This window comes from Coffea arabica, chromosome 2c, assembly GCF_036785885.1.
Source record: "Coffea arabica cultivar ET-39 chromosome 2c, Coffea Arabica ET-39 HiFi, whole genome shotgun sequence".
Taxonomy (NCBI): Eukaryota; Viridiplantae; Streptophyta; class Magnoliopsida; order Gentianales; family Rubiaceae; genus Coffea; species Coffea arabica.
Window position 1 is genome coordinate 66,081,411 of NC_092312.1, and position 72,089 is coordinate 66,153,499.

Genomic DNA, 72,089 nt, shown 5'->3' on the forward strand with positions numbered 1-72,089 from the left:
GGTTTGGTTGAACTTTCTATGATTGTTAGTGTTTATTATTTGGTTATTTGATTGCTATGATTTGAGCAAGTTATTTAGCACTTTGACTCTTTAAATCATGATTAATCTGGTACCATTAATTGTGATTATCTAAGGTGTTGTTTCTGCAATGAAAATTGAGATTTAACACTAGTTCAAGAAATGCTAAACATGGGGAGTACACTCACGAGAGTAGAGGTGCACCTATGGGGTTTTGGTGATTAATTTCATGTAATTTCATTGAAAAAATGAACTTGTAGCTAATTTCATAACCATGAGAATAGGTATGGATTGGTTATTAGTATAATTGATTCACTACGAAAGTAGGATTCAAATGCATAAGGAAATTACACCATAACTAGCCTAGATGTAGTATTCAATTATCCAAATATAGCACTTGCATGAGTAGTTAGGGATACCACAACCTAAGGAGCTTTTATTTGTTATTTTGTATAATTTCAGTAGATTAAATTTGCTATAATTCGTTGATAGTCTAAATAATAGAGAAGCTTTAGTAATACCGGTAATTGTTCACTCTTCCTTGTGGGATCGACCCGATATATACCCTAAACTACTAGTTGATCTGTATACTTGCAGTGAACGGGTGTAATTCGGTATTTTTTAGCTTGCACGTATGTAAAATACCCGTCAAGTTTTTGGCGCCGTTGCCGGGGAAGATTTGGCAATATCGGTGTGAAGAGCAACTTTATTAGTTTAGACATAATATTAGTTATAATGTGAATGTTATTTTTTGTATTTTATGTTTATGTGTTTCATTACCTATTTTTCTTACTAATTTTGCTTTTGAGGTTGTTTAAAAGCAATTTTAGGTGATGAGAAGGGTAGGTCAATTTGGAGGACAATGCTTGAGAAATGGAAGATTGGCAATGGATGGTTACCAAGTGCAAAGCTCCTTCAACAGAGGTAACCAAGAATTTACTGAAGATATGTCTTTTGAAGATGGTTTAAGGTGCTTAAAGGCTAAATTTGATGTTATGATGTTACAAGTTCAAATGGACACAATTAAGCATGAAATTGAGCAAGGAAGGAATGCTAATGCTTTTAATTCTTATCATGTGATTTGTGACTTGTGTGGAGGTTATCATACTACTAATACATGTATGCAAGCACAAAATATGGATTATTATGATGAATTAGAGCATTACAATCATTGTTTTGATCAATATAGAGCTAATTGGAGCAATTCTCCTGCTTATGGTTGGGATAATCAATTTACTTATAGTAATTCTTCATATTTTTACGATTACCAACTTGAATGTGTCCAATATGAATCAAAACCATTTTGGGAGTTGGCAATTGAAATGGTAGCTAATGATTCTAAGCCATCTTGGGAGTTAGCTTTAGAAAAATTAGCTAATGCAACTTCTGACCGTTTTGATAGGATTGAGGAAAGAATAGATGAATTAGCTTCTCACTTTGGTAGAATACATGAGCAATTGAATGCATTGTGTGAAGTTATTTCCTCTAATAAATTGCAAAATGATCCTAGCATGAATGGTGGGAATGTTGTATGTGAAAATGGGTTGCATTTTGATAAAAATGATGAATCTCAAGTGTGTTTTAATGAGCAAATATCCATTTCACATGATAATATCTTTGGAACTAACTTTGAGCCTCAAGAGGTGAGTTTTAATGACTCATTTTTCACCCCTCTTGAGGAGTGCATTGAAAGTATAGGTTCTAAGGGTATTGCTGCCCAAGATACTCTCATGACATTTCCTTTGGTAAGTTCTCAAGTGGTGCATATTCAAGGTAATATCTATGAACCACTTGGAATAGGTAAGCTACTTTCATTTCTCACATCATTAGATCATGTGGCTTTTGCTATAAAGTCACCTTGTAATGATCCACCACGGCCTAAAATGGTGGATTATTCGTTAACTAAACCTCCTTGAAAAAAAAGGTTTAATAGTCGAGCCAACGACTATAAATAAAAGCGCTTATTGGGAGGCAACCCAATGTTTGTTTAAGTTTATGTTATTTTGGGGTGATTTTATGTTTAAAGTATGTGTTTGAGTGATTTTGTTATTTTTCATTTGTAGGTATTGGAAATGGAAGCAAAAGTGACCAAATGAGGTGAAAAAGGCGAAATTTGATCAAGGAACTCAACCCCTCGATTTGAGTAATTGTTGTTTTTGATCCGTTAAAAGGGGCTAAAATGCATGTTTTTAATGTTTTACATGTGTGCACATTGATAAATTTTACAAACAAATGACTTATGATGCATTTTGAGTGATTGGGGTATTATTTGTAAATTTTCAAAAGTTGAATTTCTGCTAAAATTCGCAGCAGAAAACGCGTTTCTCAAGAAAACGCGCCTCTGAGTCGCGTGTTCACAGAATCGCGTTTTCAATTCTGCACCTGCAGAACAGAAAACGCGCCATTAAAACGCGACTTTAAGTCGCGTTTTGAAGGAAGTCGCGTTTTGTTGCCTGGATCAAAGATGAAAATGCGCCATTGAAAACGCGACTTAAAGTCGCGTTTTCTCACAGAACCGCGTTTTTAGTACTGCAACTTTTGGGAAGAAACGCGCCTTCAAAACCTCGAGTTAAAGGCGCGTTTCTACTCACGTTTTCTGACATTTTTTTTGAAAGAAAAAATGCAGGTTCCTTGGTTCTCTTTTTCTTCTTTTCCTCATATATTTTCTTGTACCTTGAGTTGCTTATTGTGTATTTTTTTATAGGTACATCACCAAAACAAGGGCTTGAAGTTACGGATAGCCGTTTTGATGTCTTAAGCCTTTGTTATCACTTTGGTTTCTCATTTTTCATTCTTAGGTTTATATCACTAATGGTTATCCAATGGAACTCATGAAGTGATGAAGACCGGCGAACAACATACCTTGAAGCTTCATATTCAATCACAACAATAGGGGAGTATTATTATACTCATTAATAATAAAGTACATTATATAAACATATATTAGAGAAATTACAAATTGACTATATTCTTTAATTGAAAAGTAGACAATAATTTGGAATAGATGAAAAAAAAAAGGCTATCAAAGTGACAAAGAGGAGTATTTTTTTTTTTTATGAAACGAAAGGAGCACAGAGGGAGTATTTGATTTAGCCTCTTTGTCAATTTCATGTCCTACGAAGCTTACCCACCTCAAATCAGCACAAATGTCCAACATCAAATATTATATCGGCAAAAAAGGACTTTAATACTCGGTAAATATGCATGTCCAGCGAAAGAAAAGATTCAAGAACCGAACCACGAATTCGAAGAAGTCTTCCAACACTCTTTTAAGTCTGCGCTATACTGGAAGTAGTTATTAAAACCACTATCATCAAACTTTCTTTTAAACATACGGCGGACAATCTGCCTTTCATCTTCTGCAATACCTCTACATTTTGGTCAACGAATAGGTGCATTTACCATCCAGAGAGGACTGATACAAGGGCTGTAACATCTATATCTATGTTTTCAGACTCGGACAGGGCATCGACTCGGTCGAGTTCAAGAGTCAGGAGTTAATGGATTCGACTGGGTTCGATAGGGATTGAACCGGATGACGTCATAAATAAAAATTATTTAAAAATTAAAATATTATATGTAAAATACTTAAGAACCTGTTAATATTAATAAATGTATATTCATATATATTTGATATTTCAAATATATTTAACAAGAAAATACAAAGAAATTAGAATGATGAAGTCGCAATTTATATTATTCAATGAACATTAACAAGTTTAGAATTAAAATTATGAATTTAATTGAAAAATAAACACCAAACTTTAGGATAACATTTATAAAGTATGAAATATTTGAGATATATTAATAATTTTTAACAACCTAGGGACCAAAACATAATATTAAAAATATTTTGACCTTTCAAAAAAAAATTGGGTGGCAGGTCTGAGGCTGAAGTCTCCAACTTTGCTGGGCATGGCATGTCAGGTATCTGCTTCAATTAAGAAGGCCGCCATTATATCTTTCCATCGGGCCCACCAGGATTCCCACCGCTGGTGACTTGAAAGTTGGAGACTTCTTTTAGTACAAATTGGAGGAAATGTAAAGCCGAAACTTGACACCTCATCAAGTTTCTTTCCACGTTACACCGGACCTTTGATATCAAACCAGTTCATTTGATTTGCCGGTCAAACCTGGTCAAATCCAGTTTTTGACCGGGTTTGACTGAGTTTTATTACATCCGGTTTTTTAGAGTAACTCGAACCGGACACTTGACCGGTTCCCCGTTCAATCGGTCGGACCGGCCGGTCCGGTTCGAGTTTAAAAACACAGATCTATATACCATAGAAGAAGCAGTTGGACTATAATTGTGGCAAAATTGGACATGTTCTACCTAGTAGAGGCCTGAGATAGGAAGATCCTTTATCCCCCTACTTATTTATTATCTGTGCTGAAGGACTTTTTGGATTATTCAAGAAAGTTGTGAATGACAAATTCTTGACAAGAATAAAAATCTGCAAAGATAGTCCTGTTATTTCACACCTCTTTTTTACAAATGACTCTTACTGTGCTATAAAGCAACTAAACAGGAGGTAAGGACAGTGAAAGAGATCCTCAAACAATATGAGAAAGCTTCAAGGCAAGTGATGAATTATGAAACGTCAGCAATGTATTTCAGCAGGAACACACTAAACCAAGATAGAAAGGAGATTAGTGAGGTGCTGGAAAACATGAAAGAAGCCACAATGGGAAATACCTTGGATTACCAATGGCAATTGGAAAATCCAAGAACCAAGCTTTTGGGTATGTGAAGAGCAAGATAAGCAACAAGCTGCAAGGATGGAAACAAAAATTGCTAAGCTCAGGAGGGAAAGGAGTGCTGATCAAAGTTGTTATCATGGCAATTCCAAACTATACAATGTCCTGCTTCAAACTTCCTAAAAGCCTGTGTAAGGATATTAGCTCAAGAATAGCAAAGTATTGGTGGGAAAATGGTGAAAAGGAGAACAAAGTGTATTGGCCCACTTGGAAGAAACTGATAGAGGTGAAAGGCAAAGGAGGGATTGGTTTCAGAGACTTGGAAGCACTTAATATAGCTCTGCTTGCAAAACAAATTTGGAGGTTCATCATAGCTCCAAATTTGTTAGTAAGCAAAGTTATCAAGTCTAAGTACATGAGAGATCACTGGATGGATAAGAAACCCCCTAACTCAGCTTCTTGGACCTAGAAGAGTATTCATAGTGCCAGACACCAATTATCCAATGGATTATGGAAGAGGATTAGAGATGGAAGCTCAGTGGATATTTGGAAAGATAAGTGGATGACAAGAATTTCAAATGGCAAACCCTCATTAACTAACCTGAGAACTGCCAGCTTCAGAGAGTAAGAGATCTAATAATGGAAGGAAAGTGGGATCAGCTAAAAATACAATAGTTGTTCAATAAAAAAGAAGTAGAGTTAATAGCCAGCATCTCTCTGAGCCTATATAGGAGTAAAGACAGGATATTCTGGAAACACTCCAAATCAGGCTCATATACAGTAAAATCTAGCTATGCAATTGCTAAGCAGGATAAACATAGTGATGGAAGGAGGGAGGAAGTGAGAGAGGAGACAAGTTAGGAGATAAGAAAGCACACAGTCTGGAAGAACCTTTAGAAGCTGTGAAACTAAAACACTTCATGTGGAAAGTTCTACAAAACTGCTTGCCAGTAAAAAAGGGTCATATATAGGAGAACAGATAAACGAGATCAGATGTGTGAGTGTTGTGGGGAGGCAACAGAGATAATAGAGCATTTGTTTTTCCATTGTCCAATAGCAGAAATGACATGGAAAATGGCTCCAGTCAAATGGGAAGGGGTCACAGAGCTAAGAGATAATATATGGAAGTGGTGGGAAACAATAACTCAGGTAGAGGAAAAAGCTTAGGAAAGAGATCAAATTAACCTCACAGTCAATCTTTTGTGGTAGCTAATGAAATTGAAGAGGAAAAGACCAAAACATTAACAACACAGTAGAACCAATAAGAGAGATGGGAACCACTAAAGCCAGGGGTGATTAACACAGATGCAACCATCTCAAATCAATCTGTAAGAACAGGAAAGGGAATCGTAGCAAGGAACTGGACTGAAAAGCTAATAAAAGCAAAGGGTATAATGGAATGCAAGAATGGAACAACTATTGAGGAAGAGCTGTAGCAGTAAGAGCTGCGCTTATGATCGCCAAAGATGCAGGATGAACTAAGATAGAAGTCTAATCAGACTGCAAATCGGTGGTCGACCAAATCAATGAAAGCAATGTTCAAGACATTCGTATTGCAACAGTCGTAGAGGATATTGAGAAGATGAAGGAAGGTTTTGAACAGTGTAACTTCCCTTTTGTGTATAGAGCAGGAAATATGCGTAGCCATACACTAGCTCAACTTGCAATCAAGCTAATTCATGATATAGAATGGGACAATGAGTTCCCGGTATGGCTAATGGATATAGTAAGGAAAGATATGAGGGCAGTTGCCTCTTTTTGTAACTAACTCTTGTACTATCAAGTGTTGATATATAAAAGTACTGTTTCCACTTGATGAAGAAAATATATATAAGAAGCAGTTGGAGTTTATTGTTCAGGCTACTTTTTGCCTTGTATTTTCATCTGTTTTGTCGGTGAAAAAAAATGGAAATGCAGAGATTTATGTTTATACACAAAGAAGCACGTTTTGTTCCTTAGCTCAAGAAAATCCATAGAGATAGAGAGGAGGTGTTTATTTACTTTTATATCCTTTTAGATGCTTTTTGTGTGGTAGTGTGGCAACTTAAGTTGGGGTTTTAATTGTCTTTTTATTTTGATTTGATGACCCATTCAAATCATTGTTTTATAGACTACAGGAATTAGGGAGCATAATGACCTCATTGCCCTTAGACATGCTCTATTAGTGGAACCAAGGTATCATAATCTTGGGAATGATTGTACTTCTGAGATTTTTAATTCCTTTTGTACCGTCACTTTTCTTTTGTACATTGCAAGTGGAGCTTCCATTTCTCAAGGTTTTTTTGAAGCAAAATACACATTGTTTTTGGTTCCTTTGTTCTTCCTCTTGCATTTTCTTCTTTCCAGGTTTTAGACATTGTGCATTTTCTTCGTTTTCTCTTCTTCTAGCTTCGTCTCCTGCTCCTTATCCCTACAAGTTTGCTTGCTGTAAGCACCTCGGCATGTTCGAACCCTACTAGACCTCTTACACTGTTAGACAAAAGACACCTTGTCTCGACCATCCTCAACCAAGGTGATTGGAGGTCACCTGAAATAGACGCTTCACCTCGTCTATACCTCTACCCATAACACCTCGCACTTTAGCTCCCTACATGACTTAGGACTGATGGTGATGTGACCGCCAGCCACCCTACTGCTTAGACCTACGCCTGACACTGCAGCCCTAGACTATCTTATGATGGCTGCTAGTGGGTAGGCTTTATCATTTTGCCCCTAACTTTCTCTACTATAAATACTCATCTACCATTTACAAATGAGATACGTTGTTCAATCTACCTACCTAACTCCTGCACTACTTCTAACTTCAATATCGAAGTGAGACCGGAGGACAAAGTTTCAACAATTCCATTTTTGGCAGGTGAGCTCATGTGTTGCCAACTCGATTCATTCAACTAGAAATCACCTCATCCTCACCAACTTCAGGTTTGGTTCTATTCTTTCTTATAATTATCGCAACTCTTTTATTGCGTCTTAAGAGTATCCTTAGATTGTTTTTTATATATGTTCTTTTCATTGTTCTACTATTCACTGAATATGCGATTACTTTAGAGTTACTATCTATTGCACTTTTGTTTGTTAGTTGTTTGATCCCACCAAAAAACAATGCACCGACACCTACAAAAATTGAACCTAAGAAGCTTTAGTATTTTTGAAACTCCAGACAAATACTATTTTTGAAGCTTTAAGAAGCTTTAGCTGTAATATGTGTGAATGTTCTTATGAACTAAACATCCCATATATAGACAATGATCCAGATGACTAAATTAGAAAAACTGAACAGAACCTGCCCTTTTGAAGACATCTGGAAAATTGTATATATAAAAGATGCAATGCAGTAGCCTTTTGCAAAATATTGCATAAGATAAACCTATGCACATATATATATACATACATATATATATATAACTTAGTTGCTCAACACAACAATTCAAGTCAGTAGTACAAAATTACATTCCAAAACAAATTATAATTACAATTTTTTTTTAAAAAAACTAACACTAATACTCACAAATTTTCAAAAAAATAAATCCCTTGGTGCCCGTACATTGCGTGGGAAACACCTCTAGTTTTCAAATATGAGGCACCACTATCATCTCTATAAACATCATAGATTGGAAAAGAACTCCAATAGTTGAAAGACAACTAGGGCTTTATCATGATTTTCCATAAGGGTTCCTTTCGGCTATGTCCACGGGATTCCAATTGCTCTTACGAACATCCATCTCAACGGCTGCAGCTTACTCCCGTTGGAGGGTTCCAATTCCCCACAACTACTCTTCTAAGATGCATCTCTAATTGATCGTATATTTATTAGCTTGTGCTTGCTATGCTATTTGTCAATAGCCTCCATGATTACTTATCAAAAAATCAAATTGAGACAAACCCTGGAATTTAAAAAAATAGTTGCAACCTTGAATCTTGCTTTTCCCAAAGAGATACTATTTTACCAATCTTGTTACAGGTATTTAGCAGTTAAAATAAAAGGATATTTTCATTTACTCTATACTAATTTGATGCCAAAAGAAAGGTAGTATATAAATATAAAGATGAGTGAGAAGATAACAAATAATCTAGCTGAAGAATAAGTTTCACTATTACAGGCAACGCTAAGAGATGTGATATTTGATATTTAAGTCATACAAGTGGATAAACTGCATTTATAGTAACAATAATACCATTTAAGGAGTTGGAAACCATATTTTCACTATAGATTTTAAAATGACCAAAATAACCATACTGAAGTAGTAGGGATTGTGAACCAACTATTAGAACCACAACTAAACACTGCTACAAAACCAAGTCTAGCATGGGATCACCTTAAAGACAATTAATTGGAGAAGATTGAAATCGCTCATGTGTTAGATACTGCTTTTTTTCTGAAACAACAAGAGATATATGAGATATATACCACAATTCATCACCATTTAACCCAGTGCACTTATGTTGATATGCCATAATGCATGGGTGTAGAATGCATATCTGATGTCAAAATCAATGGGGTGTGTTGGCGCTCTACTAGAGGCATTGCTGCATCCATCTACACAGACATCGATGTAATAGTAAAGAAGATAACCAATCTAATGTGATGGGAAAGATGGTTCATGAGATAGGAAGAGAACAGGTGAGAGGGAAGAGGGTCCATGAAAAGAAAGCCAAAAAATCTTCTTCTTCTCAGCAAACTGGAATTGTGATGGCAATAGTTGATTGGGAGTGGACCACTGAGGTAAGATGGAGTAGAGTGAGGCAGACGATGACTTTTATGTTGCTGACTATCAAGTCCCCCATATTAAGACTTTCTGGGAAAACATCAAAAGTTTGACGAGGCAGTTTCTTATACACTAATATGTAAGACCAAGAATGATGGTGAGCTTTGTAAACCACATTTTTTTTCTTCTAGCCCTTTTTTCAAGGACGGACATGTTCAATTAACATAATTCGGCATACCTTTAAGCTTGCTTGGTGTTCATCATTATCTCTACAGAATCACTTGCTCTACCATATCCAAGCACGCAGGCGTCAGCTTCATAAAATAATCCTCATACAAGAAAAACAGGTGGCATTTAAACAAAGCAAGGTAACCCCAAAATGGAGAACTATGTTGATTATTCTATACTTCCATTAGAAACATCATAAGGTCAACAGTCACAAGTTAATTAAAAGAAGTATCCATTAACTTGAAAAGCCAACATGCAACTTAAGATATATTTTAAGTGTCATGATCGTTAGATATAGAGTATTAAATGATTTGAACTTTAGACATTTATATCAAAGCATCCAAGACATACTAACATGTACAGTAAGTGCTAATATCCTTGGCTTTATAATCAAAAGTTAAGAGTCTCTTTATCTCAATTTCTCTTATTTTGGCAAGCAAAATGGACTAATGAAAACTCGATGAAAATAAGAGACACATATACATAAATGGATGAAAACTTGATGCGGTTGTTTGAACCAATCAAAATTATCATACCAGACAATTACTAATCATCATGTTTAAGTACAACGTTTATCAATAGTCCATAAGGAAAAGGGATTACATGTGAATCACTTAAGTAGCTCTTAAACTATTTGTAAATTGGTTAAGGTGTCTTAAGTTAATTTCAAACTATTTTTGCACAAAATAATATTGGCCTGTCTATTCCAAGTATTAAAGACTAAATTAATCTAGCCAGAAGGCTAAACCATTTCTTCACTCAAACTTTGCCTACAACAAATATCTTCACCCAAAATGACAATGACCAGATTATCTAGTGAATTGGAAAAGACCTAATGATAGAGCTTTCCTTATTACAAGGCCAAGCAAGCTTTGCAATCTCTAAGTGAGTCTTGGACACAATTTCTAAATATCTAATAGGGCAATTCAGACTTGAAAGCAGGGCATTGTCTGACATTATTAATAAATTATGCTTTTTCAATGGCCTGATTTAAAAAGAGCTGAATGAAGCATTGGTTACCACTTCTCGGTTTCCCACATAAGCACACACCAAGTAGATGACTTTTGCCTAAGGTGCTGTTACTTGTACATGAAAAGATTTTAGACGTTTGTCTTAGGAATTTTATGGTGTAATCTAATCATATAACATTAACAAGTAACCTCTTCCTGATGGTTTTCGCATGTTTGAAATTATAGATTGCAGAAGAAGGAAAAAGAGAAATTAATAGCATCACACTTTTAGCCTCTCCAGAATTAGGTCAACTGTTAAATATTTGAGATGTCTGATGCAACAAATTTAGTGTAAGATTCAAATCCTGCATACAGTTGTCTGTGTGTACTCCCAACATTCATGATCTATTCAGCTCTCTAGACCACTAATACCTGAGCTCATTATTTTAGGTAGTCCATATTAAGACAACCCATCTTGACTAGTCAATAACTTGATGATCTTGATCCCGATTTTTTGATGTTTACAAAATAATTGGATAATTCAAACTAATATTTTGTCAAGGAGAAAGCTATTCAACTCTGAAAAAATTTGATTCAAAAAGCAATTGAATGAAGAAAAAGAAAGTCGAAAGCTGTCGGACGCTCACAATGGCAATACTAGACATCCGATAGATAGGGCAGACACAGAAAGATCATATCAGATAAAAACATCATCACCAAATATCCGAAAGAATTGAAATGACTTTTCAAACTCTCTGTTCGCTTTCGGACGCAAGCATTAAAAGTACCGGACGATCGAAAGAATTGAAATGATTTTTCAAACTCTCTGTCTGCTTTCAGATGCATGCATCGGAAGTATCGGGTGTCCGATACTCCCAAAGGCTAGTTGACTCTGCAGCTACCTTCTATCTGTTGGAAACTTTAATGAAACACTTTCTTGGTCTCCCATAAATAGATTATGGCCAGAAACTTCAAAATTGACTTGCACATTGAGAATACAAAAGATCAAGAGTAGTTTTAGTGAGAAAATACTCTCCAATAAACTTTTGTACTATTTGTGGTGTAAGATCCTTTGTAAGTTTTTCATTTGTGAGTGAATACTTCAATAGTGTAGGTTTGTGAGGGCTATCCTGAGGAATTGTAAAACTTCTTAATTTGACCGAGTGAAACTTGGGGTAAGGAGGAGATGAGCCTTCTTTTGTACACAAGATTGGTTGTATTTCATCAACTTGAAAAAACTTGTTTTGTGAATTGATTTTCGAGCTCAAGAGGAGCTTGGTAGTCAATTGGTTTGCATTTCTTACTTTTTTATTTATCTATTATCTTTTATCCTTAAATTGCATATCTCTTCTATCTCAAGTGATATTGCTCCTTTATTGATTGATTTATTGTGTGATCATTTAGAAAATAGGATAAATTTCGTATTGATCAAAAAGTGTCCATAATCTGATTAGTTTTTTAATCAACCTAATTCACCTCCCTCTTAAGTTGTCTTCGGGCCTAACAATTGGTATCAGAATTTGGTCTCCTAGAGATTAAGCTCCAGCAATTTAGAAGTAAAGATGACAACCAACAATGCTATTTTTTTGAAGGACAATCTGTAACTAGACCTCCAATGTTTAATGGGTCATATTATGTGAGTTGGAAAGAAAGAATGGTTAGTTTCTTGCAATCGATTGACATTGAACTATGGTTTATTGTTAATGAAAGTCCATATGATACCTCTATAGTAGATGAAAATATTCATAGATCAAAACCAAAAATAAGAAATGAATTGATTGCAAAGGGTAGAACTCATCTCACCTTAAATGCAAAAGTTATGAATGTGTTATATAGTGCTCTAGACTCAAATGAATCTATTAGGGTCAAAGGCTGTAAGTCTGCTAAAGAGATTTGGGACAAATTGAGAGAAATTCATGAAGGCAGCGGGAATGTTAGAGAACAAAAGAAATCTATCTTGGTTACAAAATATGAGTCATTTAAGATGGAACCTCATGAAAATATTAATAAAATGTATTGTAGATTTAATGATCTTATTAAGGATTTAGAGGTTCTGGAAAAGGAATACTCCTTAGGAGAGAAAAACAGAAAAATCTTGAATGCTTTGTCTAAAGATTGGGAAAGTAAAGTAACTACTATTGAAGAGGCGAAAGATTTAAATTCAATGCCTATTGAATCTCTTATAAACTCTCTAACTTCTTATGAGTTGAAGTTTAAGACCAAGGTACAAGAAAAAGAAGATGCAAAAGTAAAAAGGAACATTACTCTAAAAGCATCCCAAGATGAAAATGACTCAGTTTCATTGGATGCTGAAGATATGGATGTTGATGACAATGACCTTGCTCTCATCACACAAAGTTTCAAGAGAATCCTCAACAAAAGGAGATTCAGAAAAGGAGAACCCAACAATTCAAATTTCAATCAATTCAACAATGCAAGATGACAAGTAGATATTTTACATGTTTTAGTATGTTTTATTAATTAGTTTAGGTGTGTCTTAACTACTTTTATAGCTAATTAACTAGGATTCTAGTGAAAATATGCATTTCATGGTTTAAATGGTAAAAATTGAATTTCTATGAATTTCTATAGAAAAACTTCATGTTTTTGTAGGTTTAATGATTCAATCATCAAATGGAGTGATTAGACAAGATAATTGGATGATTGATGATGGATTAAAGTGATAAAATGAGAATATGAAGTGCAAAAGAGTAAATGCAATCAAAAACAAAAGAAGAAAAGTTTCATAGTTTTGATACCTTATAGTATTTCGCCTATATCGTGAGGTACAAGCATTGAATTGAGGTGATTCTTATTCCATTTTGAAGTTAAGAGATAGTTCTACATTTGATATGAGATATCAAAGTCTAGTTCAGTCATTTTCCTAGTCAAAAAGTCAAAATACAAATGTACAATTTCATGGTTAAATGCTGAAATAAGGTTCTGACTAGTCAAGGGTATTTTGGTCATTTATTGGTCTATAGAGCTCCAAATTGGATGATTCTTGATGCATTAGAAAGGTAACTCAGAGAGCTACAACTTTCATATTTTACATAAGAGCTAGTTCAGCCTTTAACATCAAGAAAATATTAGTTGAAATTGGATAAAAAAACAGAGTAAAGATGAATCTTGCCCAGAAAAGTGCAAACCTGCAAAGAGTAAAACAGGGGCTAAAACGCGGGCACAGACCGCGTTTTGTACTCGCGTTTTAGTGGATTTCGGTTGCAACTTATTCTGCAACTTGTGCTCTTTTCACACAATATTTTTGACCATTTTTTTTGCAAAGATTCTGGCTGAAAATGATCTGATGATGCATGGAAACTTCGAGAAGCAAACTTAGAGAGTTTCAAGAGTAAAAAATGACTACTAGAAACAACTCATTTGGCTCTTGAGTTCTCTATATATAGAAGCCTTTAGAGGAAATTTTTGGAGAACTTTGGAAGGCTAGAAAAACACACAAAAAATATAGTCTTCACTAGAATTTTCTTAGTTCATTAGTTAGAGTAGCATAGCATAGGTAGTATAGTTTATCATTCTTGTATTTGTAGTTAGATTTGGATGAAGATTGGAGGAGCAAAGATGGAGAGTTGGAACTCATGTGACAAGGGTGAGATCTCTTCTATCACTTTTTCTTTTGTATTTGATTTCATGTTTAACTATAATATATGTTTGGATCTTATTTTCATATTTTGCTAAAGTTTATGCTTAGAGTATAGATGAACTTTCTATATATCTTGTTAATAATTTTTACTTGGTTATTTGATGATATTATTTTGAGTAAGTTATTTATCACTTTTGCTTTTCTATTCATGATTAACCGACCATTAATTCTGATTATCTAAAGCTGTTAAGTTTACAATGAGAATTGGAATTTAACACTAGTTCAAGGAAGTGATAAATCTAGGGAATACACTCACGAGAGTACACTTATGTGGTTTAAGTGACTTGTTTCATGTAATTTCATAGAAGAAATGAGCTTGTAGTTAATTTCATAACCATGAGAGTAGGTATGGTTCAATTACAAGTATAGGTGATTCACCACAAGAGTTGATTTCACATACATTAGGAAATTATGCCATAACTAATCAAGATAATAGCATTCACTTAACCGGTAATTTCATTTGTAAGAGTAGTAAGGAATTTCATATCTCCAGAAGTTTTCTAGTGTTATTTTCATAATTTTATATTTATGGTAGTCTAAATAATCAAAGAGTTTGAAAAACATGGTTAATTGCAATCTTTCCTGTAAGATCGACCCTTAATACCCTGTACTCTCTCACGATTCGTATACTTTCGATAAATTACGTGTGGGAAATTTAGGAGTTTATAAATGTAAAACTTGATTGGAATGAGCTTAATATTATATGTATACCTCGAACACATTACAAGAAACAAAGGAAAGCAAGAGACCAAAAAAAAGTACGGTGACAAATGCTATGAATGTGGCCAACTTGGACACTACATGAGTGAGTGTCCAATGAAGAAGAAGAATGAAGGAAGAAAATCAAGATTCAACAACTTTCAATTCACATGGAATGAGTGCAACTCCGATGATGAAACAGAAGTGGAAGAAGAATCTGCTCAAATGGTTTTTATTGCTGTTGAAAAAATGAGGTAACAACTTGTAACCCTCAATTTGAAAATGATGATGAAACTGATGATGATCTTGAATCTTTCATTGAAAAATTACATGATAGTTTGAAAGAATCTTATGCTAGAAACAAGAAATTAAAACACAAAATTAATTTTTTTCTTCAGGATAATGCACATCTTTTTCAAGAAAATAAAAAATTGAAAACTGAAAATAATTACTTAAAAAAAGTGTGATTGATCTACAAAATGAGTTTGATAGAAAAATAAGGCTTTGTGAAATATTCAAAGAGGAACAAGGTGATTTGAAAAGAAGAATAAACAATCTAAATGAGTTTCTCCAACAAAAAAATAAAATTGTTTTCAAGGAAATGGATCAAAGTCTCATTTTGGCACTCATGAAAAGAAGTTAAATTTTGGTGCAAATGAATTTACTATTCATAAGATAAGAGAAGTAAGATCTGTTAAACCTTTTCATGTAAATAACTTCTTGGTTATATGTAGTTTTTGTTGTAAAAAAGATCACATGAAAAGTGATTGTTATGTGAGGAAGAATATGAAAAGAGGCATGAAATGCATGTGGATAGTTAGACATGATACTAACTCTCAAGGACCAAAACAATTAAAGGGTACCAAATATTATTTCTTGGACTCTTGTTATAAAAGAAACCATCCATGTCACGTTTGATAAAACTAATGATGATATTTTCAAGAGTTGTTGTGAAAATGATGATATATGTGTTCAAGAAGAATTTAAGAAACTCACGACTCAAGATGAAGAAAATAATCCATTAGAAAAGAAATCAAAGGAAGATGATTTTCAAGAAAATCAAGTTAGAACGCCTACGTGTACATCCACCAAATTTGACAAAAATGAAGAAGGTACAAAAATTGATGAAAAGAAATATAGAGGTATGATTGGTAACTTACTTTATTTAACTGCAAATAGATCCGATATTATATTTATAGTTTGCTTGTGTACTCGTTTCCAATCTTACCCTAAAGAATCTCATTTAAAGACTGTTAAAAAAAATTTTAGATATTTAAAGCGAATCTTGAATTACGGTCTTTGGTATCCTAAATGTCATAAATTTGTCTTATGTGATTTTTCGGATACTGTTTTTGGTGGGTGTAAGATAGATAGAAAAGTACTAGTGGTACATGTCATTTTCGTGATAATTACTTGGTATCATGGTTTAGCAAAAAATAAAATGCTATCTCTTTATCTACGGCGGAAGTGGAATATGTAGCCGCCGATGCATGTTGTGCTTAATTGTTATGAATGAAACTACCTTGAATGACTTTGGACTAGTGTATGACTGTGTACCAATGTATTGTGATAACACGAGTGCCATAAATTTTACAAAGAATCCCTTTCAACACTTTAGGACAAATCACATAAACATAAAGTATCATTTCATTCGTGATCTTGTCCAAAAGGGTGAAATTTATGTAAAATATGTTTGTTCAAAAGATCAAATTGCTGATATTCTTACAAAAGTTTTACTTTTGGATCAGTTTATATTTTTAAAGACAAAATTGGGCATTTTGAAAAATATTATCTAAAATTTTTTTTTCAGTCAAGCTTTATCGGACCTCCGATAGTTGATGAACGTGCTTCCGACAGTACTCCAGGGTCATTTGCACTTCATATTAAGATGCATTTTCAGTTTTTCTTTTGTAATATTTTTTTATTTTTTTATGTTCAGTACTGTGTTTCCTTTGACCTTTTTGAATGTTACCATTAATGGATTTTGGTTGATATGAATGTTGGTATCATTGATATTCATTGATGTCCTTTGATATTATTTTTCTGTTGATATTGGTTGGTGATGGTTGCCATTGATTGATTTTGATGTTAGCTAATGATGTTACTTTTGATGCCAATTACTTTCTGATTTTATGATGACAAAAGGGGGAGAAATTACTGATTTTGAATTAGTTATGGATGCTATGTGGAAGGGGGAGTTTTTGATGATATTATGTTAACTATGATGAAAATTACTTTGCCCATGACTTTGCTCATGAAAATTACTTTGCTCATGTTGGTATTGAATGATTTTGAATTGGTTATAGATACTATGTGTAAGGGGGAGTTTTTGCTCAAAATTTTCAAAATATCATCCATTGTTTTGTCATCATAAAAAAAAAGGGGGAATGATGATCATGATCTCGATTTTTTGATGTTTATAAAATAATTGGATAATTCAAACTAATATTTTGTCAATGAGAAAGCTTTTCAACTCTGAAAAAATTTGATTTAAAAAGCAATTGAATAAAGAAAAAGGAAGTTGAAAGCTGTCGGACGCTACAATGGCAATACCGGACGTCCGATAGACAGGACAGACACAGAAAGATCATATTGGACGAAGAACATTATCACCGGACATCCGAACGAATTGAAATGACTTTTCAAATTCTCTGTCCGCTTTCAGAAGCAAGCATCAGAAGTACCAGACGATCGAAAGAATTGAAATGATTTTTCAAACTCTCTATATGCTTTCAGATGCAAGCATCGGAAGTATTGGGCGTCCGATACTCCCAATGGCTAGTTGACTTTTCACCTACCTTCTATTTGTTGGAAACTTTAATGAAACACTTTCTTGGTCTCCCATAAATAGAGTATGGTCAGAAACTTCAAAATTGACTTGTACACTGAGAATACAAAAGATCAAGAGTAATTTTAGTGAGAATATACTCTCCAAGGAACATTTGTATTTTTTGTGGTGTAAGATCCTTTGTAAGCTTTTCATTTGTGAGTGAATACTTCAATTGTGTAGTTTTGTGAGTGTTATTCTGAGGAATTGTAAAACTTCCTAATTTGACAAAGTGAAACTTAGGGTATGGAGAAAGTGAGCCTTCCTTTGTACACAAGATTGGTTGTATTTCATCAACTTGAACAAACTTGTTTTGTGAATTGATCTTCGAGCTCAAAAGAAGCTTAGTAGTCAATTAGTTTGCATTTCTTACCTTTTTATTTATCTGTTATCTTGTAATCCTTAAATTGCATATCTTTTCTACTTCTCTCAAGTGATATTGCTCATTTATTGATTGATTCATTGTGTGATCATTTAGAAAAGAGATTAAATTTCGTATTGAGCAAAAAGTGCCCATAATCTGATTAGTTTTTTAATCAACCTAATTCACCCCCCTCTTAGGTTGTCTTCGGGTCTAATATAACTAAACTATACTAGCAGACTATGAGGCAAAGAATGCATCTGGGACACCATTCTAGGCCCATTATACTTTAGTATCTCCTACTCATTGTAAAGATTGTTATGACAATTAGTTTGTCAGATGTTCAGATTTTGTGTACCAAGAAAAAAATCATTTAGGTCATGTTTAATATTAAAAGACCGTTCAGATGGCCAGTTGTGGTGAAACAAAATGAAGCATACATCTATAGTAACCCTGCCCAACACAGTCAAAAAACACCTAAAAACTAGAGAAAAACACCCAAAACAACCACACATCAATGCCCCACTAACCACCACACCCACCCTCCCTGCATCTCCTCCTCCTTCCCCCGCTTTCCCTTGCCACCTCCCCTTTCACTCTCCCACCCACCGGTCTCCTTCCCGCTACTACCCTCCCTTTCCTTCCCGTGCAATGGTAGAAGGAGAAGGGGGTATGGAGGAGGAAAAAGGTGGCAGGAGATAAGGGAGCAAAGGGGGAGGAGGCAATAGAGAGGTGATGGGAGAAGGAAGGGAACTGATTATACCATTGCATCCCTTCCCAGGTAGGCCAGTGAATATATTTGTACTCTTATCCAAGCATACATACATAGATAACAACATAATTGTACAGCAAAGAAGAACTATGTCATCTTAAGGAAAAAATGGCACATTCAACTTTGTTGCAGATGCTTACTCGGAAAAATTTCAAGAAGAAAAAATAGGCATGAAAGTAGTAATCCTTGCTGTTACTTGATAAGGATTTATTTTACGTATTTTTAAGTGCATTTTATTAGTTAATTTGGTTTGATTATTTAGTTTTATAATTAAAATAACTAAGGTTTTGGTAAAAATATACATTTTTGGTAAAAGTGGCTAATATTGCATTTCTATTGATTTTAATAGTAAAAACTTCATTTTTATGCAGGAATGATGATTCAACCACCAAAGGATGTCAAGTGAAGTGAAAAATAGAGATTTGGTGATGAATTCAAAGTGGTAAAAAGAAAAATGAAGTGAAAAACGTTTAAGAAAGGAAATGCAAGTCAAGACAGTTTTGACACTTTTCAGTATTTCGACTATATATGGAGCTACACTGATTGGATTCAGGTGATCTTTATACCAATTTAAAGCTAAGAAAGAGATCTACATTTGGTATGAAGACATCAAAGTCCAATTCAGCCGTTTTCATAGTCCAAAAGTTGAAATACCGAAATTCAACTCAGCTGTCCAAAGTGGAAAACAGAGTTCCGACCAGTGTTTAGTATTTTGATCATATCTCAGTCTACAAAGCTCCGATTTGGATGATTCTTGAAGCATTGGAAAGCTAACTCAAAGGGCTACAACTTTGGTGTTTTACACAAAAACCAGTTCAGCCTTTATGATAGAGAAAATCGCAGTTGAAGTAAGGAAAAAGTGAATACGCGAGTACACAAAACGTGACTTGTAACCGCGTTTTGTATAGGCGCGTTTTCTGGCCGCGATTCTGCAATTTGCTCGGTCAATTCTCTTATGTTCAAACTACTTTCCAACTACAATCTGCAAGAGAATTCGGTGCACATGCTTCAGAAGACAAAAGGGCAATAAAGGTGGCTTATTTTCAAGTAAAAAACAATGGTTTTTGACTATCTTAACAAAAGGAGATTTGAAGAATCATAGCAGCAAAATTTGACTGGAGAAGAGCTCTTCATCAGTTTATATGCAGAGACATTTGGGTGGTCTGACATTCATTCATTCAGGGACATACGGGAGAGAGCTGAAGAGTGCAGAAATGTAGTTCTTCCATTTCTTTAGTGTAGGATAGTTTAGCTAGTGTAGTTCATCCACTCTTGTATATTGCTAGACTAGGATTAAGATGGAGATGAAGAAGGCAAGGTGATGAGCTCAAGTGACATGAGTTACATTCCTTTCCAACTCTTTATCTTTTGTACTTGATTCCAAATTTAGTTAATATGCAAGTTTTGGATTTTATATTTGATATGTGTCTTTAAAGTTTATACCTTGGGTTTGGTTGAACTTTCTATGATTGTTAGTGTTTATTATTTGGTTATTTGATTGCTATGATTTGAGCAAGTTATTTAGCACTTTGACTCTTTAAATCATGATTAATCTGGTACCATTAATTGTGATTATCTAAGGTGTTGTTTCTGCAATGAAAATTGAGATTTAACACTAGTTCAAGAAATGCTAAACATGGGGAGTACACTCACGAGAGTAGAGGTGCACCTATGGGGTTTTGGTGATTAATTTCATGTAATTTCATTGAAAAAATGAACTTGTAGCTAATTTCATAACCATGAGAATAGGTATGGATTGGTTATTAGTATAATTGATTCACTACGAAAGTAGGATTCAAATGCATAAGGAAATTACACCATAACTAGCCTAGATGTAGTATTCAATTATCCAAATATAGCACTTGCATGAGTAGTTAGGGATACCACAACCTAAGGAGCTTTTATTTGTTATTTTGTATAATTTCAGTAGATTAAATTTGCTATAATTCGTTGATAGTCTAAATAATAGAGAAGCTTTAGTAATACCGGTAATTGTTCACTCTTCCTTGTGGGATCGACCCGATATATACCCTAAACTACTAGTTGATCTGTATACTTGCAGTGAACGGGTGTAATTCGGTATTTTTTAGCTTGCACGTATGTAAAATACCCGTCAAGTTTTTGGCGCCGTTGCCGGGGAAGATTTGGCAATATCGGTGTGAAGAGCAACTTTATTAGTTTAGACATAATATTAGTTATAATGTGAATGTTATTTTTTGTATTTTATGTTTATGTGTTTCATTACCTATTTTTCTTACTAATTTTGCTTTTGAGGTTGTTTAAAAGCAATTTTAGGTGATGAGAAGGGTAGGTCAATTTGGAGGACAATGCTTGAGAAATGGAAGATTGGCAATGGATGGTTACCAAGTGCAAAGCTCCTTCAACAGAGGTAACCAAGAATTTACTGAAGATATGTCTTTTGAAGATGGTTTAAGGTGCTTAAAGGCTAAATTTGATGTTATGATGTTACAAGTTCAAATGGACACAATTAAGCATGAAATTGAGCAAGGAAGGAATGCTAATGCTTTTAATTCTTATCATGTGATTTGTGACTTGTGTGGAGGTTATCATACTACTAATACATGTATGCAAGCACAAAATATGGATTATTATGATGAATTAGAGCATTACAATCATTGTTTTGATCAATATAGAGCTAATTGGAGCAATTCTCCTGCTTATGGTTGGGATAATCAATTTACTTATAGTAATTCTTCATATTTTTACGATTACCAACTTGAATGTGTCCAATATGAATCAAAACCATTTTGGGAGTTGGCAATTGAAATGGTAGCTAATGATTCTAAGCCATCTTGGGAGTTAGCTTTAGAAAAATTAGCTAATGCAACTTCTGACCGTTTTGATAGGATTGAGGAAAGAATAGATGAATTAGCTTCTCACTTTGGTAGAATACATGAGCAATTGAATGCATTGTGTGAAGTTATTTCCTCTAATAAATTGCAAAATGATCCTAGCATGAATGGTGGGAATGTTGTATGTGAAAATGGGTTGCATTTTGATAAAAATGATGAATCTCAAGTGTGTTTTAATGAGCAAATATCCATTTCACATGATAATATCTTTGGAACTAACTTTGAGCCTCAAGAGGTGAGTTTTAATGACTCATTTTTCACCCCTCTTGAGGAGTGCATTGAAAGTATAGGTTCTAAGGGTATTGCTGCCCAAGATACTCTCATGACATTTCCTTTGGTAAGTTCTCAAGTGGTGCATATTCAAGGTAATATCTATGAACCACTTGGAATAGGTAAGCTACTTTCATTTCTCACATCATTAGATCATGTGGCTTTTGCTATAAAGTCACCTTGTAATGATCCACCACGGCCTAAAATGGTGGATTATTCGTTAACTAAACCTCCTTGAAAAAAAAGGTTTAATAGTCGAGCCAACGACTATAAATAAAAGCGCTTATTGGGAGGCAACCCAATGTTTGTTTAAGTTTATGTTATTTTGGGGTGATTTTATGTTTAAAGTATGTGTTTGAGTGATTTTGTTATTTTTCATTTGTAGGTATTGGAAATGGAAGCAAAAGTGACCAAATGAGGTGAAAAAGGCGAAATTTGATCAAGGAACTCAACCCCTCGATTTGAGTAATTGTTGTTTTTGATCCGTTAAAAGGGGCTAAAATGCATGTTTTTAATGTTTTACATGTGTGCACATTGATAAATTTTACAAACAAATGACTTATGATGCATTTTGAGTGATTGGGGTATTATTTGTAAATTTTCAAAAGTTGAATTTCTGCTAAAATTCGCAGCAGAAAACGCGTTTCTCAAGAAAACGCGCCTCTGAGTCGCGTGTTCACAGAATCGCGTTTTCAATTCTGCACCTGCAGAACAGAAAACGCGCCATTAAAACGCGACTTTAAGTCGCGTTTTGAAGGAAGTCGCGTTTTGTTGCCTGGATCAAAGATGAAAATGCGCCATTGAAAACGCGACTTAAAGTCGCGTTTTCTCACAGAACCGCGTTTTTAGTACTGCAACTTTTGGGAAGAAACGCGCCTTCAAAACCTCGAGTTAAAGGCGCGTTTCTACTCACGTTTTCTGACATTTTTTTTGAAAGAAAAAATGCAGGTTCCTTGGTTCTCTTTTTCTTCTTTTCCTCATATATTTTCTTGTACCTTGAGTTGCTTATTGTGTATTTTTTTATAGGTACATCACCAAAACAAGGGCTTGAAGTTACGGATAGCCGTTTTGATGTCTTAAGCCTTTGTTATCACTTTGGTTTCTCATTTTTCATTCTTAGGTTTATATCACTAATGGTTATCCAATGGAACTCATGAAGTGATGAAGACCGGCGAACAACATACCTTGAAGCTTCATATTCAATCACAACAATAGGGGAGTATTATTTTTCTTTATCTTCATTTTCCTTTTTACACATTGAGGACAATGTGCATGTTAAGTGTGGGGGGAGAATTGAGATTATATACATTGTATGTGATTAACTTATTAGTTGCAAATATTGGACTTGTGTTAAAATTCAAATTTTTCTACAAACTTGTCCAAAATTGCAAACTTGCCCCAAAAAGTTTCAATTTTTTCGATTTTATCCAAAGGGGTAACAAGTTTCATACCATTAGTAGTTCAAATTTCTTCTACATTTGAGATAAATATATGTGATTTGGAAACTACTTTTCTCATTTAACTTGGAAATGACTATTATGTGATTATAATTTTTGCATTTGTAGGAAAGTATATCTTTTAAAGTGGAGAAAATTATGCCTATATTTTTTTGCATATTTGATGAAATTTCTTCTCTTTATTGGATTTTATAAGTTAAGTGATAAATATGGTCAACAAGTGCAATACTCTTCTCATGATTATTCTTTTGAGGAATTTATTATTATCTTTGCTGTAAAAAGAAAAAAAAGTGGAAAGAAAAAAAAAGAAAAAAATAAGATTTATTCTACTCCAATGATTCTCGTACTTAGTAACCGGGAGTCTTCATCTAAAAATGTCGACTTTCACGTAAAACGGTACTTGAATTAAGAGTATGCAAAGCAACTTGAATATGTGAAGTGTTGAGTAACCGGTGATCTTCATCTAAAAATGTCGATCCTCGTGTAAAAAGATACTTTCACAACTTAAGTAATATTTAGCTATATTATATAAATAAATCCCTCTTTAAGTTAAATAAAAAAAGATCATGAGTTTAGGAAGCATATTATTGACCATATGAGTTACTTACTTGTAAGATTGGGTAAGGATGAAAAATTGATTTGAATTTGTTATAATGACGGTATAATTGGCTCTCCTTTACTTGATATTATGAGTACTTGAATTTAATTGAATAATTGCATAATAGTTATTTACTTTGTTTTAAGGAAATGAAGTTGAAATGCTACATATGTTTATTTTCAAATTTTGAATCATTGTTGGTTTTGTATTTCTTATTGCTTGAGGACAAGCAATGGTTCAAGTGTGGGGGTATTTGATAAGGATTTATTTTACGTATTTTTAAGTGCATTTTATTAGTTAATTTGGTTTGATTATTTAGTTTTATAATTAAAATAACTAAGGTTTTGGTAAAAATATACATTTTTGGTAAAAGTGGCTAATATTGCATTTCTATTGATTTTAATAGTAAAAACTTCATTTTTATGCAGGAATGATAATTCAACCACCAAAGGATGTCAAGTAAAGTGAAAAATAGAGATTTGGTGATGAATTCAAAGTGGTAAAAAGAAAAATGAAGTGAAAAACGTTTAAGAAAGGAAATGCAAGTCAAGACAGTTTTGACACTTTTCAGTATTTCGACTATATATGGAGCTACACTGATCGGATTGAGGTGATCTTTAAACCAATTTAAAGCTAAGAAAGCGATCTACATTTGGTATGAAGACATCAAAGTCCAATTCAGCCGTTTTCATAGTCCAAAAGTTGAAATACCGAAATTCAACTCAGCTGTCCAAAGTGGAAAACAGAGTTCCGACCAGTGTTTAGTATTTTGATCATATCTCAGTCTACAAAGCTCCGATTTGGATGATTCTTGAAGCATTAGAAAGCTAACTCAAAGGGCTACAACTTTGGTGTTTTACACAAAAACCAGTTCAGCCTTTATGATAGAGAAAATCGCAGTTGAAGTAAGGAAAAAGTGAATACGCGAGTACACAAAACGTGACTTGTAACCGCGTTTTGTATAGGCGCGTTTTCTGGCCGCGATTCTGCAATTTGCTCGGTCAATTCTCTTATGTTCAAACTATTTTCCAACTACAATCTGCAAGAGAATTCGGTGCACATGCTTCAGAAGACAAAAGGGCAATAAAGGTGGCTTATTTTCAAGTCAAAAATAATGGTTTTTGACTATCTTAACAAAAGGAGATTTGAAGAATCATAGCAGCAAAATTTGACTGGAGAAGAGCTCTTCATCAGTTTATATGCAGAGACATTTGGGTGGTCTGACATTCATTCATTCAGGGACATACGGGAGAGAGCTGAAGAGTGCAGAAATGTAGTTCTTCCATTTCTTTAGTATAGGATAGTTTAGCTAGTGTAGTTCATCCACTCTTGTATATTGCTAGACTAGGATTAAGATGGAGATGAAGAAGGCAAGGTGATGAGCTCAAGTGACATGGGTTACATTCCTTTCCAACTCTTTATCTTTTGTACTTGATTCCAAATTTAGTTAATATGCAAGTTTTGGATTTTATATTTGATATGTGTCTTTAAAGTTTATACCTTGGGTTTGGTTGAACTTTCTATGATTGTTAGTGTTTATTATTTGGTTATTTGATTGCTATGATTTGAGCAAGTTATTTAGCACTTTGACTCTTTAAATCATGATTAATCTGGTACCATTAATTGTGATTATCTAAGGTGTTGTTTCTGCAATGAAAATTGAGATTTAACACTAGTTCAAGAAATGCTAAACATGGGGAGTACACTCACGAGAGTAGAGGTGCACCTATGGGGTTTTGGTGATTAATTTCATGTAATTTCATTGAAGAAATGATCTTGTAGCTAATTTCATAACCATGAGAATAGGTATGGATTGGTTATTAGTATAATTGATTCACTACGAAAGTAGGATTCAAATGCATAAGGAAATTACACCATAACTAGCCTAGATGTAGTATTCAATTATCCAAATATAGCACTTGCATGAGTAGTTAGGGATACCACAACCTAAGGAGCTTTTATTTGTTATTTTGTATAATTTCAGTAGGTTAAATTTGCTATAATTCGTTGATAGTCTAAATAATAGAGAAGCTTTAGTAATACCGGTAATTGTTCACTCTTCCTTGTGGGATCGACCCGATATATACCCTAAACTACTAGTTGATCTGTATACTTGCAGTGAACGGGTGTAATTCGGTATTTTTTAGCTTGCACGTATGTAAAATACCCGTCATTACTAAGCATATTCTCAAAGATCTTTACAACAAGCAATTATAAATTTAATTTCTAAACCTACTAAAAATTACAAAAAAAACGGCATGTGGTAGCCAATAAAATTTCGTCAAATCAATAAACAGAAAGTTCATTCCAAGCAAAACACAAGTCAAGATGGTTATTGAGAAATCCAATTTCTCTCGCATCCAATGAATCAAGCCACACTTCATGGGTCTGAAACTTTACTCAATTTATACATATCCAAGACAAATGAACAAGATATTTGCAGTAGACAGAAATGCAATGCATAACAACTAAAGAACATTTTGTTGAAGTACAGTAAAAGCGCATTGTCTGCTAAGTTTTCCATTTTATCTTTCAAAGTCCAAAGACATGATCAAACTTGCCATAAAGTGAACAAAAGAAAGACAATAAGATACTAGCTACGCCACTAGTATCCATAATAAAACATTTTGAAGGGGCAACGGTCCTATTTTGGTCAACTTTTGACTAGAATAAAAATGTTCAGCTATTCAATGAGCACAAAATTCAGTTTAGGCTAGCAGTTGGCAGACCAATCAACCAACCATATAATGAGCTACAAAAATATATAAAAAAAATTCCTGCAGGCCTATCCTATGATTGCTTAGTTTTCTCCTTCAAATAAGAGAAATTTCTTTGAAAATCCAAAAACTGCCCAAACCAAATGCCAAAGACTAATCTTGGGCCAAAATACAGAAGGTGCATATAAAAGGCAATTAACGCTTTGCCAAATAGAAAGTTACTCAACCAAGTCTCACTAGAAGTATGTATAATAATATCAGGATATGGTGCAACTACAGCATACATATGTTTCTCTACATCATTGACCACAATGAAACGCTTGCTTTCATCCTTTTTATTTCCTCTCACAGAAATTAAACCATTTCTAGCTCCTTTTGTCCAGAGCTCTTTCTTCATCCCATTTTTCTTTGCAACACAATTGAACAACATACAAAATCTCATCTGAGGAAGTGTAGGCAAGACAAATTGACAGCACAGCTTTTGAATTCCCAGCAGTAGTTACCATGGCCCTCTCTACTGCTAAGCTCACCGGCTTGCTCAAAAATTTAAGATTGCCTAGAAAGTAAAGCCTAACACCATAGTGATTGACCATGCTCTCTTCCTTAATCAAATCTTCAATTTTCTCTTGTATCAACTGCATAGTGGACTGAACTTCTTTAGGACGCCTTTTAAAATTATCAATGCTGAAGCCGTAAATTGTAACATACTTCACACCTAACTCATAATAGTATTTAAGCATGTTCATAAGAGCTAAATAGCCAACCTTATGGCCAGCGCCTTCTAACAAATTCCACTTCTTAGCATATTTTTATTCCCATCCATAATACATGCAATGTGATTAGGAACACGTCCAACAGAGAGAACAGAAAAAATACCTTTTCTCAAGAAATTCCCAAACTATTCAAACATTTTGCTAGCTTGATCACCCATTCCTTTTGCCATATGGAATACTAGACTACTATATAAATCATTGCAGAAAATTAACCTCTTCATGATGAGATAGAAGATATTGTTATACTCATATTTTGATGCCCAAAAATAGCTAACAAAAAAATTGCTAACAATTGCTTCTTCTATCTGATTTGTTTTCTCGTATTTTAGCAAATCGTCCGAGCTAACTCAGACAAGTCACAATGTTAGATTAGTGACACTCAAGACTCACTTGAACCTCACCCGAGTCTCCTTGGTCAACTCGGGAATCAAAATCTCCAAAAAAAAATTCCACAAAAGACTAGCAAATAGTGAGAAACCAAGAATCCAACACTCAATCCAATATTAACCAACAAAATAAATCAACTAATTTTCTGAAAAGTTATGTATGAAAAGACCCACATGCAAATTTTCGAGCAAAACTAGACAAACTTATGCTCTTCAAGTCTATGATTACAGATTGAATAATAGTCATCATTCATGGGTGAAGAGGTGTAGAATGAAGCCATTAAATACAGAGGAGATGAAAGTTGAAACTTTTTTCCACAAAAATCATATGATTTCACTCACTTATTTGGTTTTTTTGACAAAAGTCTAAATGAAGGCTGTAATTTTTTGAAAGAAAAGAAAAAGCTTTAATCAGTAACATCAATTGATTGATAAGGGTGTTTCGAGGATCAATTAAAGAAAGAAGGAAGGAAGGAATGTCAGGAAAGAAGAAAGATGAAAGATGAAAACGCCTGGGGGTGATTTTGCTTATAAGGGTGGAAAAGTTCAACCCAAAGAACAGCCCATATATTTTGAAAAAAAAGAAAGAAAAAGAAGAAGAAGATGATGATGATGATGAAAAAGAAGAGCCCCATATGCCTAGAAAGCATCCAATTATGGCCCAAGGGAATTGAAAACTCCATTTTCTCATAAAAACCTTAAGCTCATTGATTGGGCTAAAAGGTCTGGTTCTTTTATCAAACTGTTAACTTTGAATGCTTTTTGTCAATGAACTTTAATTTTAGCCAAAATTGTCATCTCTTAAAAACATCTTGAAGGAGAAATGTTCAATTAAAGAAAGAAGGAAGGAAGGAATGTCAGGAAAGAAGAAAGAAGAAAGAAGAAAGATGAAAATGCCTAGGGGTGATTTTGTTTATAAGGGTGGAAAAGTTCAACCCAAAGAACAGCCCATATATTTTGAAAAAAAAAAGGAAGAAGAAGAAGAAGATGATGATGATGATGATGAAAAATAAGAGCCTCATATGCCTAGAAAGCATCAAATTATGGCCCAAAGGAATTGAAGGCTCCATTTTCTCATAAAAACCTTAGGCTCATTGATTGGGCTAAAAGGTATGGTTCTTTTATCAAACTGTTAACTTTGAATGCTTTCTATCAATGAACATTAATTTTAGCCAAAATTGTCATCTCTTAAAAACATCTTGAAGGAGAAATGACCCTATATTGATCAACTTTTGACCATAATAAAGTAGCTCAGCAGTTTGGGAGCACAAATTCACTTTAGGCTAATCTCGTAGAGCAAACATGACAACCAAAACCTTACCATTTGATAATGAAGCCAAAGAGAAAATGTTGCATGATAGGAACCTTCTGCAAAACTTCCACTTCATATATCTTTAAGAGCCCACTATTGACCTGGTCCCAATTTGGAATACCACTAATATCATCCAACAATTGTGAATGCTCTGCAAACAATCTGTTGATCTTAGTCCCTAACTTTTGATGTTTACAAAACAAATGGATGATACTAATATCTCTTCAAGATATACCTTCAGTTATGAAGCAAATCAGATTCAAAGATCAAGTGCTATTGAAAGAAACAAAGGTTACTGAGAGCTGTCGGACGCTTGTGAAGACAAGATCGGACGTCCGATAATCATTGCGCAACTTCGGACGCATGAAAAACTCCATCACCGGACGTTTGAAGGCAATAAGACATTCCCCCTAACTTACTGACGTCGATCGAATGCATGCATCGGACATCTGATAGAATCTTTCAAATTTTGTCTGCTATCGGACGGAAGTACCGGACGTCCGATAGGATCCTTCAAACTCGATGAAAGCTGTCGGACGCTCACAAAGATAATACCGGAAGTCCAATAGAATTGAAGAAAATTTTTCAAACTCACTGTCTGCTATCGGATGCAAAAAAACATGAATACCGGATGTCCGACACTCCCAACAGCTAGTTGACTCTTCAGCTACTTTCTATCCATTGGAACCATTAATGAAATACTTTCTTGGTCTCCTATAAATAGAACATGGTTAGAAACTCCAAATAACTTTTGCACACTGAAGATACAAAAGATCTAAAGTGATTTTAGTGAGAAAATACTTTTCAAGGAAGATTTGTAGTTTTGGTGGTGGAACTTCGTTGTAAGCTTTTCATTTGTGAGTGAATAATTCAATAGTGTAGCTCTGTGAGAGTTGTCCTGAGGGATAATAAAACTTCCTAATTTGACCGAGTGGAGCTTGGGGCAAGGAGGAAGTGACCTTTCTTTATACACAAGATTGGTTGTATTTCATCAATTTGAAGAAACTTGTTCTATAAATTGATCTACAAGTTTAAGAGAAGTTTGGTAGTCAATTAGTTTGCAATTCTTCTCTTTTATTTACTTGTTTTTATCTTGTGATCTTTAAATTGTTTATCTCTTCTACTCCTAAGCAATCTTACTTTTTTACTAATTGTTTCATTGTATGGTCACCTAGAAAAGAGGGTAAATTTCATATTGAACAAAAATGTGTCCATAACTTGATTAGTTTTTATAATCAACCTAATTCAACTCCCTCTTAGGTTGTTTTCGATCCTTAAAATTGGTATCAGAATTTGGTCTCCTAAAGATTAAGCTCAATCGATTTTTGAGTAAAAATGACAACCAACAATGCCATATTTTTTTAGGGACAATTCGTCATTAGACACCCAATGTTTAATGGATCCAATTATATAAGTTGGAAAAAATGATCATTTTCTTGCAATCTAGTGATATTGAGTTGTGGTTCATTGTCAATGAAGGTTCATATGATACTTCTATAATAGATGAAGTCACTCATAGACCAAAATCAAAAATTAGAAATGAGTTGACCGATGAAGATAGAACTCACCTTACATTGAATGCTAAAACTATGAATGTATTGTATAGTGCCTCAGATTCAAATGAATCCATTAGGATCAATGGGTGTAAGTCCGCTAAAGAAATCTGGAACAAATTTAGAGAAATTCATGAAGGAAGTAAGAATGTGAGAGAACAAAAGAAATCTATTTTGGTTATCAAATATGAATCGTTCAAGATGGAACCTCATGAAAACATTAATAAGATGCATTGTAGATTCAATGACCTCATTAAGGACTTAGACGTGGTGGAAAAGGAATATTCTCTAGGTGAGAAAAATAGAAAAATTCTGAATGCTTTATCCAAGGATTGGGAGAGTAAAGTGACTGCCATTGAAGAAGTTACAGATCTAAATTCCTTGCCTATTGAATTTCTCATAAATTCTTTAATCTCTTATGAGCTGAAACTTAAGTCCAAAGTACAAGAGGAAGAGAATGCAAAAGTAAGAAGGAGCATTGCTCTAAATGTATCACAAGATGAAGATGATTCTGCCTCCCTGGATGGAGAAGATGTGAATATTGATGACAGTGATCTAGCTCTCATCACAAAAAACTTCAAGAGAATCCTCAACAGACGAAGGTTCAGAAAAGGAGAAAACAGCAACACATTCCCATATCAGTTCAGCAATGCAAGAAACAAAGGGAAGCAAGAGTTTAATAAAAAATAAACTGATAAATGCTTTGAATGCGGCCAACCTAAACACTACGTGAGTGAGTGTCCAATGAAGAAAAAGAAGGAAGGAAAGGTTGAACGAAAACCAAAATTCAACAACTTTCAAATTACATGGAATGATTGCAACTCAGAAGATGAAGTCCAAGAAGAAGAGGAATCTGCCCAAATGACTTTCATGGCCATTGGTAATGATGAGATAACTACTTGCAACTCTCAACCTGTTAGTGATGATGAATCTGAAAATAATGTTGAGTCTTTCATTGAGAGATTGCATAATAACTTGAAAGAATTGTATGCTAGAAACAAGAAACTAAAATAGAAAATTAATTTTTTGATTCAAGATAATGCAAATCTTTTTCGACAAAACAAAATGCTGAAAGCTAAAAATGACTGCTTGAAAAAAGATGAAAATGTTCTACTTTTTTAGCTTGATAGAAAAATAAAGCTATGTGAGTTGTTCAAAGAGAAACAAGGTGATTTGAAAAGAAGAATGGATGGCTTAGATGAATTGCTTAAACACAAGAAATAAGACTGCTTTCAAAAGAGTGAATCAAAACCTCACTTTGACATTCACATGAAAAGATTGAACTCTAATGTAAACGAATTTAACATCTATAAAAGAAGGCTAGTTAGATTTGTCAAACCTGTCTTTGTAGGAAATTCACTGACTATGTGTAGCTTTTGTTGCCGAATTGGTCACATGAAAAATAATTGCTATGTAAGAAAAAATATGAGAAATGGTATGAAATACATATGGATAGTTAGACATAATGCTAACTCTCAAGAACCCAAAAATTTTTGAGTACCATATATTAGTTCTTGATCTCTTGAGTAGGTGAACTTGGTGAACATTATTAAGCAATCAAAGTAGTTTATAGACTATGAATGTTCAAGACATATGATCGGTGATCCATCATAATTCATCAAAACTCAAACCAAAGTCTTGTGGCAAGTGACATTTGCAGATGACATGAAAACTAAAACAATTGGAATAGGAGATATTGGCAAGATTGGTGAAATTCTTATTCATAATGTTCTTTTGTAATTTTCTTTTGATATTTCTGATGCTTTGAACTGAGTTTTTCTTGATATTTTTGGATATTACTGAATTTTTACGATGACAAAAAAGGGGGAGAAAAGAATAATGCTGATCTAATGATGGTTTGCTTTGATAATTATTTGATTGTTATTTCTCTGTTTGGTATCAATTTTTTTGCGATGATTGCTGAATTCGGGTATCATTTTTCTATTTTTATTTATAATATTGGATTCTCTATTATTGTTGTTGGATTATGGTTGCTGATTTTTACCTTCATCTTATAATAATAAAAAGTGGGAGAAATGGATGTTATGTGTAAGGGGGAGTTTTTTTTGAGATTATAAATTTGGCCCTTAAAAATTTTGGATGCAATAAGTGAGGGGGTGCTTATGCTCACTCTTTTTTCTTTTTTCCATCCATTGTTTTGTCATCATCAAAAAGGGGGAGAATATTGATTTTAGTCCCTAGCTTTTGATGTTTATAAAACAAATGGATGATATTAATATCTTTTCAAGATATACCTTCAGTTATGAAGCAAATCAAATTCAAAAATCAAGTGCTATTGAAAGAAACAAATGTTACTGAAAGCTGTCAGATGCTTGTGAAGACAGGATCGGACGTTCGATAATCATTGCGAACTTCGGCCGCATGAAGAACTCCATCACCGGACGTCTAAAGGAAATAAGACATTCCCCCTAACTCACTGATGTCGATCGAACGCAAGTATCGGACATCCGATAGAATTTTTCAAACTCTTTGTCTGCTATTGGACGGAAGTACTGGACGTCCGATAGGATCCTTCAAACTCGACGAAAGCTATCGGATGCTCACAAAGACAATACTGGACATCTGATAGAATTGAAGAAAATTTCTCAAACTCACTGCCTGTTGTTGGATGCAAAAAAAAGGAGTACCGGACGTCCGACACTCCCAACGGCTAGTTGACTCTTTAGCTATTTTCTATCTGTTGGAAGCATTAATGAAACACTTTCTTGGTCTCCTATAAATAAAACATTGTCAGAAATTCCAAATAACTTTTGTACACTGAAGATACAAAAGATCTAGAGTAATTTTAGTGAAAAAATACTTTTAAAAAAAAATTTGTAGTTTTGGTGGTGTGAAGTTCGTTGCAAGTTTTTCATTTGTGAGTGAATAATTCAATAGTACAGTTCTGTGAGAGTTGTTCTCAGGAATAGTAAAACTTCCTAACTTGACCGAGTGGAACTTGGGGTAAGGAGGAAGCAAACCTTTTTTTGTACACAAGATTGGTTGTATTTCATCAAGTTGATAAACTTGTTATATGAATTGATCTATAAGCTCAAGAGGAGTTTGGTAGTCAATTGGTTTGCAATTCTTTCTTTCTTATTTACTTATTATTATCTTGTTATCTTTAAATTACTTATCTCTTCTACTCCCAAACAATCTTATTTTTTTACTAATTGATTCATTATGTGGTCACCTAGAAAAGAGAGTAAATTTCGTATTGAACAAAAATGTGTTCATAACTTGATTAGTTTTTATAATCAACCTAATTCACCCCCTCGTAAGCTGTTTTCGATTCTTACAATTGGTATCAGAGTTTGGTTTTCTAAAGATTAAATTCAATCAGTTTTGGAGTAAAAATGACAACCAATAATGTCATATTTTTTGAGGGACAATCCGTCACTAGACCCCCAATGTTTAATTGATCCAATTATGTGAGTTAGAAGGAAAGAATGATCATTTTCTTGCAATCTATTGATATCGAACTTTGGTTCATTGTCAATGAAAATTCATATGATGCCTCTATACTAGATGAAGCCACTCATAGACCGAGACAAAAAACTAGAAATGAGTTGACTGGTGAAAACAGAATTCACCTTACCTTGAATGCTAAAGCTATGAATGTGTTGTATAGTGCCTTAGATTCAAATGAATCCATTAGGGTCAAAGGGTGTAAGTCCGCTAAAGAAATTTGGGACAAATTTAGAGAAATCCATGAAGGGAGTGAGAATGTGGAAGGACGAAAACAGTCTATTCTGGTTACCAAGTATAAATCGTTCAAGATGAAATTTCAGGAAAACATTGATAAGATGTATTGTAAGCTTAAATCCAAAGTGCAAGAAGAAGAGGATGCAAAAGTAAGAAAGAGCATTGCTCTAAAGGCATCACAAGATGAAAATGATTCTGTTTCCCTGGATGAAAAAGATGCGGATGTTGATGACAGTGATCTAACTCTCATCACAAAAAGTTTCAAAAGAATTTTCAACAAACGAAGGTTCAGAAAAGGAGGAAACAACAACTCATTCCCAAATTAGTTCGGCAATGCAAGAAACAAAGGGAAGCAAGATTCAATAAAAGCAAACTGATAAATGCTTTGAATACGGCCAACCTGGACACTACGTGAGTGAGTGTCTAATGAAGAAAAAGAAGGAAGAAAAGGTTGAACGAAAATCAAAATTCAATAACTTTCAAATTACATGAAATGATTGCAACTCAGAAGATGAAGTCGAAGAAGAAGAGAAATCTGTCCAAATGGCTTTCATGGCCATTGGTGATGATAAGGTAATTACTTGCAACTCTCAACCTATTAGTGATGATGAATCTGAAGATGATGTTGAGTCTTTCATTGAGAGATTGCATAATAGCTTGAAAGAATTGTATGCTAGAAACTAGGAAGTAAAACAGAAAATTAATTTTTTGATTCAAGACAATGCAAATTTTTTCGACAAAACAAAATGCTAAAAGCTAAAAATGACTGCTTGAAAAAAGATGGCTATGTTCTACTTTTTGAGCTTAATAGAAAAACAAAACTGTGTGAGTTGTTCAAAAAGGAACAAGGTGACTTGTAAAGAAAAATGGATGACCTAGATGAGTTGTTTAAACACAAGAAATAAGATTGCTTTTAAAAGAGTGAATCAAAACCTCACTTTGACATTCACAAGAAAATGTTGAACTCTAATGCAAATGAATTTAACATCTATAGAAGAAGGCAAGTTAGATATGTCAAACCTGTCTTTGTAGGAAATTCACTGACTATGTGTAGCTTTTGTTGCCAAATTGGTCACATGAAAAATAATTGTTATGTAAGAAAAAATATGAGAAATGACATAAAATGCATGTGAATAGTTAGACATAATGCTAACTCTCAAGAACCCAAAAAGTTTTGGGTACCATATATTAGTTCTTGATCTCTTGAATAGGTGAACTTGGTAAACATTATTAAGCAATCAAAGTGGTTCATAGACCGTGAATATTCAAAATATATGACCGGTGATCCATCACAATTCATCAAAACTCAAGCCAAAGTCTTGTGGCAAGTGACATTTGGAGATGACATGAAAACTAAAATAATTGGAATATGAGATATTGGTAAGATTGACGAAATTCTTGTTTATAATATTTTTTTATAATTTCCTTTTGATGTTTCTAATGCTTTGAACTGAGTTTTCCTTAATATTTTTGGATATTATTGAATCTTTACGATGATAAAAAAAGGGGGAGAAAAGAATAATGCTGATGTAATGATGGTTTGTTTTGATAATTATTGTATTGTTATTTCTCTGTTTGGTATCAATTTTTTGGCGATGATTGCTGAATTCTGGTATCATTTTTCTGTTTTTGTTTGAAATATAGGATTCTCTATTATTGTTGCTGGATTATGGTTGCTGATTTTTACCTTCATCTTATAATGACAAAAAGGGGGAGAAATAAGTGCTATGTGTAAGGGGAAATTTTTCTGAGATTATAAATTTGGCCCTTAAAAATTTTGGAGGCAATAAGTGAGGGGGAGCTTATGCTCAATCTTTTTTATTTCTTCCATCCATTGTTTTATCATCATAAAAAAGGGGGAGAATGTTAATTTTAGTCCATAACTTTTGATATTTACAAAACAAATGGATGATACTAATATCTCTTCAAGATATATCTTCAATTATGAAGCAAATCAGATTCAAAGATCAAGTGCTATTGAAAGAAACAAAGGTTACTGAAAGCTGTCGGACGCTTGTGAAGACAGGATCGGACGTCCGATAATCATTGCGCAATTTTGGACACATGAAGAACTCCATCACCGGACGTCCGAAGGAAATAAGACATTCCCCCTAACTCACTGACCTTGATCGGACGTCTGATAGAATTTTTCAAACTCTTTGTCTGTTATCGGACGGAAGTACTGGACGTCCGATAGGATCCTTCAAACTCGACAAAAGCTGTCAGACGCTCACAAAGACAATACCGGATGTCCGATAGAATTGAAAAAAATTTCTCAAACTCACTGCCTGCTGTCGGACGCAAAAAAACAAGAGTATCGGACGTCCGACACTCCCAACGGTTAGTTGACTCTTCAGCTATTTTCTATCCGTTGGAAGCATTAATGAAGCGCTTTCTTGGTTTCCTATAAATAGAACATGGTTAGAAACTCCAAATAACTTTTGCACACTAAAAATACAAAAGATTTAGATTGATTTTAGTGAGAAAATATTTTTCAAGAAAGATTTGTAGTTTTGGTGGTGTGAAGTTCGTTGTAAGGTTTTCATCTGTGAATGAATATTTCAATAGTGTAACTCTGTGAGAGTTGTCCTGAGAGATAGTAAAACTTCCTAGTTTGGCCGAGTGGAGCTTGGGGTAAGGAGGAAGTGAACATTTCTTTGTACATAAGATTTGTTGTATTTCATCAATTTGAAGAAGCTTGTTCTATAAATTGATCTACAACCTCGAGAGGAGTTTGATAGTCAATTGCTTTGCAATTTTTCCCTTCTTATTTACTTATTGTTATCTTGTGATCTTTAAATTGTTTATCTCTTCTACTACCAAGCAATCTTACTTTTTTACTAATTACTTCATTGTGTGGTCTTCTAGAAAAGAGGATAAATTTTATATTGAACAAAAAGGTATCCATAACTTGATTAGTTTTTATAATTAACCTAATTCATCCCCCTTTTAGGTTGTTTTCGATCCTTACACAATCCCTTTCTAACATTCTTTATACATACAATACATGACAAGTACAAATATTCACCTGCAAAATTCTCCAATATATCCTCATTCTGAATTGATTTTGGCTTAATATACTTGTGGTCAATCAAATGTGAAGACCCAAATATGAAAGGTAAAATGCGATAGTCATTGAGCCCCAATACTCCATGGGATCTTGCAGATTTAAGAGAATACGTCAATTGCAACTTCTGAATCAATTCCAAGTGCTTCACAAAAACCTGGGAAACCAGTGCTTGATTATCTTCTTCTTTAACAATTTGCAATCTTGCTAAGCAGTACAACCATGCTACAAACTTGGTTTCACGGCCCATTCATCTCAAGACACAAAAAGGAAAATACAAAAGCTAATGAAAACAAAGCCATTTCAACCAAAAGTAGTTATGAGATTCCCAAACAGAAGGATACAAACATAGAGAATGGTGAATAAAGGAGAAAACAGAACCAACTATGTTCATCAACTGCAATGCAATTGCTTGCAAAATCAACAAAACCCCAGTTTTATGGTGTTTCCACTGTTTGGATTAAGGTTAAAAGTTAGGCAGGCATATTCCCTGGTATTTTCATATGTTAGGAATGATGCCCAATTGTGTTGAAGAGCTAAACCGAGATCAGGACTAAAGCATTCAAAAAGCCTTAGCAAGCAAGTATAATGATACAAAACAAGAAAAACAAGTTTCACAGCCAAATATAGCACACTAGACTGCCTGGGCACTGTCTAAAAGATGCATATAGTTTCTAAACGCCAAACCTATCAACATGCTTAAAGACAAACTCAATAACCAAAAAAAGGAATAGCCTCTCTATTCTGTTGGAATATGTCCTTGTTCTACCCGTGGCCAAACTTAAATAATTTGTCGCTCTATCTAAGAGCCTAGTTATAGGTAAATGCTGAAACAATGCACAATCTTTCATCAATTTCTTTTAATTTATCACCCTGGGCATAATTTAACCTTCACAGGTATGCGGTTAGTCGAGGATATTGAGCATAGTACTACCTTCTGTGATGCTATCTCCTAGTGTTTGCTACATAACCCTTCAACTATAGAGTTCTATTATGTATTGTAATTTCTGGTAGCCAAATATTTTGCTCCTTCAAGAATAACTCTTTGATAGTATTTACCTTCTACCTAACAAGCCTATAAGGGCTATAAGATAATGACTTACAGACTACTGGACTTGACCATCGTATTTTCCACTTAACTTTTACCATCATCCAATTTTCCTCTGTCTTTACAAGTTTCAATTTAAGTCAATAAAATTGGAAAAGAATTTATTGATAACATCAAAAAATCTATGAGCGTAATGGAACCTCAACTTTCCTAAGATTAAATAAGAGAAAAACTCCAACCATCCAATACAATTAATAGCTTAGCAATCATACAAGTAAACCTACAACTCATCCACTACTATCCATTCAACTACTTAAGTCATAATTTGGAAGCTACAACTTCATGCATGCCTTTATATGCTTCTAGAACATATTATCAAGTATATTGTTACGAAATAAAACATTTTCCCCTATGCTAACAAATGAGGACATTCCCCAGTTTACCATCTATCGTAAACCCATGCTGAGACTGTAGGTCTAATCATCTCAGTTGAAGGATTGGGGCCCCCAATCCTTCAACTGCATGAATCAGTACTGAACTCTTAAACTTAAAGGCTCCACTATATTGCAAAACTTCCAACATCCTTTACACAACCTATGGGTACTAAAACACTCTAATATACATGCGAGCACTAAAAACTTGCAAAAGTAATGCCATGAATTGACAACTAAAGGTCATCCTTCCTCTAGTGAATTACATCAGTCCATAAAAAGGGAAGTTTCCTTTTCCTAATTTTCCAATAAAGAGTCTCACTTTCAGCAATTCAAGCCGCTCTTTCCCCTTCTTGATAATTATTTTTGGTGCCATATAAATCCCAAGTCAGTCCAATGATGTACCTCTCACTTATCCATTGATAACAACAAACCTCCAAATAATTTTTAATGATTTCCTATCTTTGTGTATCAAGCTGCCCCAAAAAAAAGACAACCAAAGCAAATTAAAAAAAGCAAAAATAATAATCACAAAAATAGATAAAGAAAAATAAAAACTATTCCCAAAATTTTAAAAAAGATAAATTTAAAAAATTATCATAATTAATGGGGTTTGAATTGGCAAAGTTGTCAGTAAAATAGGGCACTAATTCAACAGCTGCGTCACGAAGATGGAGAGGAAGCAATAGCAGCATAAATGACTCAGCATCAGAGCTCAAGCGATGATGCCACGTCTAGTACGCCACGTTGCCAGATCGAGCAGCTTGGGACTCCGGAGAAATTTCACTGACGAACCCAATCAACTTCTCGATCACATGAATGACAGTGGAGACAACGGGAGACAGGTGGCAAGGATCAGAGAGCTTGTGAGATTTGATGGATTCAGAGAGGGAAACAACAAAGTAAAGGAAGCTAGCCAAAGTAGAAGATAAGTGGAGTCGAACGATGTCCTTTTGGTTGGAGATTATCTGGGGTTTGGAAGCTGTAGGGAGGTTGCAGCAGGACCACCTTTTGGGACTGTGGAACCGGAGTTGTTCGCATGATGGCTTCTTTGGTGTTGGTTCATAGGGAGATTGGCTGGCGAGAAGAGAATGGGGTTGTAGGTTGGGTCGCCGCAATTTATGCAAGTGGTAGTGGAAGGAAATGGTGGTGGGGGAAATGGCTAGGGGCTGTGGTTGAGGTAGCGGTTGCTTTTCGACCATGGTGGAGCAAAATAATTTTTTTTTCCAGACGATAACAGTTTTCATTAATCCTTAAAAAAGATTACAAAGGTTGAGCAACTGCTCTTACATCTTTCTTGGCTAATCTCACTAACTAAGATGGAAAAGACCCTTTCCAATCTACTTCAATAATCAATCAATTGAATGGCAAATTTTGCCAAGTGATGACTCACAAAGTTCCCTTCTCTTTTGACAAAAGAGAAGTAACGTTCACCAAATCTATTCCTCAGCATAAGTATGTCTTCTGAGATTATTCCAATCTTTAGATCATCCCTGCTTCCTGCCTTGATTTTTCCACCACTCCCTTGAAATCTGATTGAACTTCAATCCTCCTCCACCCCATCATTTCAGCTTTAATAAGTGCTATTCGAATTGCATTAGCTTTTTCTACCATGGCTTTACCATTTCTTTCTACACTTCCAGCCCAAGCACTCAGGATCCCTCCATCTTCCTGCCTTGTAGTCACTCCCCATCCTGCTCTATATTTTGCTGTGTTTAAGGCTACATTCACATTCAATTTAACAATCCCCTTTGTTGGAGGCAACCACTCTGATGGTTCCTCCTACTGCTCCCTTTCTTCTATCTTAACCTCTTTATCTGTTTGTTGAGCTGAATCATATTCATTCCACTCATTAACTACCTTTAGCACTGTTCTCCCTTGGCATGCTTCCTCTCTATTAAACTGAGTTCGATTCCTAGACTTCCATATTTGCCATAGTATACTCACTACAAGGGAATTATGTTCCCTTCCTGCACCTCTCTCCTTTGCCTCCATTAGATTGCTCCACCATAGCCAAAACTTTTCCTGAACTCCAGTAGTCCATCCCACTATATTGGAGAAGCTTTCCAAATCAGCTCTGCATGTTTACAAAAGAAAAACATATGCTCTAGAGTTTCAAGTTGCTCCCCACAGCAAGCACATAATTCAGATCCTCTTCCAATTCTTCTTTTAATCACTTCATTTCCTAGTAATATATTTTGCAGACTTTTCCATATAAAGTGCTTGAGCTTTTGTTTCATGTTTAGACTCCATAAAAATTTCCACACACCAGTTCCTACTCATTTCTGCTACTCCTCTCTTGTTGTACCATTGCTCCTTTTGTGACGACTGGAAAATTCGTTCATATTTTCTTAAAAATTTCCTCTTATTTTGATTAAATTACTTTATAATATCTTTACTACTCATTTTCTCCCTCAATAGTTGTAATAAATAATAGAATTAAGAGTTTTGCCCTTACTTTTATAGTTAGGGTAAATTAGGATTTTTGCGTATTTTGGTAGTGTGATTAATTGTGGAGGTGTGTGTACTAAATTTGGTAGTTAAGAGTGAATTTTAGATGAAAGGAAGTGTGATTAGAAGTGCTAATAATAATCTAGTGAACCATAAGTAAAAACACAAGTACGCGCGAGTTAAGGAAAATCGGCTTGAACCGCCATGCACCGTTTACTACCGATTAAATTCACCACTTGAACACTACTTTATTATCGTAATCTCCTTGCTTTTATTTCAGCTAATCATCCCTACAATATCCTATAAAAGAGCCACCATTTTTTACCAAAAGAAAGGAAAGAAAAGAAAAAAAAAGAAGGGAAATCTTGGCTTGACAAGTGTCAAGGATTCAAGCAACCTTTGACCTAAAACATTTCCTTTCTTCTTATCTTTCATTTGAGCTAAATTTCCTTCATTCTTTCTTGCTTGGTGGCTGAAACTAAGAGAGGAAAAAAGAGAGAAAAACAACTTCAACTCCAACCTTGATTCTTCCTTGTTAAGTTGAAATCACACAAACCAAACCGATTAAACTTACCTCTTGGTGCTTAGGAAGCTAGGAAAGGTGAAAGTCTTGGGAGAAAGAGCTTGGTTCTTCACTTAGTAACAAGTATTGGAAGGTATAAGATGATCCACTTACTTTTCTCTTGGTTAATCTTGCTAAGTTTGGTATAGAAGCTTTTAATCTTGGCTTGCTTTGGTTGATTGTTTAGTTCTTGATGGTGTAGTGGAATGTTTAGCTAGGATTTGCATTTTTAAGCTTTGATTATTGTTGTATACCTAGTAAATAATGTTATTAAGCTAGGATATGGAATTGATGAAGTGATTAATAGATTGATGTTACTTTTTAGAGTTAAAAGTTGAATTTCCAGCATTTGGTAAGGAATTTCAGTTCTGCCCCGTTTTTGGACTCAACTTAGCTGCTAATTTCTCCATGTTTTAGACTGAATCAGCTTTTGGACAAAACATAAAAGTTATAGAGATTTGAATTAACTTTCTACCTAAAAAATTTCAGATCAATTGGATCATTTTAGCTTATGTTTTGGCCAAAGCACTCTTGACTGTGCAAAAGCTCTAATTTTCCTGACCTGTTTTTCATGTGTTTCTGACCATCCATTTTTTACCCTGAAAATGCGAGAACTAGGTGTTGATATTTTCATGGGAAATGTAGGTCTATGTCTTAGCTTCGAAACGCCATAAAATTTACCTCGATCTGATATACCTAGCTATAGTTATGACAAAAAGATCGAAGGATAACAAATCTGCCATTTATAAGTTCTTCTTTAAACTGGTTTCCAGTTTTGGTCCATGGTGATAAGTTATTATTTGGTTTGTTTAGTTGGTTTTGAGGCCTTGAATGGATGTATGTGGTTGGTTATCACTTGTGGTTGGATTGGAGGTTTGTTGGCTTGTGAATCCAAGTTGTACTTGGATGGGAAAATGGATAAATACAAAGGGCATGCTGCCCAAATTTTCGATCAAGAGTTAGGCGAGTGAACTTGAGACTTGTGCGACGACTCGAGGATGAAGCAAACTTCACTTGTTTATGGTATTTGAGTTTTCTTTAATAAAAGGTACATAAGCTGAACATTTTGCCGAAACTTCTACCCTTTCAAAAGTGAAAGTAGCGACCCTTAAAAATACGATTTTCTCGATTTTTCATACCAAGTGTGACTTCCAAAGTATGAATCACTTCTTTATCGAAACTAAAAGAGAAAGCATGAATTTTCGAGAGTTTGAGAAGCCATATGACTACTACTTAAACAAGTTTTATTTACTTGATTTTCTTGAAGCGAAACTCCTATGTTTCGAAGCCTAGTGGATTTTAAACTCTTAAATGATATTTTATCACAGATTTGGACTCCAACCAAGGAGTTGTACTTGAGCGTGATTTTGACAAGTACTAAATCTTTCGTGAGTGCTTCCAAATACATGGTAAACTTGATACTTGATTTAAATTCTTTATCAACGTGATCGGATAAGATTTGCTTGGTTTGGTTGGGCAAGGGTGTACTTTATCACACTTGCCCTAATGTGATATATACTTGTTTATTTATTACAATTGACTTGATATACTTGTGTATGATGTGCGTACTCTCTGGAATTCCAGAAATCCTATGGCTTGTTACTCGAGTCGAGGCGGTAAGGGCTTGGTCGATAGGTAACGAATCCTAAGTCTCTTGTTTTGTCGAGTGGAGTGTTATCTCGTCGACTAATCGGTATGCTCGAGTATTACCACCCGTGTTTGTTAAGGATTTTGGGCTCGATAGGGGTGTTTGAATGGTGGACGGAGATTGTAGTTAAGTGGTGCTCTACTGGACTGGTTACTTTTGACGGGTATTTTTACATACATGCAAGTTAAAAAACTGAATTACACCCGTTCACTGCAAGTATACAGATCAACTAGTAGTTTAGGGTATATATCGGGTCGATCCCACAGGGAAGAGTGAACAATTACCGGTATTACTAAAGCTTCTCTATTATTTAGACTATCAATGAATTATAAGAAATTTAACCTACTGAAATTATACAAAATAACAAATAAAAGCTCCTTAGGTTGTGGTATCCCTAACTACTCATGCAAGTGCTACATTTGGATCATTGAATACTACATTTAGGCTAGTTATGGTGTAATTTCCTTAAACACGTGAAACCTACTTTCGTAGTGAATCAACTATACTCATAACTAATCCATACCTATTTTCATGGTTATGAAATTAGCTACAAGTTCATTTCTTCAATGAAATTACATGAAATGAATCACTAAAAATCACATAAGTGCACCTCTACTTTCGTGAGTGTACTCCCTATGTTTAGCACTTCTTGAACTAGTGTTAAATCTCAATTTTCATTGCAGAAACAACACCTTAGATAATCACAATTAATGGTACCAGATTAATCATGATTTAAGAAGCCAAAGTGCTAAATAACTTGCTCAAATCATAGCAATCAAATAACCAAATAATAAACACTAACAATCATAGAAAGTTCAACCAAACCCAAGGCTTAAACTTTAGAAACACATAATGAACACAAAATCCAGAACTTGTATATTAACTAAACTTGGAATCAAATACAAAAGATAAAGAGTTTGGAAGGAATACAACCCTTGTCACATGAGCTTTCTTCCTTGCCTTCTTCATCCTCCATCTTCATCCTAATCTAGATAATAAACAAGAATGGATGAACTATACTACTCTATACTAAGCTAAACTAACACTAGGAAGATGAAAGAGCTACATTTCTGCAGCTTCAAGCTTTCTCCCGTAGCTCACTCTCTATTTTTTCTGCTATGAACTCCCTTCTCTGCTATCTACTCCCATCTCTATATTATTGGATCCCCTTCAATCTTGCAATCTTGGCTATTTTATGATGAAATATGGTCAAGAAATGAGGATTACATCTCCCTTTTACAGCTGGGAATGTTTCTCACATGTATAGCATCCCATGTGAGTTGGTGGAGGTGAAATTGAGTTTTACGCGTACATAGCAACCTTTTCTGACCACAATCCGGCCAGGAATCTGGCCACAAATCCGGCCAAATTCCGGCCGGATTGCTACAGTGACCATTTGGTCACTTCTGGTTCAATTTCCAGCTCTGCTCCGATTTTGACTCAACTTCAACTGAACGTTTCTTGATGATAAAAGCTGATTTAGCTCTTGACCAAAACATAAAACTTGTAGCCCTTTGAGTTAGCTTTCCAATGCATCAAGAATCACCTCATTTGGATCTGTGTAGGCTGAGAAATGACCGAAATACCCTTACCTGCTCATTGCCCTGTTCCAGTTTCGACCAGTAGAAATTTGCTATTGTAATTCGGCATTTTGACCTGGAAAACCTTCAAACTGGATTTAGATGTCTTCACCAAAGTTGTAGATCTATCTCTTATCTTCAAATTGGTTCAAGAATCATCTTAATCCGATCACTGTAGCTCAAGTTATAGCCGAAATACGAAAATGTGTCAAAACTGTCAAAATACACAAAATCCAAGTAAAAAGTGATAAAAACCTCATTTAACCACTTAAAAACATTTTTCACCAATTATAGCCAAAATGAATCATTTTCTTCCAATAATATACCCAAAGTGACTAAAAATAATATAAAATGTCATACAATTATTACGTAAATTAGTCACTTATCAAACTCCCCCACACTTAAATCATTGCTTGTCCTCAAGCAATTCACACATAATCAAATGCAATGATTCAAGAGGTGAAATAATATATGCACTTTGTCCAATTTAATTCCTCAAGACTTGGAAAATAATCATTATACAATTATTCAATTTACACTAAATACTCATAATATCAAGTAAAGGAAAGATAATTATACCCTAAATTCAACAAGTTAAACTTAATCTCTTACCCTAACTTAAATTTTACAAATAAGCAAATCACATAGTCGATTTATAGCCTTCCTCCTCCTTTAATCATCTTTTTCTCAACATTCTATAACTAAGAGGGATTTATTCATACTAATTTTTACTTAAATAGTGAAAATGCCTTTTTACGCGAAAATCGACGCTTTTAGGTGAAGATCCCCGGTTACTCAACATTTCACTTATTCAAGTTGCTATGCATACTCTTAATTCAAGTACTTTTTTACGCGAATGTCGACATTTGTTGATGCCAACCCCCGGTTACTCGGTACATGAATCATTGGAGTAGAACAATTTTTATTTACTTTCTTTTTTTTTCTTTTTTTTTTTTCAGAAATAAAGGACAATAAATAGATATTCCCTCTTAGAAAATATATAAGACTAATCAAAGGAGCAGTATAACCTTTTATCAACTATATCAATCACTTACTTATAAAATTAAGTAAAGAGAAGAAATTTCATTAAACATGTAAAATTATAGGCATAATTTTCCTCACTTTATCCAATATATTTTCTAAAATGTAAAAATCCTAATTGCATAATAACCATTTCCAAGTTAAATGAGGACTAAACTTTCCAAAATACACATAAAGTTTCAACAATTGGAAGAATTAAACACTTAAGGTTGGAACAAATTGGCCCTTTTTGAATGAAAATGCAAAAATTTGAAGAAATTTTGGGCTATAGTGAAATATTGGAAAAGATTGTAGAAAAATTTTTACAGAGTTTCTCCTTATAAATGGAAGAAAACTCCCTGCCAACAAACCCAATTTCAAGCAAATTATCCACATGGCAAACATTTCAAACACAATTCCAACATTTCTAAGCATTTAAATCCATAAAATATCATCACCTAGCAAGTAAATGCAAGTTCAATACTTTCCTCCCCCACACTTAAACTTCACATTGTCCTCAATGTGAGAAAAGGAAAATAAATAAGGAGTAAAAGAAAATACTGCTCAATTGAACTTGTGCAATCCGAATTCATGTCCAAGTGATGAATTTCCAACCGTATTTGAGAAAGAATGGAGAGTTCACTTATTGCACCCTGAAAAAGACAAAATCCAAACAAATAAATTTCTTAAAAATAAAAGGTTGCAATCAACAAAATCATGCAATTCAAGGAAAAAGGAAAAATGATCAAGCATGTGGAACCTTACAATGTTCAAGGGATAAAAACATGAAATGAGCTAATCTTTGCTAATCAAATTTATGCATTAGTATCCAAAGCAAAGGGAAGCTAATTCCACACCAAAAAATCCACAATCATGAACAAAATAAGTTCCATTTAAACATTTTGTCATCAATGATCAAATCCCCTCAAGTACAAAAGTAATCTCAAAATGGAGGCAAACACACCAAGCCAAAATATAAATGACCTTCTTGAGAATTCATGAAATACTTAAAAACCATTGAACCACAAGGATTATAAGTGCATTTATGAATTTCATCAATTAAGGCCATTTTCTCTTCTTTTAGAATTACCTAAGAATTCAAGAAATTATTCAACCAAGCACCTTTTCATTCATTAGGTAATCTAAATTACTCACATGAATATCATAAACTCCCACAAAGCTAATTAAAATGCTACATTTGGCTACTTAATATGCAACTTGGTTATCAAGCCAAATTAAGCATAAAATTAGCAAGAATTCACCAAATAAGTACAATAACTGCAAATCACAAAATATAGTTATCACTAACAATCACCAATAGCATCAATAAGCTCAAATAAATGCACCTAACTTCACATATTAAAAATTGCCTAAAAATAGAAAATATTCATTCATGGCAAAATTCAAATAACAAAGTTAGGTGAAGAATTGTTACCTCAAGGTGGTTTGGTGATGTTTAGAGATGAATATGATGTGAAAACCCCCAAAAAACTTACTCCAATTTGACCTCAATTGAGTGATTTTAAGAAGGTAGAACCCTAACTAATGGTAAGCTTGAAACCACTTTAGAGTTGTTTTTGAAAAAATATGAACTATGAAATTCACTCTAGAGGATAGGAGAAAGTGATTTGGTGAAGGTTATTTGAAAATTAAATGGTGAAAAGTGGTGTTTTTAGTGAGTGGTGTGTGTTTGAGGTGTTAGTGTGTGAGTTGGGTTGAAGAAGAAGGGAGAAAAATTGTGAGGAATCCGTGAAACAGATTCATCTTACGCTGGTTACTGTTCACAATCCGGCCAGAAATTGGAGGGATTCGTGGAGGGATTCTGGGCAAAAAAATATTTTTTTTTTTTTTATACTGTTGCATATCCGGCCAGTTTTTTTTTTTTTTTATACTGTTGCATATCCGGCAACGGCGCCAAAAACTTGACGGGTATTTTTACATACATGCAAGTTAAAAAACCGAATTACACCCGTTCACTGCAAGTATACAGATCAACTAGTAGTTTAGGGTATATATCGGGTCGATCCCACAGGGAAGAGTGAACAATTACCGGTATTACTAAAGCTTCTCTATTATTTAGACTATCAATGAATTATAAGAAATTTAACCTACTGAAATTATACAAAATAACAAATAAAAGCTCCTTAGGTTGTGGTATCCCTAACTACTCATGCAAGTGCTACATTTGGATCATTGAATACTACATTTAGGCTAGTTATGGTGTAATTTCCTTAAACATGTGAAACCTACTTTCGTAGTGAATCTGTGAGGACTCGCAAAAACTATTATTTTATGCCTAATTTATGGCTTAATAAATTATTTAATTGGATTTTATTTCCAAGGAATATTTTCTAGTCTTATTAGACCTAAATACATGGTAATATAACTTCGTTATATTTTTAAAATGATTCGTTTCGAAAATTAATTTCCTAGAGCGCGTTTAGTAAAAATAGTGAATAGTACTTGGAGATTTTATCCGCGTATTAGCACAATAAGCTTGGAATATTGGAGACTTGTACCATGGTCCTAAAATAGGTAATTTTAAGCATAAATATTCAAGTGATAGTTAGTAGTGCAATCGTTATAAGAATTTTTCGAAAGTTTCGCGTTATAGCGGTAAAATGGGCGGTACGCGTTTTCACACGCGCGACTTTATTTGAGGAACTTTAGACCCTTGTTTCGAGACAATTAAGAGTGAATAATATCTATATTAACATGAGTGCATTAGAGGTTTAGTGCACTAGTGAACCAAACGCGCGAGAAATCAAGTCCAAACGCACCCTAAATTACACTATTTCGAGTTGACTTTGAGGTGCATTTTGCACCACACAAAGAATCTTCCTTTGGAAGCCAATTGCATCAGCACTCTCTCTCTCTCTTCACCTCACTTGGCCGAACAACAAGAAGGAGAAGAGCTCTCCATTGTCTTCATTTTTCATCTTCAATCCATGCACCAAAATCCACCCAAATCACACCAAACTTGGAGATCTCTTAGCAAACCACTTGGAGACTACATTTAGCTAACAAAAGGCTGCATCTTCACGGTTTCTTGGAGCTTCAAGAGGGCCGAAATTTTCTGGTCTTGCACACCTAAGGAAGAGGTAATGATCAACCCATGAATTCTTGTCTTTTGGAGGTTATATAGCAAGATTAAGCTCATGCATGCACTTAGTTACTTGTTTATGGTGTAAAAATGTGATTGTGGGCTCTTGGAATTCCCACACTTGGGTTGTTGTTGCTGATGTGATGATTAATGGTGATTATATTGTTGGTTTAGTGATTATAATGATGCATTAGTGATGGGTAATTAGTGGAAACTTCATTGGGTGTAAGAAGCTAAACTTTCCGATTTTGCCCCTGCTATGTTCGGCCATTTCCAGGCCAAATTTTAATGGTTTAATGGCTTGGATTGGATGTTTATAGGATGTACTTGATGTGTGAAAAATTTCATTGGAAAATATTGGGGTTTGATGGAGCAAATGAATTTTTGTTCGAAACCAGCAAATCTGGAAAACTGATTCGCGTATGCTCTGACCAGCAGTAGTATTTTGGCCATAACTCTGTCCTCGGATGTCGAAATCATGTGCCGTCGGTGGCGTTTGAAACTAGACATTCCTAGCTTTAATTTGGTATATAATGCACGTTCTGATTCCTTGTGAGCAAGCCGAGCCAAATGTTTTAAGTTCGCTGTCCTGTTGCTCTGTTCATCTGGAATGAAGTGTTCAGGCAGCAACTTGATGCCCAAATTTGAACCAGATGGGTGCCGAATTTGGAAATGATTTCTTCTGTGATATTTTAACTCTATGAATGTATTTTCCAACGGCGTAAGCCATGCTCGATTTCGATCTATAATGACTGAGTTGTGACTGAATCAAGTGAACTGCTCTGTTTTGGAAAACCCTAATGTTGGGACTGGTTTGGAACCAAATCTTGGAATGAACTTGTTAGTTGATGTTTTAGTATTAAACACTTACCAAAGATATTATGGGTGTATCTTAGACCCTTATTTCACAAATGAACCATGGTTGGATAACTTTCTTGGTTAGACGATTGCAAATTGGGAAATGCAAGTCAAAGGCAGTTTGCCTTAGGATTTTCTTGAACTTCGGTTGGCTCATTAACTACCTTACCGAAGGTATTTTTCTCCGAAATTCGATAGAGAGATACCTTCCATATAGTATTGAAACACTGCCAATTTTGGTGCCAATTCAAGTTCGTTTCGATACCTAATTAAAATTCCAAAGTTGGGGGTTCAAATCTGGAAATTCTTCTCCAGTCTTGAATTTGCTCAACTTTGGGCTACCGTATCTCGGTGCTCGAAACTCCGATTCTTGATCCGCTTGTTTTTTCATACACTTCACTTGCAACACTAATTGAGCTGAAAATTTCAGAGGCCGGTTTGCAACGTACGAATCGTGCCGAATTTTCAAAGTTGGCCAAAAACCAACTTCGTTCTGCCATGAAAACCGACCCTGCATCTTCAAGCTCATTTTCGACCACTTTTCACTTTGATTCATGGAAAAGTGTCTTCTAGAAACTTATAGTACTCTCTAAGAGGGTTCCAACGGTATAAAGTTTTCCAATTTTCGACTTATACCGAGCGAGTTATGATTTTTCAAAGACTCATCATAAAACTGGAAAATTTTCCAATTTCAAAGAAATAGAGTTTTTCAAAAACTCTTTATTCTTTTGATGTTCTTAAACGTTTTGTTTACGATTTTCATGATCAAAACTCAAATAATATTGTACATGATAAAAGGCAAGTTGAACCTCGATTTACGTGTAATTGAGGTTCCATTTTGCGAAATAATCCTTAAATTGTACTAATGTACAATCTTCTTGATAAGTGGGTTAATTGTATGATTATTCGCTATTAAATTGCCAGGCGCGCAAGGAGACCTTCAAGAGGATCTCACCGCGGACACTTGAACTCCCAGAAAATAATTCTTATTGAATAGCTCGGTGAGTGTCAAGTGTATGAATTTGATACTTGCTTATTTGTGATACTTGTTGGGAGTTTTAAAAATAAGGGCGGGTGCGTACTTTATCGCACTCGTTCTAATTTCAAATGAATGAATGAATGAATGAATGAATGAAATGTATTGAATGAATGAATGAAATGCAATGTCATGTCATGAATGCTTGTGTCGTTGGAGTGAATCTCCTCGACTTTCAAATGAATGGGGGACGCCCAAACTCATAGGCCGTCCTTAGACTCGAGCCAGCAATGGGCTTGGTCGGGAACTTGGGCGAGCCATGAGATTATAAGCTCGACCTAATAAGAGGTCTTGCTTGGCATACTCGTCGAGTATCGCCCTAAAAATAGACTTGTGGGCCCTTGAGGTGTACGGTGGACGGAGGGAAGTAAGTGGTGATCTACGGAAATGGAAATACCGACCCGGTTGACAGGAGGGTCAATGCGGGAAGGTATACGAATGACAACGGCAGATCGAGTGGAACTTAGCTCCTGAGAGCTACTATATCCTTGAATTGTTTCTGATTACTTTTCCTGTTTGAATAATTGATTATTGAAAAGACATGGTTTTATTTATTAAATTTGGGTTTGTTATTTGACTAAGTGCTTGCATGTGTGTTCTTGGCCTCACGAGCGTTAGCTCACCCTATAGTTTTGTTTTCCTTAACAGGACCGACTCTTGGAGAAATATGGAGAAACCATCCGTTGTAATTTTGTTAAGACTCCTGTTATATATTTTGACTAGGCCCTGGTTTGGGTTGTACTTTTGGAAATTGTAAACTTGAAAGATTTGGGCCCTGATGTGTACTTTGAATTTAAGTCGTTTCATGATTTACCGATGTACTGGTTATACATTAAGTGATTTATTAAGTTGAACGCTTCCGCATTATTGTATTCATGTTGCTCTCATCGAAGTGTTTAGTTCGGTTTGAATTTGGATGGAATTGCTTGAGTCCTGGCGTGAGCTGGGCAGGCGTCCGCGGATACCCTTTGGTCCGCCTTAGGGAGATGTGGGGCGTCACAGGTGGTATCAGAGCCATATGCCGACAGTTGGGACTTTACGTCCTTCGTCTGGAAAAGCCCCGAGCCTCTCGTTCGTGAAGAGTCACGAAGCGAAACTCTCCGTAGGGGATGCCCGCGTGCGGGTGGCAAGCTGATAGGTACCCCGTGATGTGACCCTGAGAACTGTCACAGTTGGTATCAGAGCTTAGGCTTCAGATCTCTGTAGCGTATCCTAGGCTTAAAGTTTAGGATGCTTGACTGTGGGATTAATTTGGATATTATGTGACAAGGATCTATTGTATCTTAGGGGTTAAAAAAATATATTATTTGGGAGTTCTTATTTGGGACTTGCAGAAGAAACTGAGGAATTAGGTGATGTTATATTGAAGGAAGATATGGGATGAGAGATTTGTAGTGAAAGATTGGATGAATTTGAATTATCATTATATTTGTAAGTGTGGAAAGAATTGAGATAATTATTAGTACTGGCTATGGAGGGTAAGAGACCGAGATTTGATAGTCGAACTCCATGTGTGATGATTTTGAACCAAGATAAAAGTACAAAGGAATAAAATGTATTTTCCGCCCACATATCTTCTAAAGATATTCTGCTTTGAAAATTTAAAGAAAAACTAGGATGTACTAGTTTTATTTGTAAGCAATGAGTGGAAGTAAGATATATATATGCTTTAAATATGTGTAATTTTCCGATTTTGGTAAAAGGGTGAGTTTTACTTGAATTTCACATTTGAAAATTTGTGAATAACTAATGAGTGGTTGAACTTTGTGTATGATGGGTTAATACAAGATTAACATTTTCTAAACTAAGTTTTCCCCCTTGATTGTATATTGGTGTAATCTCACACTTGAATTTGTCCATGCTTTACACGAAGAAAAATATATATATATATATCCTGAGTTTTCGAAAGAATGGCAAGCTTATGTTTAATAATGTGAATCCTGAACTTGATAAGATTTTTGATTACTTGAAATACTCTTCTTATGTTTTAAAATTCTTGACTTTCAAGAAGAGTGAGCCAATTTTAAATGTACGGACTGAGGCAACTTTGAGATATAGAGAGCAACTGCATTCAAGAGTACAAGTTAGTGTGAATTGATTTGGTTTCCATTTGACACGTAAGGTTGTAAGTTGTACTTATTCTTGGGTTTGAACTTGGAGCTTGAAACTTTAATTACAAAACCTTAAGACTGGTTATTTTTGGAGATAATGGTGTTCCGACTGGTGGCTGGTTATTAAAGATTTTGAACTTCGAATGGATAATCTTGGTTTTAGCTTGTGTTATGGCTTTATTGGATCTAATTTCGTAAAGGCGTGTGATCTGATTGAAATTAGTGATGTCTGGACCCTTTGGTTTAACTATGGACCTAGAAAGGGGTAGTGCACGCTGTGAGGCCTTTTGTATCCTGCTTGTATGTACTTCTATACTTTTGTGGCACTTAATTGCCTATGTGCAATATTGGACATATTGGTCTTGTTTTGTAACTTCTAACCGTGCCATAACTTTTGATACATGTAATGAATCATGACCTGATTTTAAATGTGTTTGCAACTTGTATACGCAATGTGCTCTTTATGCTTAGTTATGCCTTTTCCTGTGCTTATAGACTTTTCTTAAGTAGGGTAGCAGGAACGAGAAAAGGGGACCGTGACCGAGGGCTTAGACAACCCTGTACTTGTGAGACAAATTGATAGACAGTTTCATATAATTTAATAGGTCCCTAGTACCGAATATGAATCGAACATAAACCCGAAGATCCGATCTACTAGTGTATAATGGATTAACCTAGCTAGAAACTTGGTGAGCTTTTCTTGTGCGCAACATCTGTTATGATTGGTTCTGTGCCAGTATTTCAATCTTAGGAAGTTTGAACTCCGAAAGTATTGCCGTGGGTTGGTAAGAGAACTCGAACTGCCTGAAACCGATTAGACTGAGCTTACTTGAGACTTGAACCTGTTTAGGCTAGTGTGCTCTTGCGTATCCTCAATGGACCTAATTTGACTGAATATATGGAATGTGGACTTGAATTTTGTGATTGTTTAAGAATGTGAATTGCTGGACAGAGGTTAGGCCAGTGTGTTCTTACTCGTACTCATGACCCTTGAATTTGAACTTGAACTTGCACTTGAACTTGAACTTATACTTTTGTTCGTACTCATGCACCATGAACCTGAAGTATTTGGCTCCGCTTTGACCCTACTCTTGAACTTATTCGTACTGGTGTGGTTGTAGACCGGCTACTACTCTTCTGTAGCGGTTGAACTGAACCTCTCTGGTGGGGCATTGCTTGTTGTGTTGTCCAGCACCCCCAGGGATGAACTTTTGATTTGAAACTTCGCTATATCCTGAATTTCTTCCAAATGTCTGGGACTCTACGTCCGACTTCAAGCCTTTTGCCTATTTTATCTGATTACGCGATTAATTCCATATTGGACCATGACTATTTGATAGGTTGGATTGGTGTGATATGTAATACTTGAACCTGATAAGTGATTATTATAGAAGCCATGCTCTACTGGATGTAAGGGGTAAGTTAGCCTCGTCTGCACTTATTTCGGGAATTCGGACTAGAAAGTTGTTAAGTAAAGGAGCTCAAGGGTATTTGGCTTTTCTTATTAATACTCCTAGCGATAAGGTGAATCTGGAGGACACACCGGTAGTAAAAGAATTTTCTGATGTTTTTCCTGAAGAATTGGAGTCTCTACCTCCGGAACGGGAAATAGCTTTTAAAATTGATTTAACTCCGGGAACAGCACCTATATCAAGGACACCATACAGGATGGCTCCAGCTGAGTTGAAGGAGTTGAAGTTACAATTACAGGATTTGTTGGAACGAGGTTTTATACGAGAGAGTGATTCTCCGTGGGGAGCCCCAGTTTTGTTTGTAAAGAAGAAAGATGGGAGTTTGAGGTTATGTATAGATTATCGAGGTTTAAATGATGTTACGATTAAGAATAAATACCCACTACCCCACATCGATGAACTGTTTGATCAATTGCAAGGGGCGGTAGTGTTTTCAAAGTTGGATCTAAGGTAAGGTTACTATCAATTGAGGATTTTGGAAAAGGACATACCTAAGACTGCTTTTAACTCGAGGTATGGGCACTTCGAGTTTGCAGTAATGCCTTTTGGGTTAACCAATGCACCTGCCGCTCTCATGGATTTAATGCATAGGGTTTTTAAGCCTTACTTGGATCAATTTGTGGTGATTTTCATTGATGACATTTTAGTGTATTCTAAGAATGTGAAAGATCACGAGAAACATTTGAGAATTGTTTTACAAATCTTGAGGGAACATCAGTTATATGCTAAGTTTAGCAAGTGTGAATTCTGGCTGAAGGAAGTGACTTTCCTAGGGCATATAATTTCTAAGGATGGGATTAAAGTGGATCCAGCTAAAGTGGAAGCTGTTTCGAAATGGAAACGACCGGAAAACCCAACGGAAGTTCGGAGTTTTATAGGATTGGCAGGATATTACCGGAGATTCATTCAGGATTTTTCGAAAATTGCTGGACCTATGACTGAGTTGACCAAGAAAAATGGAAAGTTTATTTGGAGTTCTAAGTGTGAAGAAAGTTTTCAGGAGTTGAAAAGACGGCTGACTAGAGCGCCTGTTCTAACTCTACCAAATGGACATGATAGTTTTGTGGTTTACACAGATGCATCTAAGGAAGGTTTGGGATGTGTTTTGATGCAAAATGATAAAGTGATAGCTTATGCCTCTAGAAAATTGAAGCCGCATGAAGGGAACTATCCGACCCATGATTTGGAGTTAGCGGCTGTGGTCTTTGCTTTGAAGAAATGGAGACACTATTTATACGGAGTGACATTTGAGGTTTTTACAGATCACAAAAGCCTTAAGTACTTATTTTCTCAGAAGGAGCTGAATTTAAGGCAACGTAGATGGATGGAATTTTTGGAAGATTATGACTGCACGATTAAGTACCATCCTGGGAAGGCCAATGTAGTGGCCGATGCTTTGAGCCGTCAGGTACAAATGGCTGGATTGATGGTTAAGGAATTTCGATTGTTGGAAGAAGTTAGCTATTGGAATCCCCGATTAGAACCAAGGAAAGTGATTTTGGGGAACATTGTGATAACCTCCACTTTATTGGGACGTATTAAGGAATCTCAGGAAAAGGACCCTGAAATGCAAAAGTTGGTGGAGAAAGTCAAGATGGGAGACCAGACCGATTTCACTTTGGGATCAGATGGAATATTGAGATTGATGAAACCCTGACCTATGAGGAGAGACCGGTAAAACTTCTGGATCGAAAGGTAAAGGAATTGAGGAACAAGCAGATACCACTAGTGAAAGTTTTATGGAAGAACCATGGAGTAGAAGGAGCAACATGGGAAGTTGAAGAGACAATCAAGGAGAAGTATCCAGACTTGTTCATCGACCAAGGTAAATTTCGAGGACGAAATTTTCTTAAGGGGGAGAGGATGTGAGGACTCGCAAAAACTATTATTTTATGCCTAATTTATGGCTTAATAAATTATTTAATTGGATTTTATTTCCAAGGAATATTTTCTAGTCTTATTAGACCTAAATACATGGTAATATAACTTCGTTATATTTTTAAAATGATTCGTTTCGAAAATTAATTTCCTAGAGCGCGTTTAGTAAAAATAGTGAATAGTACTTGGAGATTTTATCCGCGTATTAGCACAATAAGCTTGGAATATTGGAGACTTGTACCATGGTCCTAAAATAGGTAATTTTAAGCATAAATATTCAAGTGATAGTTAGTAGTGCAATCGTTATAAGAATTTTTCGAAAGTTTCGCGTTATAGCGGTAAAATGGGCGGTACGCGTTTTCACACGCGCGACTTTATTTGAGGAACTTTAGACCCTTGTTTCGAGACAATTAAGAGTGAATAATATCTATATTAACATGAGTGCATTAGAGGTTTAGTGCACTAGTGAACCAAACGCGCGAGAAATCAAGTCCAAACGCACCCTAAATTACACTATTTCGAGTTGACTTTGAGGTGCATTTTGCACCACACAAAGAATCTTCCTTTGGAAGCCAATTGCATCAGCACTCTCTCTCTCTCTTCACCTCACTTGGCCGAACAACAAGAAGGAGAAGAGCTCTCCATTGTCTTCATTTTTCATCTTCAATCCATGCACCAAAATCCACCCAAATCACACCAAACTTGGAGATCTCTTAGCAAACCACTTGGAGACTACATTTAGCTAACAAAAGGCTGCATCTTCACGGTTTCTTGGAGCTTCAAGAGGGCCGAAATTTTCTGGTCTTGCACACCTAAGGAAGAGGTAATGATCAACCCATGAATTCTTGTCTTTTGGAGGTTATATAGCAAGATTAAGCTCATGCATGCACTTAGTTACTTGTTTATGGTGTAAAAATGTGATTGTGGGCTCTTGGAATTCCCACACTTGGGTTGTTGTTGCTGATGTGATGATTAATGGTGATTATATTGTTGGTTTAGTGATTATAATGATGCATTAGTGATGGGTAATTAGTGGAAACTTCATTGGGTGTAAGAAGCTAAACTTTCCGATTTTGCCCCTGCTATGTTCGGCCATTTCCAGGCCAAATTTTAATGGTTTAATGGCTTGGATTGGATGTTTATAGGATGTACTTGATGTGTGAAAAATTTCATTGGAAAATATTGGGGTTTGATGGAGCAAATGAATTTTTGTTCGAAACCAGCAAATCTGGAAAACTGATTCGCGTATGCTCTGACCAGCAGTAGTATTTTGGCCATAACTCTGTCCTCGGATGTCGAAATCATGTGCCGTCGGTGGCGTTTGAAACTAGACATTCCTAGCTTTAATTTGGTATATAATGCACGTTCTGATTCCTTGTGAGCAAGCCGAGCCAAATGTTTTAAGTTCGCTGTCCTGTTGCTCTGTTCATCTGGAATGAAGTGTTCAGGCAGCAACTTGATGCCCAAATTTGAACCAGATGGGTGCCGAATTTGGAAATGATTTCTTCTGTGATATTTTAACTCTATGAATTTATTTTCCAACGGCGTAAGCCATGCTCGATTTCGAGCTATAATGACTGAGTTGTGACTGAATCAAGTGAACTGCTCTGTTTTGGAAAACCCTAATGTTGGGACTGGTTTGGAACCAAATCTTGGAATGAACTTGTTAGTTGATGTTTTAGTATTAAACACTTACCAAAGATATTATGGGTGTATCTTAGACCCTTATTTCACAAATGAACCATGGTTGGATAACTTTCTTGGTTAGACGATTGCAAATTGGGAAATGCAAGTCAAAGGCAGTTTGCCTTAGGATTTTCTTGAACTTCGGTTGGCTCATTAACTACCTTACCGAAGGTATTTTTCCCCGAAATTCGATAGAGAGATACCTTCCATATAGTATTGAAACACTGCCAAATTTGGTGCCAATTCAAGTTCGTTTCGATACCTAATTAAAATTCCAAAGTTGGGGGTTCAAATCTGGAAATTCTTCTCCAGTCTTGAATTTGCTCAACTTCGGGCTACCGTATCTCGGTGCTCGAAACTCCGATTCTTGATCCGCTTGTTTTTTCATACACTTCACTTGCAACACTAATTGAGCTGAAAATTTCAGAGGCCGGTTTGCAACGTACGAATCGTGCCGAATTTTCAAAGTTGGCCAAAAACCAACTTCGTTCTGCCATGAAAACCGACCCTGCATCTTCAAGCTCATTTTCGACCACTTTTCACTTTGATTCATGGAAAAGTGTCTTCTAGAAACTTATAGTACTCTCTAAGAGGGTTCCAACGGTATAAAGTTTTCCAATTTTTGACTTATACCGAGCGAGTTATGATTTTTCAAAGACTCATCATAAAACTGGAAAATTTTCCAATTTCAAAGAAATAGAGTTTTTCAAAAACTCTTTATTCTTTTGATGTTCTTAAACGTTTTGTTTACGATTTTCATGATCAAAACTCAAATAATATTGTACATGATAAAAGGCAAGTTGAACCTCGATTTACGTGTAATTGAGGTTCCTTTTTGCGAAATAATCCTTAAATTGTACTAATGTACAATCTTCTTGATAAGTGGGTTAATTGTATGATTATTCGCTATTAAATTGCCAGGCGCGCAAGGAGACCTTCAAGAGGATCTCACCGCGGACACTTGAACTCCCAGAAAATAATTCTTATTGAATAGCTCGGTGAGTGTCAAGTGTATGAATTTGATACTTGCTTATTTGTGATACTTGTTGGGAGTTTTAAAAATAAGGGCGGGTGCGTACTTTATCGCACTCGTTCTAATTTCAAATGAATGAATGAATGAATGAAATGTATTGAATGAATGAATGAAATGCAATGTCATGTCATGAATGCTTGTGTCGTTGGAGTGAATCTCCTCGACTTTCAAATGAATGGGGGACGCCCAAACTCATAGGCCGTCCTTAGACTCGAGCCAGCAATGGGCTTGGTCGGGAACTTGGGCGAGCCATGAGATTATAAGCTCGACCTAATAAGAGGTCTTGCTTGGCATACTCGTCGAGTATCGCCCTAAAAATAGACTTGTGGGCCCTTGAGGTGTACGGTGGACGGAGGGAAGTAAGTGGTGATCTACGGAAATGGAAATACCGACCCGGTTGACAGGAGGGTCAATGCGGGAAGGTATACGAATGACAACGGCAGATCGAGTGGAACTTAGCTCCTGAGAGCTACTATATCCTTGAATTGTTTCTGATTACTTTTCCTGTTTGAATAATTGATTATTGAAAAGACATGGTTTTATTTATTAAATTTGGGTTTGTTATTTGACTAAGTGCTTGCATGTGTGTTCTTGGCCTCACGAGCGTTAGCTCACCCTATAGTTTTGTTTTCCTTAACAGGACCGACTCTTGGAGAAATATGGAGAAACCATCCGTTGTAATTTTGTTAAGACTCCTGTTATATATTTTGACTAGGCCCTGGTTTGGGTTGTACTTTTGGAAATTGTAAACTTGAAAGATTTGGGCCCTGATGTGTACTTTGAATTTAAGTCGTTTCATGATTTACCGATGTACTGGTTATACATTAAGTGATTTATTAAGTTGAACGCTTCCGCATTATTGTATTCATGTTGCTCTCATCGAAGTGTTTAGTTCGGTTTGAATTTGGATGGAATTGCTTGAGTCCTGGCGTGAGCTGGGCAGGCGTCCGCGGATACCCTTTGGTCCGCCTTAGGGAGATGTGGGGCGTCACAGAATCAACTATACTCATAACTAATCCATACCTATTTTCATAGTTATGAAATTAGCTACAAGTTCATTTCTTCAATGAAATTACATGAAATGAATCACTAAAAACCACATAAGTGCACCTCTACTTTCGTGAGTGTACTCCCTATGTTTAGCACTTCTTGAACTAGTGTTAAATCTCAATTTTCATTGCAGAAACAACACCTTAGATAATCACAATTAATGGTACCAGATTAATCATGATTTAAGAAGCCAAAGTGCTAAATAACTTGCTCAAATCATAGCAATCAAATAACCAAATAATAAACACTAACAATCATAGAAAGTTCAACCAAACCCAAGGCTTAAACTTTAGAAACACATAATGAACACAAAATCCAGAACTTGTATATTAACTAAACTTGGAATCAAATACAAAAGATAAAGAGTTTGGAAGGAATACAACCCTTGTCACATGAGCTTTCTTCCTTGCCTTCTTCATCCTCCATCTTCATCCTAATCTAGATAATAAACAAGAATGGATGAACTATACTACTCTATACTAAGCTAAACTAACACTAGGAAGATGAAAGAGCTACATTTCTGCAGCTTCAAGCTTTCTCCCGTAGCTCACTCTCTATTTTTTCTGCTATGAACTCCCTTCTCTGCTATCTACTCCCATCTCTATATTATTGGATCCCCTTCAATCTTGCAATCTTGGCTATTTTATGATGAAATATGGTCAAGAAATGAGGATTACATCTCCCTTTTACAGCTGGGAATGTTTCTCACATGTATAGCATCCCATGTGAGTTGGTGGAGGTGAAATTGAGTTTTACGCGTACATAGCAACCTTTTCTGACCACAATCCGGCCAGGAATCTGGCCACAAATCCGGCCAAATTCCGGCCGGATTGCTACAGTGACCATTTGGTCACTTCTGGTTCAATTTCCAGCTCTGCTCCGATTTTGACTCAACTTCAACTGAACGTTTCTTGATGATAAAAGCTGATTTAGCTCTTGACCAAAACATAAAACTTGTAGCCCTTTGAGTTAGCTTTCCAATGCATCAAGAATCACCTCATTTGGATCTGTGTAGGCTGAGAAATGACCGAAATACCCTTACCTGCTCATTGCCCTGTTCCAGTTTCGACCAGTAGAAATTTGCTATTGTAATTCGGCATTTTGACCTGGAAAACCTTCAAACTGGATTTAGATGTCTTCACCAAAGTTGTAGATCTATCTCTTATCTTCAAATTGGTTCAAGAATCATCTTAATCCGATCACTGTAGCTCAAGTTATAGCCGAAATACGAAAATGTGTCAAAACTGTCAAAATACACAAAATCCAAGTAAAAAGTGATAAAAACCTCATTTAACCACTTAAAAACATTTTTCACCAATTATAGCCAAAATGAATCATTTTCTTCCAATAATATACCCAAAGTGACTAAAAATAATATAAAATGTCATACAATTATTACGTAAATTAGTCACTTATCAACTTTACTTGAAAGTTGACGGAGTGTCAACTACTACTTGATCAAGCTCTGGTGAAGCAACGAGAATTTGGCTATTGAGAGCCATTCGTATCCTTATACTTTGAAATGATTATTACTTGTCGTGTTATTGTTTCTTTTTATGAACTTTTACATATGGCCAACTTGCTACTTGGTCTGCATGAAGTTTTGGAATCTCACTGAGTTTTAGCTCACTCTATTTCGCTAAATTTGTTTTTCTTACAGGGGGTACGAGTAAGGGCGTGAGACTGGTACAGGCTAGCATAGTCTAGTTTTTGAATTTTTGCGATTGTACTCGTGCTAGTGCTCGATTAGGATTGAATGTATCTGGAATTCATATCTTTTGTTATATTTGGGATTGTGTGAGGACTCGCAAATTCCTTATATTTTTCTCAAAATTGCCCTTTTATTTGGAAATTATTCCTTTATTATAGCCCTACTACCCAATCGTTCCACAATAAGTGCAAATGAACCTAGAAAGTAGGGTTTCACTTTTCGTTTTCAAGTTAGAGCAAGTTAGGGTTTTCACGTGTATCCGTAGTGTAATTATCCGGTACGGAGTAAGAATCAAATTTGGTGCTTAAGAATTACTTTTAGGTGAGAAATAATATGTGATTAGAAGCAATGATAAAAAGTTAGTGAATAGGAAGTAAAAACCCTAGTACGTGTGATTTAAGGAAAAACGGTGCGAACCGACGTGTACCATGTACTACCGATTGAACACACCACTTGATCACCACTTTCTTACCATCCAAGTTCATTACTATTTGAGCAAAATATCCCCTCAATCTCAGCTGCTTTGGCCGAAAATGTTGACCAAAAATTGCAAGGAAAAGAAACAAAAAAATGAGTGGAATTGGTGGTGACACTTGTTGGCTATTGAGGGCCTTGACCAAGACCAACTAGTCTTGCCTTCTTATCACCATGGAGCTGCCTTTCTTCATCATTTTTCTGCTGCTTTGGCCGAGAGAGAGGGAGAGAAAAACCAATGGAAAGCTGCACCATTTCATCTTGAGTTTGAGTATCTTAAGTGAGGAAACAAGAAACTAAACCGATTAAAACCTTCCTTGAGTGTTTAGCTAGTGGTGTGTTGGTGAATTTTTGGAAGGAAAAGCTAGGGTTGCTCTTGGTAGTCACTTTAGCAAGGTAATAATGCTGATTTCCCCATTTCTTACTCTTAATCTTGTTTAACTTGGCATAGCACCTTAAATTTGTGGTGGATGATAGCTATTATAGTGATTTAGGTGGATATAGTGTATGTTTTCTTGAGTTACATGAGTTAGGGTTTGAAGGATTTGCTGCCTATACTTGTTGTATGGATGTATATGTTGTATCTAAGCTTATATAAGAGGTTGTGGTAGTGATTGAAGCAAGAAATGAAGAAAGTTTCCATTGAAACTGTAAAATTCCAGATTTCTGGAAAATTGTAGTTCAGTTCTGTCCGGTTCCAGTTCATGATGTTAGAGGCCGAATTAGGCTTAGTATAAAACATGAAACTTGTAGAGAATGATGTTTTATAGGTACCTACAAAATTTATATTCAATCGGAGCAATGTATCCTGTGAAAAGACCAAAATACCCTCACTACCCTAGGATGACGGTTCCAGTGATCCATTTTAGACAGTTCATCCAATTGACCGTGTCTATTCACTATGATCCGTGCTGATTTAGTCATTTGCCAAAACATGAAAGTTTTATTACTCTATCTTATCTTTTCAACGCCTCTAAGAATGCCTTAAACAGACTTTGGTAGCCTGAGATATGACCATTTAAAGGTAGTACAGTTAACTAGCCGGTTAGTTGGAATTTGGTTCTGTGAATTGGGAATTTGACTAGGTTACACTAGAATTTGGACTAAGTGGTCTCATCAAAATTGTAGCCCTATGTCTTAGCTTCGAAACAGCACAAGTTTCACCTCAATCTGATAAGCGTAGCCTCGGATATGTCCATTCCGCAAAAACTCGTCAAATCTGTCTTTTGTTAAACTTCATTTCCGCACCTGTTGTTAGCTTGATTTTTGTCCTTGTATTGTCTTGAGCCTATTGAACGGCTATTGAAATGAATTTGTGTTGTGTGTACCTTTGGGTTTGATTGAGCAAAAGAATAAAGCCATAAATGGCTGGAAATAGGAAAATACAAAGGGCATGCTGCCCAAATTTATGCTCAAGGACTAGAGAAATACACTTGCGACTTGGGTAAAGTTGATAAATGAATATCACTTGAACCATCTAGAACCATTGCTACCTTGTTTATCGAGGGTTATACATTAGAACCTAGCCGAACTTGTACCCTTAGGAAAAGCGGTAATAATCACTATAAATCTGTTTTCCTTGCACTTTCGACTCAAAAGTTATTTCCAAGCAAACATGTTATCAAATTTTTCAGTTTGAAAAGCGAGCAACTGTTTCACGACTATTCTCCAAGTGAATTTCAATTTTTTGATTTTTATTGAACGAAACGTCTAAGTTTCGAACCTTAGTCGATTTTCAAAGTTCTTAAATCAAGTTTTATCGCTGATTTGGACTCCAAACCCGGAGTACCACCCAGACGCGAACACTAGAGGCACTACTTTTGGTGAGTGCTTCCAAATATCTGATTGAACTTGATATTTGTAATTTATCTTTGACCAACGTGATTACGTGATATATAAGTGATTTAATAGGGCAAGGATGTACTTTATCGCACTTGCCCTAACCATATTTGTTCTTGTTTATCGATTTCACTTGACTTGTTCTACATGCATATGAATTGTATCTTGTCTGGAATTCCAGAAACCCTGTGGCTAGTTAATCGAGTCGAGCCGGCAAGGGCTTGGTCGATTAGATAACGAACCTTGGGTAACTAGTAATGTCGAGTGGAGTGCTATCTCCTCGGCTAATCAATATACTCGAGTATTACCACCCGTGTTTCGTGTGGCGTGCGGGCCCGGAAAAGGGGGTTGATCAGTGGACGGAGACTGGCGTGAAGTGGGGTTTTATTTCTGGACTAGTTTATTACTTGAAAGTTGACGGAATGTCAACTAATAATCGATCAAGCTGGGATGGAACCAAGACATGAGCCACTGTATCCTTACATGTGAACATGATCCATATATTTCTTGACTACCTGAAGTATTATTTCTTTGATTAGACTTGTTTGCTCGCTATTTCACTATCACACTGTTATTACTTTGTTTGATGGCCAATTTGATATTTGGAACTTCACTGAGCTTTGGCTCACTCCGTTAGTTTTGTTTTCCTTACAGGGGTACGAGCGAGGCGTGTAAAGACGTGTAAAGACTAGCGTAGTCTAGTTGTTTTGACTTTTGACTTGTACTCGCGCTATTCCTCAAATAGAATGTTATGTATTTGGATTGTATACACTTTGAACCAGTTTGGGTATATTGAGGCTTTGTATCTTGATTGTGCATCAATGTAAATTATAAGCTTGAATTGCAATGTTATTTATGGTCCACGGATGTATGCACATGATTCGAGTGAGTGAGTCCTGGCGAGAGCTGGGCAGGCAGTCCACCGAACCCTTTGGTACGCCTTAGGGGGAGGTGGGGTCGTCACAGATTGTATGAATGTTTGAAATAGAAATGAATGTACATATACGTTCCAAATTTGGGAACTGTTATTCCATTTACGCTTGAGGTTGGGAAATATTTATTTGAAATGAGTGAGTGAGTCCTGGCGAGAGTTGGGTAGGCGGTCTACTAAATTCTGGGGTACGCCCTAGGGGAAGGTGGGGTTGTCACACCTTTTCTCTCTTTTTGCATCTCTTTTGCTCTTCACTGAATACTCTCTAGTTGTGGTGTAAGGCCATATAAGTCTATCATTTCCTCCATATAAACTAATGGGAATGGCCATAATCCTTTTGAAATCCTTTGCATTAAAAGTTCCCCGCATTACTGTTTTATTGCATTCACCATTCTGTATTATTTCCTGCACCATTTTTATTTGACAATCTAGTGGCCTTGCAGATATTATCTTACCGTGACCTTTGTCTAAAAGCCATCTATCCTTCCATATGTTAACCGCACGTCCGTCCCCTATTCTTTGCCTAGCACATTTTTCCAACACCTCCCTTGCACTGAGCATACTCTTCCACATCCATGAATCAGCATTTCTAGTTTTCATTGTCCATATAGATTCTCCTTTGAAATATTTTCCTCTCAAAATGTTATTGATCATCAAATTTGGCTTGGTTATCACTCTCCACAACTGTTTTGCTAACATGGCTTTATTAAACTCTTGCAAATCTCTAAACCCCAATCAGCCCTTACCCTTCACCTCAGTCAATTTCTGCTACCCCATCCAATGTGTTCTTCTTTCATCATCCTTACTTCCCCACCAAAATTTAGCCATATCTCTTCTTATGTCTTTACACAGTCCAATTGGTAATCTGCAACAATTCATAGCATAGTTTGGTATGCTTTCAACAACACCTCTTTACCAGCTTGGCTTAGCAGTTTTTCCTTCCATCCATTGATTCTACTATTCACTTTTTCTCTTATATATTTGAAAACATGTTTCTTAGATCTCCCAATTATCATAGGAAGCACCAAGTATTTACTCTGCCTCACTTGTTTCATTCCTCCCAACACATTCAGAATCTCCTCAATGCTGCTCTCTTCCGTTTTCTTGCTAAATAGCACAAATGATTTCTCTGTGTTTATACGTTGTCCTGATGCCTCTCCATATATCTCTAGCAGCTGTTTGACCTTACCTGCTTCTTCTTTAGATGCTCTACAGAAGATTAATGTGTCATATGCAAAAAAGAGATATGACAGAGTAGGACTTTCAGGAGCAATTTTTAATCCTGATATCCTGTGTTCCCTCATGGCATTATTTAGTAGACTAGATAAACCTTCAAAAACCAGGAGAAATTCCTAATTTTGTGATGAAATTTAAAATTTTTCTACAAATGGGGCTTTTTGTATGTAGCATTCCATCAAGTGGTGATCGCATTTGCAAAATGCGAGCTCACTAAGTTCACATTTTTGCAGATGCGATTTATCATTGAATTTTTTAGTTGCAAAAACCCAAAAAAAAAAAAATTGCTTCAATCACATTTGTCAAATGTGAGGTCCAGTATCTCGCATTTAACATATGCAAGGTTTGAAACCTTTTAGTTTTTTAATATTAATAAATTCATGCTCAAACATTTTTGTTTATTTTTTTTATAAATTCAAGCAAACCATTTTTGTTTTTCTTTTGAGTGTGGATTTTGCTTTTTATATTGTAAAATTACAAAGATTGAATTTTTAGGTTATTATCCATTGATCTTGAATTTCACATTAGCTAAACACTAATATTACCTGATCCCATAATTGGATTCGTACCTGTTGTAAATCTTTTTTAAATTCAACCACTTCCCGTGCTATCTAAGTATGCCTATTGTTGAGCAATTTATTGAATTAGTTAATTATCACATTAGCATTTTGTATAAAAATAACATTTTTCTTTGACAAAATGTACAATATTATCTAGTCAATTAATAAGATAGAAGTAATGTGTATACTATATTGTACTACTTTGATAATAGAGTTAAAATTTTACTAAGATCTGAGTACTAGATATATATTAACAATAGTTGATGTGTAGTTGATGTAGAATTAGTTGTCCTAAGGCTTACTTCAAATATCTTAAAAATCTAATAGTAACTATGAAATATTAATTGGGTTGGTATTTTGTATTGGTTAGATTAGTGATATTAGGGATCGTACTAGTTAATAGATTATATATAACAATTAAGCACTATTAATGCTAAAAAGATTAGATAGAATATGTTGAGGTTTTTAAAAAAGAGCTATCCAATATTATTTAGCATCATCATTAAAGTGTACAACTGTAACATGTGCCGAGGATCATGAAAGGTATTCCACCAGTTTTACCAATTAACTAAAGCAACCAGTGCATCTTGAGCTTTTAAAGGCGTTGTCTAGGCTCAAATCTAAACAAGAGATGATTAATTCTTCACCACAGATGTTTCATTGTGAATGTCAATGAAACAACTTTGCAATATTTATGTACACCTAACAACAAAGCCTTGATCAATTTCCTGATTGTGCAGTGAAAGATTTCAAGTTTGCCCATAAATACTTAGTTATTAAAGTTTGATTTGTGATGCACTACATTGATTTATAATATTCAAGTTTGGTTTGCGATGCACTACATTGATCCATAAAGTTACATAAACCATATTATAATTTTGGCATTGACACAAGGGAAACTAGTTTGTAGTACATAAACTGGTTTGTGATGCACGACATTGATCCGTTGCTAGTAGGGTTCAAACTTTAGAAGATTGCTGCTATAATTCTACGTCACAACCTCACTCCATACAAGCCTCCAACTAATTTCATAAAAATCAAGAAATTGAAAGGGCAATAAATTAGAAGGAAATGGAACAATTACAGGAAATAACCAAAAGCAAACTGAAGCTTATCAATCGATCTCCAACATAAAAGACTAACATTACACAAATCTCCATCCATCATGTAAATAATCTCATTGTTATGTGCAAGAGAAGGGATTCAAATTGATAGATAAAATTGTTACAACTGCTTAATTACTCCAAAACTTGCTTTAAAAAGTAACCACCTGCTATTAACTACAAGAGGTGAGCTTCTTACTTCAAGTACCACATGGGTTATCATAATTCTAAATCATCATCAACATCCTCCTTTCACCAAGTTGCAAGTTATCCTTGTACCATGATGAATTCTTCCATGAGCTTTACTATTTGTTCATGTTGTCCATCTGCTTTTTGTCGCGGCCCATTTTTATAGAAGAATAAATCAATAATAAATTTAGAAAAAATGGATTTTTGGTTAATTTTTGAGTGAAAAATAAGTTTTTTACTTTCAGAAAAATGAATAAAGAAATGAATTTTGATTTAATTTTGATTAAAAAATAATTTTTTGATTTTTAGGAAATAAAGAAAGAAATATAGGCCTAAATGGGACTAAAAAGTGCGATGGTTTTGACCCAAAATAATAGTTTAAAAAGGATTTTTAATGAAAAATAGGAGTCGTCACTTGGTATTGAGTTAAGGCGTACCAAGTCACTTAAAAATGAATTTTTGAAGAAAAAGTAGGAAAAAAAACCCTTTTTAAACGACTCCAAATCTTCGAAAATCAAAGAAAAGGGGTTGGAAGTCGCATTTGAAAAAAGAGAAGGCAAGGATAATAATTCAAGACACCCTTTTAACTTATCAATATTTAAATACTATAGAAAAAATAACATTTCAAAAATGGTTTGCTTTAGTAACTATTACAGTAGAAGATTTCAAAGAAACCTATGTAACTCTAATAGATAGTGGAGCTGATGCATGTTGCATTAAAGAGGGAATAATTCCTACTAAATATTGTGAAAGAACAAAAGAAACATTAATGGCAGCAAATGGAGAAAATTTACAAGTAAAATATAAATTTACAAAAGGATCAATATGCAATAATAAATATTGTATTAAACATAATTTTATAGTCGTAAAAAATATAAATCATGATGTAATACTAGGAACCCCTTTTTTAATTCAAATATATCCATTTTTAGTAAGCCATGAAGGAATTTCAATAAATATAATGGGAAAAATTATTACTTTTAAATTTTTAACTCCAATGAAACAAAGAGAATTGCAAACCTTACAAGCCTCTTCTATTTATAAAACAATAAATACTATTACAAAAGTAAAACAACATATAAGTTATATTAAGGAAGAAAAATCTTATTTAAAAATTGAAGAACAATTGAAAGAAATTAAATTACAAAAAAGAATATCAGAACTAGAAGAATTATTACAAAAAGAAATTTGTGCAGATATTCCTAATGCTTTTTGGGATAGAAAACAACATATGATAGAATTACCTTATGAAAAAGATTTTAATGAAAGAAATATTCCAACAAAAGTTAGACCAATACAAATGAATTCTGATTTATTGGAATTTTGTAAAAAGGAAATAAAAATATTAATAGATAAAGGATTAATAACTTCTTCAAAATCACCTTGGAGCTGTGCTGCATTTTATGTAATGAATCAAGCTGAAAAAGAAAGAGGAGTTCCAAGATTAGTAATAAACTATAAACCTTTAAACAAAGTTCTACAATGGATTAGATATCCTATTCCTAATAAAAAAGATTTGCTTAATAACCTATTTAACGCAAAAATCTTCTCAAAGTTTGATTTAAAATCAGGATATTGGCAAATAATAATAGATCCAAAAGATAGATATAAAACAGCATTTACAACACCTTTTGGACATTATGAATGGAAAGTTATGCTATTTGGATTAAAAAATGCACCATCAGAATTTCAAAATATAATGAAAGATATTTTTAATCCTTATAGTTCATTCAGTATAGTCTATATAAATGATGTATTAATATTTTCAGAATCAATAGAACAACATTTTAAACATTTAAGTATATTTTTAAAAATAGTTAAGAAAAATGGATTAGTTGTTTCTGCTCCAAAAATGAAATTATTTCAAACAAAAATAAGATTTTTAGGACATATTATATATATCAAGGAACAATAAAACCAATTAAAACAGCTTTAGAATTTGCTACTAAATTTCCAAATGAGATAAAAGATAAAAATCAACTACAAAGATTTCTAGGATGTTTAAATTATATATCAGACTTCTTTCCTAAATTAAGACAAGAATGTTCTATATTATTTAATAGATTAAAGAAAAATTCAAAACCTTGGACAGAGGAACATACTCAAAAACTAAAATATTTAAAAGAAAAAATTGAATCTTTACCATGTCTATGTTTACCTCATCCTAAAGCATTCATGATAGTTGAAACAGACGCATCAGAATTAGGATATGGAAGAATATTAAAACAAAGAATAGAAAAGTCAAAAGAAAAATTAGTTAGATTTCATTCCGGAACATGGTCTGATTCTCAAAAAAATTATTCAACCATTAAAAAAGAAATTTTATCCATAGTTTTGTGCATATCAAAATTTCAAGATGATTTATATAATAAAAAATTTTTAATTAGAATAGATTGTAAATCTGCCAAAGAAATTTTACAAAAAGATGTTCAAAATATAGTTTCAAAACAAATATTTGCTAGATGGCAGGCTATTTTATCTGTATTTGATTTTGAAATAGAATTTATCAAAGGAGAAAATAATTCTTTATCAGATTTTCTTACTAGAGAATTTCTACAAGGACATGGATCGTGAAATGTTGGCTCAAAGAGAAGAACGAGAATATACCAATTATTTGAGAGCTCAAAGGGATTCTCCCAAACTCCAAAACAAAGAAAAAGATATCCAATCCAGAGGATATCAATATTTTGCCCAAACCAGCTATGGCAGACAAAGTATTCCAGCTCATCAAATTCCTAAATATGACACCATATACATTCGAAAAAGCCCTTACGCTACTATCACTCCTCAAGAAAGAGCCTTTCTTATTCAAAGAGAGATTCAGAGAAATACCATTCGAATCAAAGTTATGAAAAGAATTGAGAGAAGTGAGGAATTTTTTCAATATCACAGAAAATAAAATAAGCAATTATCTGACCAACTTAAAGATATTGTTTATTAATATTGCAGGATTATGGATTCAAAAGCAGGAAATTTCAGGCCAAAGACTCCTCAAGATTATGAGATGAGTCTTACTCCTGTTACTCAAAACAGATTCCAACTCTTATCAGATTTTCCAGCATTGACTTATAGTAAAGCTGCTTGTACTCCAACTTCTTCGCAAATAAGACCTCTTCAACAGATTCCAAAGACCCCAGAAAAATCCAATGAAAATACTTATTTTACCAAGCCATTTACTCAACATATCACTTTAACTAAATTCCAAGAAGTACCTTTGTATTCTACACTCAATCAAATTACCCAAAGAATCTTTCCTCAAAAGTGTTTTTGGCAACCAGATGATCCCTCAAAAAATTTGGATTATTATGAATTAATTCTTACAGATACTCAATCTATAGAAATATTCCCAATTCCAGACAGAAAAAATCCAAATATAATTAGCCACTCAAAATGCATAATAAAGGAAGTTTGTTCTCCAAATGAATGGACTTCTCTTTATTCTAAAAAA

General features: G+C 34.8%; 1 protein-coding gene and 2 pseudogenes across 1 annotated transcript; 1 reads left to right on the plus strand and 2 right to left on the minus strand.

Moving 5' to 3' along the window:
* The first annotated feature begins 4,726 nt into the window (after positions 1-4,726).
* LOC140035751 (uncharacterized mitochondrial protein AtMg00310-like) lies at positions 4,727-5,185 on the plus strand. Its single transcript, XM_072077112.1, has one exon. It carries the CDS (start codon positions 4,727-4,729, stop codon positions 5,183-5,185), a length of 459 nt encoding a protein of 152 aa, XP_071933213.1.
* A 21,723-nt stretch (positions 5,186-26,908) lies between these two features.
* On the minus strand, positions 26,909-28,241 carry LOC113724448 (dehydrodolichyl diphosphate synthase CPT3-like; annotated as a pseudogene).
* Positions 28,242-29,311: 1,070 nt separating this feature from the next.
* On the minus strand, positions 29,312-40,803 carry LOC113724447 (uncharacterized; annotated as a pseudogene).
* Between the last annotated feature and the right edge of the window lie 31,286 nt (positions 40,804-72,089).

Coding starts and splice junctions, on each gene's coding strand:
- LOC140035751 (XM_072077112.1), top strand. CDS start 4,727: ATGGCAATTGGAAAATCCAAGAACCAAGCTTTTGGGTATGTGAAGAGC.